The following is a 72,089-nucleotide window of genomic DNA, read 5'->3' on the forward strand; positions in this document are numbered from 1 at the left end:
GAACTCGGCGGTACCCTCGTTGTCGTTCACTGATTTGAGAGGCTCGACGGCGGCTCTCGATCAAGCTTGGCTGATTTTAAGGCTTCAATCGACCTGTGGTGGGAGCTCGGCGGCATCCCAGTTTCAACTTCGAGGAACTCGACGGTACCCTCGTTATAATTCATTGATTTGAGCGGCTCGATGGCGGCTCTTAATCAAGCTTGGCTGATTTTAAGGCTTCAACCGACCTACGGTGGGAGCTCGGCGGCATCCCAATTTTGACTTCGAGGAACTCGGCGGTACCCTCGTTGTCGTTCACTAATTTGAGAGGCTCGACGACAGCTCTCGATCAAGCTTGGCTGAATTTAAGGCTTCAACCGACCTGTGGTGGGAGCTCGACGACATCCCATTTTCAACTTCGAGGAACTCGGCGGTACCCTCGTTATCATTCATTGATTTGAGCGGCTCGATGGCGGCTCTTAATCAAGCTTGGTTGATTTTAAGGCTTCAACCGACCTACGGTGGGAGGTCGGCAGCATCCCAATTTCAACTTCGAGGAACTCGGCGGCACCCTCGTTGTCATTCATTGATCCGAGCGGCTCGATGGCGGCTCTCAACTTGGATGGTTGTTGATATCCTTTGAAGGAGGACCTTTGAAATCTTGGGTGGATACTTGATGCTGATTCTTTTTTTGATTTGAGGTACTTGACAGTACCCTTGTTGTTGACTTGTGATGGAAAATGCCCCAAGGAGGATGGACGAGATGTACTTGATGTGCCCCTGTGTTGGTGGGCGATGGATGGGTGATAGGGATTCTGGTGTTTCCCCTGCCATGCGAGTATTATGATGCCTCTCCAGGCGCCTTTATTGTGGGATGGTTGGTGTTGTTCTTGTCAAGGTGAGTATTGTAATGCCTCTCCAGGCGTCTGCTTGTGGTAGCTTTTTTTCTGAATTTCATTTTTTGTTTAGCTTCGGCTCTTTCATGTTTGAAGCTTGCCTTTTTTGCTATTTTTTCTAAATGCTTCGGCTTTTTCAACATTTGTGAAGCTTGCCTTTTCTGATATTATTTTTTTGCTTTTTCTATTGTTATCATTGGTGGAGGGATCTATTCCATGATGTTATTTGCTGGATCTTTATTGAGGAGTATTATTTTGGAAGCCACTCTTGGCTTTGGTAGGAAAACATTCCTGGTCTTGGCATTTTCATGAATCTTCCATCATTCGGTTGAGGAGTAGGGCGCGATGACCTCTTCATGCTTATGGTTTTGCTTATTTGGTTGATTCTATTCCACTATTGATATGTATTTGCTTAGTGGGCACATAGAATCACTTGGGGTTGCCATTTGACACCGCTTCGACTCATGCTTGGCTTTTGAGCTTTTACAAGTGCTTTGTCCTGATGACTCCTTCTGACCCATAGCAAGTAAAATGCATGGATGAACGGATGCAATGAAAATGCAAGGCAAGAATGATATTATTATTTATTATTATTTTTTGTGTAACGCCCTTCCATATGCCCCTACCTCATATGCATGCGATGCAATTTATGCTCATGTGTTTGTTCCTAAAGATGCAATTCAATTTTTTTGTCAGGAAATTAACCTGTACGTGTTAAGGTCAATGTTGACGATTCCTTTTTATCCATGTCGTTTGTGATTATCGCCGGGATATGTTCTTTTGAACTCAAGGTTTCAGTGGCTCCTTGATTATCTAGTCGATGTGTAGTCAAGCGTCTCCCAACTCCGTTCAGGGACATCTCGATCTTTCCTCTGTGAGTATTCACTGTACATTCTCCGTGTATATTTTCGTATCATTTTAATGCCATAAGGGTCAAGAGAAAAGACAGAAGGGATGTTTGTATTTTTTCAGAAGGGTTGTTAGAATGGATGTTTTTCCCAAAAAGGTTTTTTTTAGAAGAATTGATATTTTTTTTAGAAGGGTTGTTAGAATGGATGCTTTTTCCAAAAGGGTTTTTTAGAAGAATGGCTGGCCAAGGTAGACTTTGGTGGTTTAGGCTGATGAACAAACACATTTAAATTGAGGAAATCATTTTCCGCGTTAGCTTATTATTTCCTTTAGAGTTAAGCGATGACTTGGGATTGCATATTGATTAAATGATCTTCTCGAGCCGCCTTTCGGTTTTCAGCTCGGGATGCTGCTTTGTCCTAACTTTTGCCTAGGTTACTTGAGATGTGTTCCCTAGCGGACATTTTCTTTTGATCCTTACTTTTGCCTAGGCTACCCTTTTTAATTGTGGGTTGCCTAGCAGATCTTGCCCTAACTTTTGCGCAGCCCCCTTAGTGGGTTTCCCGCCGGGCTTTTGTCTTTGCAGCATTTGTGATCATTTTTCATTACTCCATTAAAGGGGGATGCCCCCTGCACTGATTTTGTTTGGGCTTTTATCCACAAGTCATGCTAAGTTTGATTGATCTTTATGTTTTTTTTTTTTGTATAAAGCCATTATTTCTAATGATGTCCTTATTTCAAATGTACTTGTTTATTTATGGTTTATTGACAAAGCTTAGAGTAGATAAAAGGGAGAAGAGAAATGAAGTAGAAAAGTGTATGGCATAAAAATGGAATTTTCAATCTACACGTGCCCCTTTAGCAAAGCTCGAAGGCCCGGGCATGCCCCGAGTTCGTGATTCATACACAGAGAGATAGACAGAGGTTGCCCCCTAGAGAGTCATGAATGGTTTGATAATTTCCAAAAGAAAACCTTTCCACTTGCTTGAACGTCGGTGTTTTGCATTTGGAGTGAAACCTTTGTGAATTCTTGCTTTCGAAGGGAATACTCGAGCCACCTTTCAATTCCAACTCAGATAGACATTTCTTATTTTTATATATCCCTACTTTTGCATAGGACGTATCCTATCGGGATCTTGATTCTTTTTTTTTTTTTTTCACCCTAATTTTTGCCTAGGACGCCCTTTACGGGTTTTCATCCTAACGGATTTTTGTATGCAATGCCTTTATTCTTCAATTGGGTTTTGTCTTGTAATTCCCTAAAAAGCAAGGATTTGTCCATTCTTGATCATTCCTCTTATCCCGACAATTGTTGTTTCCGCATGGGGAACTCTCGGCATTTGAATCGTCAATTTGGGCATGTTATGCCCCCCAGTCTTCTTGCACAATTACTGGTTTTTAAGTGCTTCCAGTTTGATGTATCAATTTTGCACTTGATTACCAGTGATCTCATTATTTGAGGAACACGCACAGGTTAGGCTTCCCTTTTTATTCTTATTTATTATTTACAAGGAAGGCATGTTATCTATATGAAACGTAAAATAGGATGCAAAGACACTTGAGAATTTCAACAAATATAATTCTCATTGATTTTTGTTTAAAAAACATCTTTGCATACTATTATATGTACCTTCCGTCTCTAATGGATGCATGCTAATGTACTATCCTAGGAGATGGATGATATTTATTTTTGCCTAAATTTTATCATTTTTTTTACTAAGGGTTATGATGTATGATTTTTTTTTGCTATATATTTTTTTTTGAAATAAACTACCCTATATGATGCTTTAGAGTTAGGGTATACATAAGAGCATTAGTTTTTTTTATTGATATCTGCTTGTTTGTCTATAATTCCTTTCTATTTGAAATGAACAAAAAGAGAACACAACAAATGCAACACACATATGCTCAAACAAATGTACACCCGCGGACAGTCGCGTTCAAATCCTTGGTCTGTGGTCCCTGCAAGAAAAGTGCATTGTATAGGAAGGTTCTAATCTCACTGGTTTCAAGGCCCCTAAGGTGCCTCCATTATAGGGACCCAGTATCTCTGTCGCCGTCACCTGGCAAACTCTAAGGTTTGTCGCATTATTTCAGGCTAGAGTAACCGGTTATCACCTTGAGTGTGATTTCCGACAAGGCTCGCAGGCTCCAAGGCCAAACTTGGGCCGGTCGTACGTCAACCACTCCCTATGTTTAATACCCTCATGCCCCCGGGTGTAGGGGGAACTGTTGTGTGCAAAGGTTTGTGTACAATTTTTTTATTCAAAAAGATGCAGAATTTAAACAGGCAAACAGATATTAAAGCCAAACAGATAAAGCAAACAAAGTAAAGTGGAAAAATATTTAAGTTATTATTTTTTTTATTAACTTCATCAATTAAATGGGCCTGACCCTCTTTAAACGTCCCTAGCAGAGTCGCCATCTGTCGCAACCTGAAAATTTCTGATCTTGCGACCTATGGTTTAGACATCCTTTTAAAATCTCATCAATTAAGGAATGCCCGGACACCAGTCTTGATGGAAATGGTAAGGAGGAGTGATGAATGTTCTTCTCCTTAGCTCTCCTTATGCTCGGATCAACTTCAATGGAGATAAACCGAATGTAGAACACCTCTAGAAGATGTAGAACCTGCGGATTAGGATTCCTAATCCATAGAAGGAAGCATCCAAGCTCAAGCCTCAAGGGATTGCACACTTCAAAGAGAAGGAAAATAGGTTTTCCTAGGGTATTTTGAAGGCACTCTCTAAGACTTTCTCTCTTGGAATTTCGGTGACTTTGAGGGAGAAACTTGGCTCAATGGCTCTCAAATTTCTGAATATTCAAAGTGAATACAAAATGGTGAATGAAACACTTAAGTAAGCATGGTTTTGCACACTTTGGGCGCCTAAATCAAAAGGTGACATGTGGCGCCCAAAATTTGAATTCAAATTTGAAATTTGAATTCAAATTTTGGCTCCCATGTGCTACTCCGAAAATTCAGGTACCTAAGGTGCATCTAAGTGTAATTTGGAGTGTCATTTAGGGTTAATTTGAGGTCACATGTTCAGCCACCAAAGGTGCAAAACATGTGACTCAAATGTAACTTAAATGGCTTCCAAATTAAACCTAATTTAACCTAATTAGCCTACTTTAGTATTCCTTGTATTTTCCTAATCTAATGACCTAAATACAATGGTCAAACAAATACAATGGAAAGGAAAAATTACAAGAATGAAAATGAGTCCAATATTGGGTACCAAAAGCCCAAAGGCCCATGAAGCCCAAAACTAGGCCCAACAAGCCTAAAACCTAAAATGCTACTCTATGTGGTCCAAAATACAAGACCAAAATATATGATACCTATACTAACATGATGTATACAAAACATATGAAAATAGCTATAACAAAATATGGCCCATGAAAAGTTCAACTTGGGCCTTCCTAGGCCCAATGGGCCCGATGGGCCCTGACAGGCCCAAACCTTCATCTCTAGCCAACTCCTCTTGGATCTTTGAGTATGTCACCTCTTGCACTCCAAAGCATGATTCCATCATCCCCTCCCTCTTGAAAAGGATTTGTCCTCAAATCTCGAGGATGAATGGAAGAAAAATTAACACCTACATATAAAACATGCAAGGAATAAGAAGTAACATGGTAAGAGAAAAGATCATGGAGCCTAAGATGAGTCCTAGTATCTAACCTAACAAAGAAAGATAAAATATTAGACTCTCTAAAAATAGGCTCCTCTTCTAAGCATAACCTAGAAGTAAAACCTAAAAATGTAAGAACACTATGACTAAGACAATGAAAAAACTGATTTTTAAACACTACAATATCTTGCCTAAAGTACCCTAAATGGTATCCTAGGCTTTTCCTAAAATATAAAGAAAATACTACTAAAAAACGTCCTAAACAATTTTGGATTTGATTGTTTATTAGATACTCATAGTCATATATTCTATTTTTGTCTTGTAGGGAAGGAAACATATTAAGTTCAAAAAAATAAGAACTTCCCATAAGATCAAGCATAGAATATATATTATTACAAGTTATATCTACTAAACAATGTAAACCAAAAATTGGGTGCTTTATGAAATCCAAAGAAATACTTCCTTCCTTGTGCACCTTCAAGGAAGTAGTATAAGGAGTAACACTAGGTATAGTCCACTCCTTCTTCACTATATCTCGAAGTTGAGAAGAATTCTTTATTTGAAATTCATTTTGTTCTTCATTCTCAACTTTAAGATAAGTGGCAGCATTAGGATAAGAGTCAAGAATTTTATGAATAAAGAGAGTTCTTTTCAAATCTTGCTTGGTCATAAAATAACTCTCTTTTGTCACAAATGTCTTAGTGGAGTCCCCTTTTTCCACACTCTGTCCTTCTTTCTTTTATTTGTTTCTTTTCTTTTTCATTTGCTTTTGATCCTCAAACACTTGGGGTGGTGTTAAAGGATTAAAAACAATTTCCTTATTTTTATGAATGAAGGATATTTTGTTAGTGAGGCCATCATGTATAGTTTGTTTATCAAATTGTCATGGCCTACCAAGCAAAATATGACAAGCTTCCATAGGGATCACATCACATAAAACTTTATCTTTATAATCCCCTATAGAAAACTTGACCTTCACTTGTTGATTCACCTCCAATTCCTCACCTTCATTGAGCCAATGAAGTTTGTAAGGGTGAGGGTGTGGAATGGTGGTAAGGGCTAACTTGTTAATCAACCTTGTACTACAACAATTTGAACATGATCCACTATCAACAATGAGAGAACAAGTTTTTTTGGAAACTAAACATCTTGTGTGAAAGATGTTCTCTCTTTGTGATAGTGAAGTGGGACAAGGTTGACTTCCAAGAAGCTTTTTGACCATAAGAAGATCACCATCAACAGGATATAGCTTTTCAATTTGAGGATCTTCCTTACTAGTCTCACTATCACTTGAAGTGGTAGAACTAGATTCATCAAGGCTACTATAAATGCCTTGTCCTCTCAAAATCATGACCTTTTTAGTTGGACATTGAGAAGCTATATGGCCTCTCCCAAGACATTTAAAGCATTTGATGTCACTAGTTTTACTACTAGAAGTGACAATATTTTTATTTTTATTTTCTTTTTCTGTTTCTTTTTCTTGACTTTTACTAGAATTTTTAGAGGAGTCATATTGACCCTCCCTCTTGTCCTCTTTCTTGATATAAGAGCTAGATTGAGTTTTGCCTTTTCTCAAATTTTGTTGTTCCACCCTTATACAAAGTTGGACCAAATCATCAAGGTCCCTATAAGGGAGTAACTCAACTCTATCTCTAATATCAAAATTGAGACCACTTAAAAATCTAGCAATGGTCAACCTTTCCTCTTTCCTTATCCCAGCCCTCATGAGATACAACTCCATTTTCTGTCTATACTCCTCCACACTCATGTTCTTTTGTTGGAGCCTTTGGAGCTTATCCATAAGCTCCCTACTATAATAAGAAGGAATATGCCTTCTTCTCATAGCACTCCTCAATTCATTCCAATAAGTGATGGGAGGATCATTGTGAAGTCTTCTCTCTCTTTCCAAGGATGTCCACCAATACATGGCTTGTCCTTGAAAAGCTAGGGTGGCCAAAGGAACTTTTCTTTCCTCACCTACTTGATGACAAGTGAAGATTTGCTCCACTTTCATCTCCCAATCTAAGTAGGCGTCCACATCTTCTTTACCATGAAAGTAAGGGAGATCAACCTTGGATTCCCTCACTTTGTGTTCTTTAATGACTCTCCTAGGTGTTGGTTGATAGTAAGCATCCATATGCATACTACCATCATTATCTTGGCTTTGAGAATCATTGGAGCTCTTGGTTGAGCTCCTAGAAGAACCTTTTGGACTTTTATTTTTATTCAATCTTTTCAAAAGTTTTTCTTCCCTTTGCTTAATCTTTTGGATTTCTTGTTCCAAAGCCATGATTTGTACTTCTTTTTCAAGTTTCTCTTTTTGTTTTTGAAGCATCTCATCATTTTTCCAAAGTTTTAGTGCTTCAACCTCCTTGACAATTCTTTCAAAACTTTTAGGAGTATCAAAGTCACTACTACCTTGAGTATGATGACTCATGGTTAAGCAAAAAGAATTTGTATGCTATGCAAAAAGTTATAAAATGTTTTTTTTTTGGTATTTTCTAGGAATGAAAATAGCACTTGGAAGTCTAAGTGTACAAGTTGCACTATCAAGGGAGGTGAGCTACAAAGAGCCACTTAATAACCAAGCCTTTTCAAGTGGAAATCACTAAACTCCTTTGTGGTATTTCCAATTCCCCAAAACTTTTCACAAAAATTTTGTATGCTTTTTACAACTTTGTTTGTTTTTGACACTTAACTAAGCGTGAGCAAATAAAACTACACAATTCTAGACGTTTATAGGCAACAAAGTAAAGCAATTAAGTACAAGAAAACTTAAAAAGAAGCAAGTTAAGCAACTAGTCGGATATCCTAAGTGGAAGCTTGAAACATATGAAATTTCCAAGCCACTTCCACTAGTACTACACGTGAGAGTCTATCAAGGATGTAGATATACCTGACCAGCTTCTTAATACTCCCTCCAAGCTTTACAAATTGGTTTAAAAATACAAGAGAATTGACAAAAATTAAACTAGCCTAAAAAGCAATAAAGTGGCAGCTTTGGTGACCAATTAGTGGCGGTTTTGTGTTCAACTTTTCTAACACTTGTTTAAGTGTCTTAATCCGCCACTAATCCTTCAAATGGATGCTACTGGACCTGCAAAAGATACACAACAAGAGGTTAAGGGTGGCTGCCTCACAAGGTGAAGGAAAAAGGTCACTCAAGTGAAGGAAGTTTAGGATAAGTTTTGGTCACTAAATTAGGTCAAATTTTTAGGTCTTAGTGTCCAAACTTTTCCTAATCTTTGTTGAGCAATGCTTGATCCTTGAGCAAGGATTTGAGGCCACTTCCAGCACAGGAATTTATTGAAAGAAAACTAGACAAGCAATAAAAGCACAATTTGAAAAGCTTATACCAAAATTAAGAGTAATAGATGTATATGACAAGACTCAACGAGGTTCAACAAGTAAAACTGAAAATTAAGACTCCAAATAAAAGCTAGCACTCAGAGAGAAGAGTTCCTAGATAGGTACTAGAATAGATGAACAAAACAAAAAAAAATTTGAAGACAATTGGACAAGTATAGCAAAAGTAGTAGCCAAAACAATAACAAGGAATCAAGTAGGTTTTTCAACTTGTATACCTCTCGGCTTTTTCCTTTTAATTTTCTTTCTCTATTTTTTTTTAATTCTTTCTTTTTCCAGTATCAAATTAAGAGTCCAAAGAGTATATTTGCCTTTTGTTTCAAAATTTTCAATGATTCCAAGCTATAGAAACCGAGAATACAAATCAGCCAAAAATTAGGTCAAATTTCAAGTGAAAATGAGAAACTAGTACACTAGTCTTTAGGTTTTGGTTTGGATTCTTTTTGAACTCTTTTCTCTTGAACTTTTAGGACATTAGGCTCTGTTTTAAACTCTGTTTTCCAGCCTCTTAACTCACTTTTTTTTTAAAATTTGAATCCACAAGAAAGTGCACTAGAAATAGGATTACACTTGAAAAATTTTTTTAGAAGATTTTTAATGGAAGGTGATTTGAAAACTTAGAACACAATGGAAACCTAACTCTAAGGAAACTTGCTAGAACTAATAGCAAGTTATGAACACAATAAGGCAAAAGAAAAAGCACATATAGGAGGCAAGAACAATAGGTAAACCGAAAGCAATATATGGACACAAAACTCAAAATAAAACTAGGTTAAACATGCTATTCAAGGAATTTGCAACAAGTAAGGACTAAACACAAACTTCTAAGACAAAACAAAGATTTAAAAACAAAATCTAAATGCAATCCATGAGGTCCAATCACGGACACATACAAGGAATGGAGAGACTCAAAATCAAATCAAAAAATAGCACAAGCAAATAGTTCCTAACAAGTTGATTGTGGAAGAAAATCAAGAACAATCAACAATGGATCTATGAACACAAGAACATTAAAAATATAGATCCAAAAATTGAAACTCAATTAAGACAAACATAAGAACACAAAGAACACAAAAATATTCGGACCAAAACTCAAGAACACTTATCTCCTTGAAGACCTTGCTCTTGATACCAAAAATGATGGAAATGGTAAGGAGGAGTGATGAATGTTCTTCTCCTTAGCTCTCCTTATAATCGGATCAACTTCAATGGAGATAAACCGAATGTAGAACACCTCTAGAAGATGTAGAACCTGCGAATTAGGATTCCTAATCCATAGAAGGAAGCATCCAAGCTCAAGCCTCAAGGGATTGCACACTTCAAAGAGAAGGAAAATAGGTTTTCCTAGGGTATTTTGAAGGCACTCTCTAAGACTTTCTCTCTTGGAATTTCGGTGACTTTGAGGGAGAAACTTGGCTCAATGGCTCTCAAATTTCTGAATATTCAAAGTGAATACAAAATGGTGAATGAAACACTTAAGTAAGCATGGTTTTGCACACTTTGGGCGCCTAAATCAAAAGGTGACATGTGGCGCCCAAAATTTGAATTCAAATTTGAAATTTGAATTCAAATTTTGGCTCCCATGTGCTACTCCAAAAATTCAGGTACCTAAGGTGCATCTAAGTGTAATTTGGAGTGTCATTTAGGGTTAATTTGAGGTCACATGTTTAGCCACCAAAGGTGCAAAACATGTGACTCAAATGTAACTTAAATGGCTTCCAAATTAAACCTAATTTAACCTAATTAGCCTACTTTAGTATTCCTTGTATTTTCCTAATCTAATGACCTAAATACAATGGTCAAACAAATACAATGGAAAGGAAAAATTACAAGAATGAAAATGAGCCCAATATTGGGTACCAAAAGCCCAAAGGCCCATGAAGCCCAAAACTAGGCCCAACAAGCCTAAAACCTAAAATGCTACTCTATGTGGTCCAAAATACAAGACCAAAATATATGATACCTATACTAACATGATGTATACAAAACATATGAAAATAGCTATAACAAAATATGGCCCATGAAAAGTTCAACTTGGGCCTTCCTAGGCCCAATGGGCCCGATGGGCCCTGACAGGCCCAAACCTTCATCTCTAGCCAACTCCTCTTGGATCTTTGAGTATGTCACCTCTTGGAACGGCCCATTCCGATTTTGGAACGGCCCGTTCTGGGCCCATAAAAATATTTAATTTGTGTTTTTGGGCCCTCTGAAGTCCTGTCTTCTCGTTGGCATGCTTCGGGAGCTCCTTCCCTTCGTAACAGAGATCCATGTCCTTGTTTGTGTGCCCCCCGGACGAAATTGGGTGTCTACACCAAGGACCGTCTTTTTCTGTTAAAGGCTTAAACACAGGAATTAAACAAACGAAGTGGGGGGTTTCGTTCAGATTTTTCAGTTTATAACATAATAAAACGCAAAAAAACGCAGGTAGCACAACAAATGAAAAACGGATTGGCTCCCTGCTTAGATTGCAACTCTTTTATCCCTGGTTCTCAAAATATTTCTCTGTTCATAACTTAATCCTTGTTCCATCCGAGTTAACCAACTAAGCGAAGATTAACTCAGGATTTCCCTACCCGAATTAAGCAAACTTATACAACATTAAACCTCCCCACAAGATTAAGCAACCTGTGAGCAACCTGATTCATTAAGCATGATTTCAATGTAGAGGCTCAATGATGAAGAAGAAAGCAGAACACAGATACATATACGAATAAAACCTCAAATAGAGATTACAATCTGCTCAAGGAGCCAACCCCAAGGGTTTTAGTTTTCCATTTAACAGAAATGAAAACGAAAATGCATGGAAGAAGGAGAAGAAAATGAAACTAACAATCTGTATTCTTTCAACAAAAATGCTATCTCAAAATACAACCAGCAAAACCAAACGTGATTGAGAGCAAAAACGTGAAGAATGGAGAGAAATGTGAAGAATGGAGAGCCCAAAATAGAGAAGGAAAATGTAAAAAAAAAGGGAAGGCAGCCCTCCAAAACGTGGTCACATCAGAATGTTAATGTTAGTGGCTGCCAAGTCAGCCCTAACCTAGACTCCTATGACCTAAAATGAAATTGGGCCCCCATCTAGATGTGTCTGGCCCGAAAATGAATAATACAAGGTTAACCAAAATGTAAGTATGTTGCTGATGTGGCGCTGACATGGCAGATGACGTGACAACTCCTCTTGAAGTCTAGAAATTAATTCCAAGCCTAGATAATTATTAAACTGCCCTGAAAATAGAAATTGGAATAATTAAATTTAGAAAGTTCAAATTAGTTAAAATATGAATTACCGGTCCAATTAAAGCCCAAATAGAAAACAGTGCAGAATATAAACAATTAAGAACAAATCAGAGATTAAAATAAGTACAGAAAGGTAAGAAAATAAGGGAAAGTAATGACTCATCAAATTCTCCCACACTTAGCCTTTTGCACTCCTAGGCAAAATCAAAAAGCAGAGCAAAGAACAATTTCAAAGACATCAAAGAGTGTGACACAACAGGAAGAAACAGAAACAAGAATACACACAAGAAAACAAACAGATTTACACAATCCTCAATGAATCCTGGGAAAAGAAAAGGAGTGGACAACATCCAACACACAAAGAGTCAAAGAAACCAGATACTTATGGAAATCATCCAAGCATTTATATGTTGAGCTTAGAGGAGCTTGAAGCATGAAAGAGTTTTGATGATCACAACGTGTGTGTGTACAACAGACAACTTGGAAGCATAAAAACAAAGTCAGACGAAGTCAAGAAAATATTATGTGATAAGAGCTATGTAATAGAGTTTAGAAAATAAAGTGTTTTGAATGAGTTTTTATGTTGTGTGTGCTTAGTATGCTTTGTGCATAAGCAAATCTATATCTAAAGCTAAGTAGAGAGTATATGATGATGAGTGAAAAGGTTGGAAAGTTATTTTGAGACTTAAAACGAAGTTTTGAAAACTAACTCAAAATAATCGATTATCGTTAAATATAATCGATTATTCCAGCAACAGGAAAAATGGGATGCCTTGCTGCAATAATCGATTATTTGCCAAAATAATCGATTATCCCAGAAACAACTCTCTGGAATAATCGATTATCCAGCAAAATAATCGATTATATTGTTCTTGGTTGATTTCCAGAAAACCTGAAGAACAAAATAATTGATTATTCTTTAAAATAATCGATTATCTACGTCTGAGACTTTTATAAATACTTTGAACTTTGAGAAACTTCAGACATGAGTTAGAACTGATAATCAAATTGAGAAAAACATTTTGGTGGAGTCTTTGTGACATCTTGGAAAATTTTCTTTGTGAATCCAAGAAGAGAAACGTTTATGAAAAACATTGAAAGGAGATCATCATCATCATATCATTCTTGAAAAGGGGAAGATTAAGATTTGTGTCAAAGAATTCCAGGTGAATTCGTTCCTTTATTCTGTGTGAATACTTGTAAAATCTTGAGAAGGGTTTCTCAAGTGGTAAGGTTTCTTGTAGTGGGTTTCTACAAGGGGTGCTTTCTTGGGGTCAAGAAAGTGGTTATCTTTAGTAGGTGAAGTATATGCATGTGTGTGTGCTTGTAAACCTTCTTGCTTAAGATAGTGGAACAAATCTTAATCAGGTGTTGATTAAGGACTGGATGTAGGTCACATGTGGAGTGGCTGAACCAGTATAAAAGACTTATGCAATCTTCTTCTACCTTTATCTTTTACTTTGACTAATTGCTTGATTGAATATTAAAGAAGATAATTCTTGATTAACATGTATGTGTGAATATTGATGGTTTAATCTGAATTTAATACATTACATTTGAACCTCATTATATTGTAATCAAGAAATCATATAGCATTCATACTTCTAGAAACAAGTCTTTGAAGAAACTTCATTGAAAATTCTGTCTTAGAAAAGTTTAAGTGAAATAAAGATCCTAAATACTCTGATAATTTTTAAAAGGGTCATAGAATCCAATTCACCCCCCTCTTGGATTGTGCCATTCTTTTCTAACAATTGGTATCTAGAGCCAAGTTCTTGAGAGTTATTCAAGATTTCAAAAATGGCCAATAACAACCTACCCTATGGTGAGGGTGTGTCTATTCATAGACCTCTTTTTTTCAATGGTGAAAACTATGTCTACTGGAAAATTAGGATGAGAATTTTCATTGAAGCTATTGATATTGCTGTATGGGATGCTATAGAAAATGGACCCTATATCCCTATGAAAAAAGATGGTGATGAGCTAAAGGAAAAACATTGGAGTGAATAGAGTGATAAGGAAAAGAAAAGAGCCCAACATGATAAGAGAGCCCAAAACATCATAACATCTGCATTGTCTATTGATGAATTTTTTAGAATTTCACAATGCATATCTGCTAAAGAAATGTGGGATACTTTGCAAGTCACTCATGAAGGAACAAGTGATGTAAAGAGATCAAGAAAGCATACTCTCATTAGAGAATATGAGCTGTTTAGAATGCAAAATGGTGAATCTATTTCTGATTTTCAAAAGAGATTTACACACTTGATAAATCACTTTGTTGACCTTGGCAGGAAATTTGAGAAAGAAGAGCTGAATTTAAAAGTGCTGCAATGCTTGGACAGATCATGGCAAGCAAAGGTGACAGCCATTGAAGAATCAAAGGATTTGACCTCCTTGACATTAGCTACTCTCTTTGGGAAGCTAAGAGAGCATGAGCAAAAGCTTCACATATTTGATGAACATGAGCAGCAAGATAAGAAAGGCAAAGGAGTGTCATTGAAAGCCCTGAAATATGCCAAAGGACAAGAGGTGTGCGAAGAAACAAGCTCCGATGATTCCGAAACCGAGAACTTCAATCTGCTGGTGAAGAAGTTCAGAAAATTCATAAGAAGAAAGAAGAATTCCCCCTACAAATTCAATAAAAAGACAAACAAGAAAGAGGAAGCAAGCACATCCTCCTTCAATTGCTTTGAATGTGAAAAACCGGGACACATGAAAGTTGAGTGTCCAAATATCTTGAAGAAGCAACAAGAGGAGAAGAAAAGCAAGAAAAATGGAAAAGGGAAGAAAGCCTACATTGCTTGGGAAGATAATGACTCAAGCACATCAAGGTGATGAATCCGAATGTGAGGAGAATAACTTGTGCTTGATGGCTGGAACTGAACAAGACACAATTGTAAGTGATTCTGACCTTGAATCCAATCCGGACTATGATCAACTCCAAGAAGCTTTTATACAAATTCATGAAGAAGCTGTAAAATTAGGAGCCTTAAATTCAAAGTTGAAAAACAAGCTGAAATGGTATGAAAATGCCTTAATTAAAGTTGAACAAGAGCTTGAGGATTTAAAACGTGAGCATGAAAATCTTCAAATTATGTTTAACTTTAATGAAGCTCATTTTGAAAACTCCACTTCCTCAAAAGATGCTTGTAAACATTGCAAAATATTTGAAAAAGAAAATGCTGATTTGAAATCCACTCTTGCAAAGTTCACAAATGGAAATTCAAACTTAAACATTCTTTTGGGAAAACAAAGAAACACTTTTGATAGGAGTGGACTTGGTTTTAATCAAAGCATGAGCATGCCATTTAAGTCAAAGAAAGAAGCTTTTGTGAAAAACCAAAACTTTAGAAAATTCAAAAGCAATTTCTCTAGACAAACAACTTGTTTTTATTACTGTAAAAGAGGCCATACAATTAGGAACTGCTATTATAGAAAATATGGAGTTCCAAATGGAGAGATGATTTGGGTTGAAAAGAGTCAAAGGCTGAGAACTAACCAACAAGGACCCTCCACATGGATACCTAAATTTTTTCTTTGAATCTTTGTTGTAGGAATGCTTGAGGGCCAAAAATCTACTTTGGTATCTTGATAGTGGCGGCTCAAGGCATATGACTGGGGATCCTTCAAAATTCTCAAGTTTGAAATTGAAGAATGAAGGGTATGTTACCTATGGTGACAACAACAAAGGGAAAATTCTTGGCCATGGCAATGTTGGTAATTCCTCCTCTCAAACATTGATTGAAAATGTACTGCTTGTTGATGGTTTGAAACATAATTTGCTGAGTATAAGTCAACTAAGTGATAAAGGTTTTAGAATTGAATTTGATAATACATGTTGCTTGATATGTGATAAAAAGACTAAAGAAATCAAATTCATAGGAAAAATGATTGACAATATATACATGCTTGACTTGGAACACTCTATAGCAATTTCAAACACTAAGTGCTTAATAACTCAAGAAGAAAACATATGGATTTGGCATAGGAGAGCTGCACATATTCATATGGATCATTTGAATAAGTTTAGTAGGAAAGAATTAGTGATTGGTCTACCTAAACTCAAGTTTGGTAAGGACAAACTATGTGATGCTTGTCAAAAGGGCAAGCAAGTGAAGGCTAGCTTTAAAAGAAAAAATCAGATTTCCATAACTAGACCTTTGCAATTAATTCACATGGATTTGTTTGGTCCTTAAAGAACCATGAGCTTAGGCAGAAATTACTATGGCTTAGTGATTGTTGATGATTACTCAAGATACACATGGGTTATGTTTCTTGCAAAAAAAATGATGTTTTTAATGCCTTTAGAAAATTTGCCAAGCTTGTTCAAAATGAGAAGTGTTCAAACATTACCTCTATAAGAAGTGACCATGGAGGTGAGTTTCAAAACATGATGTTTCAGAAATTCTGTGAGGAACATGGCATAAACCATAATTTCTCAGCACCTAGGACACCTCAACAAAATGGGGTTGTTGAGAGGAAAAATAGGTCCTTAGAAGAACTTGCTAAGACAATGTTAAATGAAACAAACTTGCCAAAATATTTTTGGGCTGATGCTATTAACACAGCTTGTCATGTGTTAAACAAAGTTCTGATTCGGCCTATATTAAAGCCCTATGAAATATATAATGGCAGGAAGCCTAACATTTCATATTTTAGAGTGTTTGGGTGTAAGTGCTATGTGCTGAATAATGGGAAAGAGCAACTTGGAAAGTTTGATGCAAAGGCTGATGAAGCAATTTTTCTAGGATACTCTACAAATAGTAAAGCTTATAGGATCTATAATAAGAGAACTCTAGTTTTAGAAGAATCTGTCCATGTGGTATTTGATGAGTCTAATAGACAAGAAACAAGGCAAACTGAAATTGAAGATTTAAATGAGTTGCTTGATGAATCCCTATTGGAGAATGAACCAAATGAAGTGTCTAAGGAGAGTGAATCACATGAGAAAGCAAGGGAAACATGTGAACAATTGCCCAAAGAGTGGAAGACTTCTAGAGACTTATCAATAGATAACATAATTGGAAATATTGGTAAGGGAGTTTCAACTAGGAGTGCTGTTAAAAATATTTGCAACACTATGGCATTTGTGTCACAAGTTGAACCTAAGAGCATTGATGAAGCACTAAAAGATGAGCATTGGTTAATGGCCATGCAAGAGGAACTAAATCAGTTTGAAAGAAATGAAGTATGGGATTTAGTGCCATTACCAAAAGATTATCCTATTATTGGAACCAAATGGGTTTTTAGAAATAAGCTTGATGAATCTGGGATAATACTAAGAAATAAGGCAAGACTAGTGGCTAAGGGGTATAATCAAGAAGAGGGGATTGACTATGATGAGACTTTTGCCCCTGTAGCAAGAATTGAGGCCATTAGATTACTTCTTGCTTATTCCTCTATAAAGAATTTCAACCTGTATCAAATGGATGTGAAAAGTGCTTTCCTCAATGGGTTGATACAAGAGGAAGTGTATGTTGAACAACCACCAGGCTTTGTGGACTTTAAGAATCCTAATCATGTATATAAGCTCAAAAAGGCACTCTATGGCTTGAAGCAAGCTCCTAGATCATGGTATGACAGGTTGAGCAAATTTTTGATTGAGAATGACTATGAAAGAGGAAAGGTGGATAATACATTGTTTGTCAAGAAGTTTGAAAATGATACATTGTATGTACAAATATATGTGGATGATATTGTGTTTGGATCCACAAATACTTCTCTTTGTAAAGAATTTGCTAAAACTATGCAAGGAGAATTTGAGATGTCAATGATGGGAGAGCTTACATTCTTTTTGGGTTTGCAAATCAAACAAATGCATGATGGAATATTCATAAGTCAAAGCAAGTATTGTAATGAACTTCTGAAAAAGTTTGGTATGGAAGGGTGCAAGGAGGCTGCCACACCTATATCAAACAATTGCAATCTTGACTTAGATGAGAAAGGAATTGTTGTTGATAGTTCAAAGTATAGAGGCATTATTGGATCACTCTTGTACTTGACAGCAAGTAGGCCTGATATAATGTTTGTTGTGTGCCTATGTGCAAGATTTCAGGCTAATCCTAAAGAATCTCATATGAAGAGTGTGAAGAGAATCCTTAAGTATTTGAAAGGTACAACCAATGTGGGGTTGTGGTATCCAAAGGGAGTCTCACTAAGTCTGATAGGCTACTCAGATTCAGACTATGCTGGGTGTAGACTAGATAGGAAGAGCACAAGTGGAACTTGTCACTTACTAGGTAGTGCACTTGTTTCATGGCATAGCAAAAAGCAAGCTTGTGTTGCTTTGAGTACAACTGAGGCTGAGTATATTGCTGCTGGAAGTTGTTGTGCTCAAATTCTTTGGATGAAACAACAATTAAGAGATTATGGAGTTGAGTTGAACAAAATTCCTTTTAGGTGTGACAATACAAGTGCAATAAATTTGACCAAGAATCCAATTTTGCACTCTAGGACAAAACATATTGAGATAAGACTCCACTTTCTAAGAGATCATGTTCAAAGGAATGATTGTGTTGTAGAGTTTGTAGAAACTAGCAAACAACTAGCTGATATTTTTACAAAACCTCTACCAAGGGAAAGATTCAACCAATTTGAGAATTGAATTAGGAATAATCAATGAATCATGTTTGAATTGATTATGCTTTGAGAGTGATAGTTAGAGATGTTTAGTATTTAAGTGGCAAATTAGACTTGGCGTAATTTGTAATGTTAAAATTTCTGAGAAACAAAACTTCTCTGGAATGTCGCCACCGGCCCGAAACGGGGCTTTCGGCATTCGCGAAGGATGGTTGGACTCTTTTATTTGTTTAAAATTATGGATTGCTAGAATGACTTATTCTCAAACTGAGACCTTGTCAAACGAGCAATTTTATTAAAAGGCTCACCAATCCATGTTAATCCCAAGCGGGACCCTCCATGGATTAGTGGTTTTCGTAGTAAAAGGGTTCGTGGAGTCGCCACCAATGTTTTACTCAAAACATTGGAAAAAGGGATAAGGCAATTGATTTTATAAATCAACTTCGGCCATTACAACCAGAGTTGGGTAAGGGAGTCGGTTACGCGTGGGGAAGGTGTTAGCACCCCACAGCGCCCCTTTCGGGTTCCCTATGACAGATTATTTCTAAAATAATAGCGCAAAAATTACTAAATTACCCCTATTTATTATAAGCAATTATAAATTAACTATCTACATGATGACAGTTAAATATGCACACAGAAAGCAGTAAAAGGAAAGATTTTGAAGAAGAAACCTTTGAAGCGTGCTTTTTATATATTTCGTAAAACTGGGAAGCTTTTTGGCGTTCCCTCGCTCTACAAGCCCGCTCGCTCCCTCCTATAAAATTTTAACTATGGAAATCCGGAGGATTTCCCTTCGACTAGGTTCGATCCTCAAGCAAAATGGCTCGGGGCTCAAGAACTTCGTCGGATCAACTCTCCGAGTGATTTCTAGGGCAGAACACTGCTCAAAAACCCCAGAATACTCAAGGAGAGGGTTGAAACTATGTTCCCAAGTGTAAAATGACGTCCAATTGACGTCATATTTATAGGGAATAGGCGCAATACGGGCTACAGAATCAATACGGCCGTATTGAAATTTTTGAACTTCAATACGGTCGTATTGAAGTTCAATACGGCCGTATTGAAATTCAGAAATTTCAATGCGCCCGTATTGAGTTCACTGCGGCTGTATTGAAGCTTCAATACGGCCGTATTGATTACAGTACGGCCGTATTGAAGTTTCAGAAACTTCAATATGCCGTATTGAGTTCACTGCGGCCATATTGAAGCTTCAATACGGCCGTATTAAGTTTAGTACGGCCGTATTGGGCTTCATTCCCTCCACTTCCTTATTTTAAGCTACTCTAAGACCTCTAAATCTACAGATAGCCATCCTATGGTCTTCTAGGAGTCCTTCTGGCTGACTTTCCTTCGATCTTTGAGGATCTTCGAGTTTTATTTCCGACCCGGACAATTTTAGGGGTCTACAGCTGCCCCCCCTTTACTTAGTCGGACGGCCTTTTGGTGTACCGGCTGACAAGTAAAGGAGTTGACCCAATTGTCCGGGTGATGCGCCGACCTTCTGACTTGTAGCGTCTTCCGGTGGAAAATTGTCGAGTAGCCTCTCCAGGTTTTGCTTTGCTTGCTGCCCAAGCTGGAAGCTGTGAGTACCCGCCTCTCCAGGCTTAGCTTCACTCTTTGTTCGAGCCGGAAGCTAAGTACCCTTGTGACAACGGTAGCAGTGTGAGTTTCGCCTCTCCAGGCTTAGTCTCGCTCTTTGTTCGAGCCGGAAACTAAGCACCTTTGTGACGACGGTGAGCAGTGTGAGTTTCGCCTCTCCAGGCTTTGCTTTGCTTGCTGCCCAAGCTGGAAGCTGTGAGTACCGCCTCTCCAGGCTTAGCTTCGCTCTTTGCTCGAGCCGGAAGCTAAGTACCTTTGTGACGACGGTGAGCAGTGAGTACCTCCTTTCCAGAGATAGCTTCGCTCATTGCTCGAGCCGGAAGCTGCATACCTCCGTGTTTGTGACGACGGGGTAGCGTGAATATCTCCTTTTCAGGGATTTGTGATGATTTTGTCTCCACAGTCCACGATGCTGCTTCGACGGTTGTTTTTCGATTTTTGTGCCACTGAGGGCTGGATAACGCAGGGATCCGTCTAGGGGATGTGCAGTTACTCATAGGTTCTTGTGTCCCAACTTTCCATTGCGTAGTTGGTGCCCACTGGGGAATTTTTGATTCCTTTGGGGTGCAGACACAAAGATGCTCTTTCTGATGTGAGCGGTGCCTTATGATTGGCTGACGTCCTTTCGACGTTTGGTGGAGTATCCCGGTTATCCTTATTCGGGTGTCTCTTTTGGTTTTCTGATTTTGCTGCCTCTGTGTAGGCTGTTATCCACTGGGGGATTTTGTCGTTGATTCTGATTAGCCTCTTCTGTTAGGCGTATCAACTTGACGTTCAATGATTGGCTAAAAAGCCAAATTCCGCTTGGGGAATTGTTATTGATTTTTTTTCTTTTTTTTGGGTTTTCCTTTTTGAAGGAGTGCCTCTTGTGTAGGCGACTGGGGATTTGAAGTTCAGTGTTCGGCTGAGTGCCAGATTCCGCTTGGGGAATACTTATTGATATTTTTGATTTTTCTCTTTTTTTTGCAGGGATGCCTCTGAGTAGGCGATTGGGGAATGAGGGATCTTATGTATCCCAGAGTATTATTTAGGAAGCCTCTGCAGGCTTAGCCTCACTCAACACTTGAGTTGGAGAGCTATCTTCACTGAGGAAGTTTTAAGTCCTTTGACTAGATATACTGCTTGGGCGATCGTACTTCCATTGGAGATTTTGACGATCTTGCTTGATAGTTCTTGCTGGGGATTTTGAATCCAAGAGCATGAGTTGAGGTTCCTTCTGGGGAGTATTATTTCTGCGAGCCTCTCCAGGCTCAATTATTCTGTTTACTGAGGAGTATTGTTTCGGCAAGCCTCTCCAGGCTAAGTTATTCTGTACAAACTGATGAGTATTGTTTCGGCAAGCCTCTCCAGGCTCGGTTATTCTGTGCAATCTTTTTGTTGGATTTTCTATATCCTTGCCTTTTTCATTTTCGGCTTTTTCTGTATTTTGCCTTTTTTATGTTTTTGGCTTTTGCTGTACAGAAATTAAAAGTGCTAAAGAAATTAAATTCAGTTATTATGAGAGAGTATTATTTCGACAAGCCTCTCCAGGCTCAGTTATTTTGTAGGAGTATTATTTCGGCAAGCCTCTCCAGGCTCAATTATTCTGAGAGTATTCTTTCGGCAAGCCTCTCCAGGCTCAGTTATTATGAGAGTATTCTTTCGGGAAGCCTCTCCAGGCTCAGTTATTCTGAGAGTATTCTTTCGGCAAGCCTCTCCAGGCTCAGTTATTCTGAGAGTATTCTTTCGGCAAGCCTCTCCAGGCTTAATTATTCTGAGAGTATTCTTTCGGCAAGCCTCTCCAGGCTCAGTTATTCTGAGAGTATTCTTTCGGCAAGCCTCTCCAGGCTCAGTTATTCTGTATGACGCTGTTGATTTTCTGAATCTTTGCATTTTGTTTGCTGCTGTCATACACAAGCAATTTTACCTATTTTTTCTAATTTATGTAGTTGCCTCATGACGAGGTCTTTGAAAATTTCTTTATGGCCAATACGGCCGCATCCATTTCAGTACGCCCGTATTGAGTTGAAATTTTGTTCATAACCCTGATTTTAGTACGGGTGTACTGAACATGGTACGGGCGCATTGTTTTTTCTGAAATTTATATTTTTTATTTATTTTTTTTTTTTTTATTTTTATTTTTATTTTTTTTTTGTTTTTTCAATAAACAGAGAATAAGTGATCTTCCAGTACACCTATCATCTGTATGCATGTATGCAGTATGATGCATCTAATTCTATTTGATTCTTTTTTCAAAAGAATTAACCGATGCGTTTTTGTGTTTGGATTTTGCCATTCCTCCAGACGGACTGTGCTCTGCCGATTTCTGTTACCGAGGAATGATGCATATTTGATTTTGGTGTCATCAACCAAATGATTCTTCCCTTTCTTTAGAAGATGTGTCAACCCTCCTATTGACCACTATATCTCCATGTTTCCACAAGATTATTCAAAAATCGTTTGGGACAAGAGAGAAAAGAAGGAAAGGATATATTTTCAAAGGTTTGTGTTTTAGAGGGGATTATTTTATTTTTGAAAAATGGTTTTTGTAAGAATGGCTGGCCATGGTAGGCTTATGTGTTTAGGCTTGTTCGATTAAACACTTATGAGGTTAAGCACATCTTTGTTATTAATGATTGTGTTTTGACAACTTGGATAGCTTTTCTTGAGCCCCTTGTTGAATTCAATTGATGGTACCATCATGGATTTATTTTGTTTTTCTTTTTTTGACGGCCCTAACTTTTGCCTAAAACACCCATTTGTGATGTCTTAGTGGGCTTTTGTTTTTGTTTATTATTTTGTAACCCTAATTTTTGCCTAGGTCACCCTTTTATGGGATTCCTAGTGGGTCTTTTGCTCTTATTTTTGTGCAGCCCCCCTTTTTGGGTTTCCTGCCGAGCTTTTTGTTTTTTAGGATTTTTGTCCTGAATGGATTTCTTTTATCCATGACGGCACTTATTGAGGCCAAGAAAAGGTGCTCCAAGTCGTTATGCACATTTCCACATAAAAATGATGCGGGTTTATTCATTATTAAGACGATTTTAACCTCACTTATGTTCATTCAAACAGGGTTAAATAATGCGGTCTAGAATTTTATTGCAAGCAAGAAAAGAAGCAATAAGAAATAATAATGAATGATTTTATTATAATCATAATGGAAACATGTGCCCTATCGAGGCTCGGGGGTCGGGCTGTCCCCGAGGAGTGATCTCTAATAGTCACTGAATTTACACATCCCTATTAGAAGGAGAAAAACATTTTGACGACGACGACCGGCCTTGACGCTTGTGAACCGGCCTTCCTAAAGATCTGGCTTAAAGAACGTCGAGAAGGATCTTGGTTTCTCTTCGTCCTTTGATCTTTATAAGGGTTGTATCCTAACCCTTGTTTCCCCGGATTATCCTTGATAATGGGTAGCTCCGGGATTCCTTGGGAGTCCTTGCCTAATCCTTGTCCTGGCAAGTATCCGTTCTTGTCGCCACCGGCCCGAAACGGGCTTTCGGCATTCGCGAAGGATGGTTAGACTCGTTTGTTTTAAAATATGGATTGCTTAGAATGACTTATTCTCAAACTGAGACCTCGTCAAACGAGCAATTTTATTAAAAGGCTTACCAATCCATGTTAATCCCAAGCGGGACCCTCTATGGATTAGTGGTTTTCATAAAAATTGAGGAAAGTCCGAAAGTACACTTAGCCGGGTTTAGCTTAAGCTGATACTTACGAAGCCGATTGAATAATTTTCTCAAATATTGGATGTGGTCCATCTCGTCTTTTGACTTTGCGATCATGTCATCCACGTATACTTCAATTTCCTTGTGGATCATATCGTGGAATAGCGTCACCATCGCTCGTTGGTAGGTGGCACCCGCATTTTTAAGTCCAAAAGGCATCACCCTGTAGCAGAAAGTTCCCCAGGGTGTAATGAAAGAAGTTTTCTCGCGGTCTTCTATATTCATCTTGATTTGATTATACCCCGAGTATCCATCCATAAAGGAATAGAGTGTGTTTGTGGCGGTGTGATCCACAAGTGTATCAATATGCGGCAAGGGAAAATCGTCCTTTGGACTGGCACGATTCAAATCCCTATAATCAACACACACTCTAACCTTCCCATTCTTTTTGACGACTGGCACAATGTTAGCCAGCCATTCGGGATACTGGGATACAACCAAGAATCCCGCGTCCAATTGTTTTTCTACCTCCTCCTTAATCTTTAAGGACCATTCGGGCTTGATTCGTCGAAGCTTTTGCTTAATGGGTCGAAACCCCTCTTTTAAGGGCAACTTGTGTTCGACAATGTTGGAGTCCAAACCGGGCATATCATGGTACGACCATGCAAATACGTCCTTGTATTCCCTCAATAATTGAATCAATTGTGTTTTTATTCCATCACTGATACGGGTCCCAATGTTGACCTCTTTCAATTCTTGATCCTGCCCCAAATTCACGGTCTCCAATTCTTCTTGATTCGGTTGGAGTAGACGAGCTTCTTGGTCTAGCAGTCTTTGCAGATCCGGAGAGATGGTCTCCTCATCACTGTCCAACTCAACCCATTCACCCTCGGCTTTCGGATCCCGGTCAGAGCGAGCAATCACAGACATAATTATTTATTGGTTCTGTTTAGGTTTAGAGTTTATTAATATTAATGAGAGAGAGAGAATAGAACAAAATGAGGGAATAATGTGTGAAAAATGCCTTTTTATTGATATATGAGTGTAAAACTGTACAAAACCCTTTATTTACATGAAAAGGTCCTCATGATCTCGGGTACTGATCATGAGTCCCTAAAAGAAAAAATGTGGAGGGGCCCTATCATGGCTTGCCCTTCTCTCTACTCCTGCTGCGGTAGAGGATTCTTGCTCACGTCGGGCGCCGTCGAATCGAAAGTGACCCACCCAGCATCGATAAGGTCTTGGACCTTATACTTGAGAGCTCGGCAGTTCTCCGTTGAATGCCCCTGTGCCCCCGAATGGTATAGACATTTGTCTTGTGGATTGTACCAATCGGGGTAGGGTGGATTCACTTTCTTTGGTGGAATGTAAGCTATAAGACGCGCCTCCACTAGCTTCGGCAGGAGATCGCTATAAGTGGTCGGAAGTTTATCAAACTTCTTCACAGAGTTGTTTTGCGATTTGCCTGACTTCGAAGCGGAAGAAGACGGAGCAATGGTTACAGCGTTGACTCCTCCTTCTTTCTTCTTCCCGAAGGCCTTCTTAGCTTCATATGATTGGGAAGGCTTAGCCAGCTTCCCACTTTTAAGTCCTTGTTCCACCCTTTCTCCAATGGTGATGATGTCCGAGAAGAGTGTCGTTGTGTTCCCTATCATTTTATCGTAATAGGGACCAGTCAACGAGTTGATGAATAAGGACACCGTCTCCTTATCCGACAGCGGGGGCTCTATCTGTGCCGCCAACTCCCTCCAACGTTGGGCGTACGCCTTGAAGGATTCATCGTTCTTTTTACTCAAGGCTTGAAGATCAGACCTATCGGGTGTTAGGTCGATGTTGTATTTATAGCGCTTGAGAAAGGCGTCGGCCAACTGCCTCCATGTATGTACTAGATTTCCGTCTAGCTGCATATACCAGTTGAGTGCAGTTTCAGCTAAGCTCTCTTGGAAGCAGTGGATCAAGAGCTTTTCATTTGTGGCATATGCAGCCATTTTGCGACAGTACATGGTGAGATGACTTTTGGGGCAAGTCGATCCCACGTACTTCGGGAAATCTGGCACTTTAAATTTAGGAGGGAATTGAATGTCCCTCACTAAGCACATATCGGCGGCATCTTTGACATCAAAATCATGCCCCTCCATAGCCCTTAGCCGATCCTCGAGGGCATGGAATTGTTCCTTTGAGACCTCGGGCTCTTTTATTATAATTCCTGCCCCAAGGGGTACGGCGTTTGGAGGATCTTTTTCATGCTCTTCCTCCTCTCCCTCATGATGGGACCCATGATCACTATGATGAGATTCATGGATGTTGTGATGACGCATGAGTTCCATCATTTGCGCCATTTGCTCTTTAAGCTGTGAAAGCTCGGTTGTGAGCTTCTTGTTTTGCTCCTCCAATGCTTCCATTTTCTTGATTCTCTGTGCGCGCGTAAGGACAGAGAGATGACCAGCCACTTTCTAAAATGAATGTTTAGTTAGTTTATTTTATGGAATGAATACACTCTTTAACATGAGCTTGATAAACCTCCATCTTTAAGGCGCTGCCCTTTTAAGACGGAAGTTTACCACCCTTCTTTATCTATGATTTCTCCCCAACGGAGAATCTCTATAGTCATGGGTCTCTTTCACTCATGTCAAGAGGTATTGGTGACCCTAAAATGTATGTTTTTATGAGGATGCATGATGTCTTATTGGTAATAATGTACATGCTCCTTACTTTTATTATATTTTCACACATAGTCTTTCCTCTCATGTCATGGTTTTTTATGCATGGGGATTATTTTTAGACCTTATCACGAGGTTATTTATTAATGCACAGACAATTGCACATAAGCATTTACACAAACAATTCACTCATCCACGAACAGTCACGAGCGAATCACGAGGTAGGGGTCTCCTGCAGAAAAGTGCATATTCAAGGAGGATCTAACTGTTCTCACTTGGTCAAAGGCCCCCAAGGTGCCCCCATTATAGGGACCCAATTCCTCTCGTCGTAAGCCGATGGAAAGCTCCAACGCACTGTCGGACTCGAGTTCATGGTTATCACCTTGAGTGATGTTTTTCCGACAACGGTCTCATAGGCTCCTATAAACCCATCAACCGGCCGTACTAACATCCACTCCCTATGGATTACCACTCATGCCCCCGGGTATAGAGGGAACTGTTGTGTGCAAAGGTTTGTGTGCAATTTATTTCAAACAATTGCGGAAATTTAAACAAACAACAGTTATTTTAAAGCCAAATAGATAAACATGTTATCATACAAGTGAGGGGTAATAAAGTAATTTTAACTATTATTTGTTAAAAATAATCTGTCACTAAATGGGACTGACTCTCAAGGCTTCCCCAGTGGAGTCGCCATCTGTCGCCACCGGCCCGAAACGGGCTTTCGGCATTCGCGAAGGATGGTTGGACTCGTTTGTTTTAAAATATGGATTGCTTAGAATGACTTATTCTCAAACTGAGACCTCGTCAAACGAGCAATTTTATTAAAAGGCTCACCAATCCATGTTAATCCCAAGCGGGACCCTCTATGGATTAGTGGTTTTCATAAAAATTGAGGGTTCATAGAGTCGCCACCAATGTTTTACTCAAAACATTGGAAAAAGAAGTTTAAGGCAATCGATTCAAAAATCGACTTTGGCCATTACAACCAGAGTCGGGTAAGGGAGTCGGTTACGCGTGAGGAAGGTGTTAGCACCCCACAGCGCCCCTTTCGGGTTCCCTATGACAGATTATTTCTAAAATAACAGTGTAAAATTACTAAATTACCCCTTTTATTATGAACGATTAAGAATTAAATATCTACATGATGACTTATTAAATTATGCAACAAACAGAAAGCGGTAAAAGGAAGGATTGAAGGGAAACCTCTTGAAGCGTGCTTTTATATATTGCAAAAAATGAACTGGGAAGCGTTTTGGCGTTCCCTCGCTCTACAAGCCCGCTTCTCGCTCTCCTAGAACAAAATTTTAACTAAGGGAATCAAAAAGATTTCCCCTCGACTAGGTTCGATCCTCAAGCAAAATGGCTCGGGGCTCAAGAACTTCGTCGGATCAACTCTCCGAGTGATTTCTAGGGCAGAACACTGCTCAAAAACCCCAGAATACTCAAGGAGAGGGTTGAAACTATGTTCAAAAGTGTGGAATGACGTCCAATTGACGTCATATTTATAGGGAATAGGCGCAATACGGCCGTATTGAAATTTTTGAACTTCAATACGGTCGTATTGAGTTCAATACGGCCGTATTGAAATTCAAAAATTTCAAAGCGCCCGTATTGAGTTCACTGCGGGTGTATTGAAGTGTCAATACGGGCGTATTGACTTCAGTACGGCCGTATTGAAGTTTCAGAAACTTCAATACGCCGTATTGAGTTCACTGCGGCCGTATTGAAGCTTCAATACGGCCGTATTAAGTTCAGTACGGCCGTATTGGGCTTCATTCCCTCCACTTCCTTATTTTGAGCTATTCTAAGACCTCTAGACCTACAGAGAACCCTCCTAGGGCCTTCCAGGAGTCCTTCTGGCTGATTTTCCTTCAGTCTTCGAGAGTCTTCAAGCTTTATTTCCGACCCGGACAATTTTAGGGGTCTACAGTTCTTTGTGAGCATATGAGCTACCTTCTTCATTTCTCGGGGAAACGTTTCGACATTGGCGATTTCCAATGCTTGGAAGGCGGTTTCTAAAGCTTCCTCTGCTGCATCCACATAAGGTATGTTGGATGGCTTACTGATGAGTATGTCATCTTCAGCTTGCACGGTCACCAGTTTGTCACCCACGATGAACTTGACTTTCTGGTGGAGCGTAGAGGGTACAGCTTTCGCATCATGAATCCAAGGTCGGCCGAGGAGACAGCTGTATGCAGGAGTAATGTCCATTATTTGAAATTCGACGTTAAAGATAGTGGGTCCGATTTGGATTGGAAGACTGACTTCTCCCACCACTTCTCTTTTAGAGCCGTCGAAAGCTAGAACGATCATGTTGCTTGGGCGCATTTGGACTCCCTTGATTGCCATCTGATCGAACGTTCTTTTTGGCATCACGTTCAAGGAAGATCCATTATCCACCAAGACCTTCGCGATGTGATACTCCTTGCACTTTACAGAGATGTGCAAGGGCTTGTTATGATTCGGTCCCCCAGCGGGGATTTCTTCATCGGTGAAGGTGAGGTGATCACTAGCCGTGATGTGACTAACAATCCCCTCAAACTTGTCTTGGGAGATAGTGTGCGACACGTATGCCTCGTTCAAGACTTTCGACAGAGCTTGCCGATGCGGTTCGGAACTTAGGATCAACGACAACAGCGTAATCTTTGCTGGCGTCCTATGAAGTTGATCCACGATGGAGTACTCGCTCTGTCGGATAAACTTTAACAGCTCGTCTGTCTCCTCCTCGGATTCTTTATTTTCCTCGGTTTTTTTCTTTTCTTTTTCTTTATTCTTGGGAGCTTTATCATGAAGATCATCGGGAGTGTAGATCCTGTCACTCCTAGTCATGCCCCCAAGTCCAGCGATGTTAGAGATATCGCTGTCGGCAGAAAGGTGGATGTCGTATATCCACGGCACAGCCTTATTTGATTCGTAGGGGAAAGGCCTTGGAGCGATGATCCTTAATGGCGTTGGACCTTTCCCTTCGTCTGTCTTGATTACCAACAACGGAGTTGACGTGCGCTCGCTTGGCGCGGTTGTTGGCTTACACTTAATAACAAATGGCGTGCGATCCATCTTGAACATACGCATCGATTATTTCTTTCTTTTTATTAATGTTTATTAATGAATTACTAGGAGGGATGTATGAAATGAAAATCTAGATCCCTCCATGATGCATGATATGAGATGATGGCGATGAATATGCATGCATTGTGTTTATTCAGCTAAGCATTATCATGTTTTTAGGATGTCCCTAAGATGATGCATGATATTGCTTGGTTTGGATAAATAACCCTTTTTTCCTTTTTTGGGTATTTTTTATTATTATTATTATTATTTTTTGGGTGAAAAGGGAAACTACCTATATGAATGCGATGAAGGTAGATGTTAACACCATGCAATGGAAGATTCTTATTCCTATTTATTCTTATTTTTTATTGTAAACAAGAATGTTGTATGTTTAAAAGGTGCAAATATATGCTCATACAATGTCACATAAAAAATGCACACACAATTCACTCATCCACGAACAGTCACGAGCGAATCACGAGGTAGGGGTATCCTGCAGAAAAGTGCATATTCAAGGTGGATCTAACTGTTCTCACCGGTCTGAGGCCCCCAAGGTGCCCCCATTATAGGGACCCAATTCCTCTCGTCGTAAGTCGATGGAAAGCTCCAACGCACTGTCGGACTCGAGTTCATGGTTATCACCTTGAGTGATGCTTTCCGACAACGGTCTACGGGCACCTATAGACCCATTCGACAACCGGCCGTACTAACATCCACTCCCTATGGTTAATCACTCATGCCCCCGGGTATAGAGGGAACTGTTGTGTGCAAAGGTTTGTGTACAGTTTGTATTTCAAACAATTGCGGAATTTAAACATACAACAGTTATTTAAAGCCATATAATAAATCATGTTATCATACAAGTGAGGGGTAATGAAGTAATTTTAACTATTATTTGTTAAAAACAATCTGTCACTAAATGGGACTGACTCTCGAAGCTTCCCCAGTGAAGTCGCCATCTGTCGCCACCGGCCCGAAACGGGGCTTTCGGCATTCGCGAAGGATGGTTGGACTCTTTTATTTGTTTAAAATTATGGATTGCTAGAATGACTTATTCTCAAACTGAGACCTTGTCAAACGAGCAATTTTATTAAAAGGCTCACCAATCCATGTTAATCCCAAGCGGGACCCTCCATGGATTAGTGGTTTTCGTAGTAAAAGGGTTCGTGGAGTCGCCACCAATGTTTTACTCAAAACATTGGAAAAAGGGATAAGGCAATTGATTTTATAAATCAACTTCGGCCATTACAACCAGAGTTGGGTAAGGGAGTCGGTTACGCGTGGGGAAGGTGTTAGCACCCCACAGCGCCCCTTTCGGGTTCCCTATGACAGATTATTTCTAAAATAATAGCGCAAAAATTACTAAATTACCCCTATTTATTATAAGCAATTATAAATTAACTATCTACATGATGACAGTTAAATATGCACACAGAAAGCAGTAAAAGGAAAGATTTTGAAGAAGAAACCTTTGAAGCGTGCTTTTTATATATTTCGTAAAACTGGGAAGCTTTTTGGCGTTCCCTCGCTCTACAAGCCCGCTCGCTCCCTCCTATAAAATTTTAACTATGGAAATCCGGAGGATTTCCCTTCGACTAGGTTCGATCCTCAAGCAAAATGGCTCGGGGCTCAAGAACTTCGTCGGATCAACTCTCCGAGTGATTTCTAGGGCAGAACACTGCTCAAAAACCCCAGAATACTCAAGGAGAGGGTTGAAACTATGTTCCCAAGTGTAAAATGACGTCCAATTGACGTCATATTTATAGGGAATAGGCGCAATACGGGCTACAGAATCAATACGGCCGTATTGAAATTTTTGAACTTCAATACGGTCGTATTGAAGTTCAATACGGCCGTATTGAAATTCAGAAATTTCAATGCGCCCGTATTGAGTTCACTGCGGCTGTATTGAAGCTTCAATACGGCCGTATTGATTTCAGTACGGCCGTATTGAAGTTTCAGAAACTTCAATACGCCATATTGAGTTCACTGCGGCCATATTGAAGCTTCAATACGGCCGTATTAAGTTTAGTACGGCCGTATTGGGCTTCATTCCCTCCACTTCCTTATTTTAAGCTACTCTAAGACCTCTAAATCTACAGATAGCCATCCTATGGTCTTCTAGGAGTCCTTCTGGCTGACTTTCCTTCGATCTTTGAGGATCTTCGAGTTTTATTTCCGACCCGGACAATTTTAGGGGTCTACATGGAATAATCGATTATCTTAAAATACAATCGATTATCTTAAGTAAACCCATGAAAATAATCGATTATTTGGGTAATAATCGATTATCTGGAACATGAAGAATTCAAAAAGCCACTGGAATAATCGATTATTCTGTAAATAATCGATTATATGGTAAGAAGGAACTCAAGAGTCTCTGGAATAATCGATTATCTTGGGTAATAATCGATTATCTGAGTAGTGGAATCTAAAAGGCCACTGGAATAATCGATTATTCTGTAAATAATCGATTATCTGGGCTGTGTTAGGAGAAAATACCTTCTGTAATAATCGATTATCTTGAAAATAATCGATTATCCATATCAAATTGCGTTTTCAAGGGATTTTTGCTGATGCAAATAATCGATTATTTGCATAAATAATCGATTATCTGGGAGATTTTTAAAATTCTTGAAGCGTTTTGAACGGTTATCTATGCGCCAACTCTTAAAACCACCCATTACTCTTAAACTCAGAATGTGCTAGGGCATAAAAACATTTCTCACAACTTCACTTCTCTCATTCTCTCATTTTCTCTCAACCCATAAACCCTAACTCTCTCAAAACCTCTCAAATCTCTCATTTTCTTCATCTTCTTCAATACCCACTCATGGCATCTTCTTCCAAGAGACCAAAGAAGCTTGAAGTGAGGGGGAGCAAACGTCCTCTACCCTCTGGGCAACTGATTACGAAATGGTTTGCTGATGAGAAGGCTCAAGAGTACTATTTTGAGTGGTACACCGGGCGGAGAATCATTCCTCCGAAGACTCTTAAACTTGAATGGTTTAAGAACGAGGGTTTTAGTTTTCCAACCCTTCTAGAGCACCAAGAACTGGGCAAGTTTTTTGAAATGGAGGGTCCCTACTATCCTGAGTTAATCAGGTTGTTTCTCTGTTTCGCCTCGAGTAATGACGGCATCATGCAATCAGTGGTGAAAGGAAAGTTGATTAAGTTGGACGAGCCAACGTTAAAGGCTGCTGCGGGGCTAAGCGGAACTGGACGGGAGAAACCCCAACCTTTCAATTTTGGGGATTTTGAAGAGCTGATTACCTTCTGGGACTGTCAAAGGAACCCCGTGAACACCAACTATGAGAAGTTTCTGGCGGGAGGTATGAAAAAGAATTCCCTTTTAATTCTTTCATAATTGCTTGGATGTTGAAACCTAGATTACATAATCATGCTCAAATGTCACGGGATGACATTTTGTTGATGCATGTTATTAAAAAGAAAATCAAGATCGATTGGGTATCAGTCGTAAATGATTGTATATGGAAGGCTAGGCGGAAGGAAGATGGTCCGATTCCGTATGCTTTGTTATTGTCCAAGATTTTTGAGATTGCTGGTGTGGATTTATCTGGGGAAAGGAAAATTGTTTTACATGCTTCGAACAAAATAGAGAAGTCTTCTTTACATCACATGGGAATGCTTAAACAAGAAGACAAATGGGTGTTCAAAGGCGATGTACCCCCTACTCCGGAGCAGGCAACTGATGAAGACGGTGTTCCGTCTCATGATGAGGATCAGCCACCACAGGTGGAAGCTGAACCTAGCAGGGAGACTGAAGCGGAGCCAAAACCGTTTTCACCATTTGAGCAAATCATGATAAACAAGATGGATGCGGTGATGGAAATGTCGAGAAGACATGAATCTTTGTTTTCTGGTATTCTTGACAGATTTGATGATCTGGATCATGAAGTAAGGCTGCTCAAGACTCATCTTGGCATACCGGAGGATGAAGATTGATTACTATTTTTTATGTTTGATAATTAGTTTTAATTAGGATTTTCAATTCTGTTTTGAAACAATGATTTTCAATTTGGTTGTAATGGTTTAAGTTTGGAACAATTTATCTGCTTTGTGCTGTTGAACAATTGATCTTTGGTGAAATTTGGAGTTTATATTGTTGTTATGATGGCTGGTGCAGTAATGCTCTGTTTTGTGAGCATATGTGGTAATATTCTATTTTGATTGCTGAGTTAGAATGCTCTGTTTTGAGCATGAATGATTGTTGATATTTGGTTGATATTTTTGAGTTGCAAAATACTGAATTGTATTTTGTATCTTGTGATGTTTTGATTAATGCTCATAATACTCTGTTTTAGGTATATGTGTTAATTGTGTTTTTGTTGATTGGTTTGGATTAAGCTATTCTAAGGTGTGATATATAGCTTGTACTCAGTTTGGATTGCTGCACAAACAATTCTGACTTGAATTTTGCTGAGATTGACTCTATGCATATAGCTTCTACTGTGAAGCATGGCTTACTTTGTTTTTGATAATGCCAAAGGGGGAGAAAAGGTAGTTGTGTGTGTACAATTCTTGTTTTGCAGATATTGTGCTTGTGTGTGTGTATTGTGCAGGTTTTGTGTATGTTGAAATTCAAGGCACAATGGTTGATGGAGCACAATAACATTGAATTGACATGATTTGAGTCATGGGTTGTCATCATCAAAAAGGGGGAGATTGTTGAGCTTAGAGGAGCTTGAAGCATGAAAGAGTTTTGATGATCACAACGTGTGTGTGTACAACAGACAACTTGGAAGCACAAAAACAAAGTTAGACGAAGTCAAGAAAATATTATGTGATAAGAGCTATGTAATAGAGTTTAGAAAATAAAGTGTTTTGAATGAGTTTTTATGTTGTGTGTGCTTAGTATGCTTTGTGCATAAGCAAATCTATATCTAAAGCTAAGTAGAGAGTATATGATGATGAGTGAAAAGGTTGGAAAGTTATTTTGAGACTTAAAACGAAGTTTTGAAAACTAACTCAAAATAATCGATTATCGTTAAATATAATCGATTATTCCTGCAACAGGCAAAATGGGATGCCTTGTTGCAATAATCGATTATTTGCCAAAAATAATCGATTATCCCAGAAACAACTCTATGGAATAATCGATTATCCATCAATATAATCGATTATATTGTTCTTGGTTGATTTCCAGAAAACCTGAAGAACAAAATAATCGATTATTCTTTAAAATAATCGATTATCTGCGTCTGAGACTTTTATAAATAGTTTGAACTTTGAGAAACTTCAGACATGAGTTAGAACTGATAATCAAATTGAGAAAAACGTTTTGGTGGAGTCTTTGTGACATCTTGGAGAGTTTTCTTTGTGAATCCAAGAAGAGAAACGTTTATGAAAAACATTGAAAGGAGATCATCATCATCATATCATTCTTGAAAAGGGGAAGATTAAGATTTGTGTCAAAGAATTCTAGGTGAATTCGTTCCTTTATTCTGTGTGAATACTTGTAAAATCTTGAGAAGGGTTTCTCAAGTGATAAGGTTTCTTGTAGTGGGTTTCTACAAGGGGTGCTTTCTTGGGGTCAAGAAAGTGGTTATCTTTAGTAGGTGAAGTATATGCATGTGTGTGTGCTTGTAAACCTTCTTGCTTAAGATAGTGGAACAAATCTTAATCAGGTGTTAATTAAGGACTGGATGTAGGTCACATGTGGAGTGGCTGAACCAGTATAAAAGACTTGTGCAATCTTCTTCTACCTTTATCTTTTACTTTGACTAATTGCTTGATTGAATATTAAATAAGATAATTCTTGATTAACATGTATGTGTGAATATTGATGGTTTAATATGAATTTAATACATTACATTTGAACCTCATTATATTGTAATCAAGAAAGCATATAGCATTCATACTTCTAGAAACAAGTCTTTGAAGAAACTTCATTGAAAATTCTGTCTTAGAAAAGTTTAAGTGAAATAAAGATCCTAAATACTCTGATAATTTTTAAAAGGGTCATAGAATCCAATTCACCCCCCCTCTTGGATTGTGCCATTCTTTTCTAACATTATAAACATGGCAAGAAAATCGTTCAGTTCAAGAGGTGACTCAAAAGCAACAGAACCTCACAAGATATGCACTGTATCACTGAATCTCTCAAGTTTCTAGGCTATTGTATACTCTCGGAGCACTCATGAAAAATAAGCAACAGATAGACTTGGCAAGCCTCTAAAATCTACACCCAACACTCAAACACATAAGGATCAAAAGGTCTTTTTAGGGTTGTAATGAGGCAAAGGACAGGGTAGAGGATAATATATGGGATAAGTAACTACAAATCAGAGGAACCAGAGGAGAAATGGGGAATAAGTCAAGAATACGCACAAGAAACAAACCCAGAAACCTCTAATGACCTCTATGATGATCAATCATCTTTCTCTTGTCTCAAACAACTTCTCTTTTTCGTCTTTTTTTTATTTTTTTTTTATTTTTTTATTTTTTGTTTTTTTCAAATGAACAGTATGTAGTGAACAATAGACACGAAAATTTGAAATGAGATAAGATAACATGCAGAGAATTAAAATGTACAGCATAAGGAATCAACTAGCCAATATACATCATCCAATGAAACATACACACACCCCCACACTTATTCAAGAACTTATTCCCAAAACAATTCCAAAGCTCCAAAATTCCCTAAGGTTAAGGTAATCATGGTTTTTCGCTTAAGGCTTGTAATGAGCTTCAAACAAAGAAGGGGAAATAGGATCAGCAGGGGTTATTAGAGGAGTTAATTCAAGGTAGGCTTATTTGGCTAGAGGCTTATGAGAATCAAAATTCCTTAATCCTTTCCAAACATGCATGCAGACCAAGAAATATCAAACAGAGTCAAGCCAAGAATATTGTGCAAGCAATCAAGAGGCAAAACACACAAGAAAGAACAAATAAGGGGTCAAAACCTCACACAGGGTAAATCTGTCACATTCAATTCAACCTCTCAAACCTCATAATCAACTTGCCAAGCAGAGAAAGACAGGGATTTCAATCCATATAATATCACGTAACTCATATCCAAGAGTGAAGCAAGTGCCTACAAACTATCAAAACCCAGAAATCAAAGAGAAACATGCAAAATTGTACATAACACCTAAACATAAAACCCTAAACAAAAAATAACAAATAAACCCTAAAAGCATATAACCAAAACAGTCTCCCCACACTTAAATCACACATTGTCCCAATGTGGCACACACATAAGATCAGAGCAATCAGAACAATCAACAGAATTTGACATGTGTAATAAAAGTAAAGAAGGAGAGGGGGAAAGAAAACTCCCTAAATCATGGTGGGAGAGAAGCAGGGTCAAGCAGAGACATCTCCTCTACAATAGCATCCAACAAAGATGGATTGTTGAGGAATGGCTTTAGTCGGTTCCCATTGACTTTAAAGCTCTTATCTGTGGATTCACTTTTAATCTCAACTGTACCATAAGGATAAACATTAGTAACAAAAAAAGGTCCAATCCACTTTGATCGTAACTTACCACCCATGAGCCGAGCCTTGAATATACAGTAAAACTTTCTACCCAACCGTGAAGTCTTTTCTAACTATCAAACTATCATGGAACTTCTTGGTTTTCTCTTTGTAGAACTTAGAGTTCTCATAGGCTTCCAGGCGGATCTCATCAAGCTCATTTAGTTGCAACCTCCTTTGCTCACCAGCCTGATCAATGGAGAAGTTGCAGGTCTTCACAGCCCAGTAGGCCCGATGCTCAATCTCAACAGGTAAATGACATGCCTTGCCAAAGACATCCTGATAAGGAGACATCCCTATAGGTGCTTTTTAGGCAATCCTATGCGCCCAAAGAGCATCATCCAACCTGTTACTCCAATCTTTTCTATTAGGCTGGACAATCTTCTCTAAGATTCTCTTGATCTCCTTGTTCGAAATTTCGGCTTTCCCATTGGTTTGGGGGTGGTAGGGTATAGAAATTTTGTGCATTACCCCATACTTCTTGAGCAAAGCCTGCATAGATCTGTTACAAAAATGGGTGCCTTGATCACTAACAATAGCTCTGGGTACTCCAAACCTGTAGAATAGGTGAGATCTAACAAAATCCACAACAACCCGAGCGTCATTAGTTCTAGTGTGTTTGGCTTCCACCCATTTTGAAACATAATCAACAGCTAAAAGAATGTAGGAAAAACCAAAAGAAACAGGAAAGGGACCCATGAAATCAATACCCCAGACATCAAACACCTCATAGAATAGCATGGGCTGTTGAGGCATCTGCTGTCTCCATGTAAGGGAACCTCCTACTCGCTGACACTTCTCACAAGTGCTACAAATCTTTCACGTATCTCTGAAGATGGTGGGCCAGTAGAAACCACAATCAAGAACCTTGCGAGATGTCCTCTAAATGCCTAGATGGCCAACTGGTGCGGAAGAGTGACAAAACTACAGGACCGAATCGATCTCATGATCTGGTATGCATCTCCTAATCACCTGGTCACTGCACAACTTCCACAAATAGGGGTCATCCCAAATATAATTCTTAGCATCACTCTTAATTTTATCAATTTGAGCTCGTGATGCTAAGGGAGGAAAAATAGAAGAAACTAAAAAATTAACAATGTTTGCAAACCAAGGGGTGGTAGAAGAAATAGAAACAAAAGAAACAATCAAAAAAATTTCATCAGGAAAATTATCCTGGATGGGCAAGACGTCAGCACTATCCTCAACTCTTTAAATTCTACTGAGATGGTCTGCCACTAAATTCTGAGCTCCACTCCTATCCCGGATATCCAAATCAAACCCCTAGAGCCAGAGCATCCACCTGATCAATCTAGGCTTTGAGTCAGCCTTTTTCAGCAGGTACTTCAGAGCTGCATGGTCAATATAGACAATAACACGAGAACCAAGCAAATAAGATCTAAATTTATGAAGAGCAAAAACAATGGCAAGAAGCTCTTTCTCTGTGGTAGTGTAATTTGCTTGGGCAGCGTCCAAAGTCCTGGAAGCATAATATATCACTCGAGGCAACTTGTCAACTCTCTGTGCCAGGACAGCTCCCAATGCATAATTGGATGCATCATACATCAGCTCGAATGGGACTGTTTGTCCAATCAGGTTCCTGAATGATTGAAGTGGTGGTGAGTGCTTCCTTGAGGCACTCAAAAGCCTGTTTACATCTTTCATCAAAAACAAAATCAAAATTTTTCTGCAGTAGATTGGATAGCGGAAGGGCCTTCTTGCTGAATTCTTTGACGAAGCGCTTGTAGAAACCTGCATGGCCAAGAAAAGATCGAACCTCTCGCACGCAAGAGGGGTAAGGCAACTGTGAAATAACAGAGACTTTCGCAGGATCTACTTCTATGCCCTTACTAGAAATAATATGCCCTAAAACTATACCTTGTTCTACCATGAAGTGACATTTTTCAAAATTCAGAACAAGATTAGTTTCAATGCATCTATTAAGCACTCTGTCCAAATTATCTAAGCATGTGTCAAAAGAGGATCCATATACAGTGAAATCATCCATAAACACCTCTATGCAATTTTCAAGAAAATCAGAAAAGATACTAAACATGCACTGCTAGAAGGTACCAGGGGCATTGCATAGGCCAAAGGGCAACCTCCTATAGGAAAAAGTGCCAAAGGGGCAGGTGAATGTGGTTTTCTCTTGATCCTCAAGAGCAATATGGATTTGAAAATAACCAGAAAAACCATCAAGAAAGTAGTAGTGAGATTTACCTGCCAGACGCTCAAGCATCTGGTCAATGAAGGGCAGCATAAAATGATCTTTCCTGGTTGCTTGATTCAGCCTTCGATAGTCAATGCAGACCCGCCAACTATTTTGCACTCTAGTGGGAATGAGCTCATCCCTCTCATTTTTCACAATTGTGAGGCTTGTCTTCTTGGGGACCACATGGACTGGACTCACCCACTGACTATCTGATATAGGATAAATGATCCCAGCTTGAAGAAGCTTGGTCACCTCCTTCTTCACTACATCCAAAATGACAGGGTTGAGTCGCCTCTGGGGCTGTCTGACTGGTTTAGCTCCATCCTCTAAGAGTATCCTATGCATGCAAGTGGATGGGCTGATATTAGGAATGTCCGCCAGGGTCCAATCGATGGCTTTCTTATGCTTTTTCAGAACGTGCAACAATTTCTCCTCTTGACCAACATCAAGGGAGGTGGAAATGATCACTGGCAACTTCTCATCATCCTCCAAGTAAGCATAGTTGAGGTTTTCTGGTAGAGGCTTTAATTCTGGAATGGGTGCTGGCTGAATAGTAGAAGGAACTAAGGGTTCCACAGCATGTACCTCAACCTGCAAGTTAGATTCATGTGTACTTCCTAAATCATGGTTAGTGCATTCTAACTCTAAAGAAATAATATCCAAAGGTACAACACCCAAAACATCAGATACAAAATCATATTTATTTTTGGAACAGGAATCAAAATTGGATACAGAAACAGATTCAAAATCAAACTCAGAAACAGATTCAGAAACATAATCAGATTTAGTGCATGCAAGAGAAGTATATAGATCAGATAGAAAACAATGTTTCTTATCATGCAAAGAATGAAAATCAGAAGCATACTCATCAACAACATCATCAATTATCTCAGCACGAAAAACATAATGGTCTTTAGATGGATGTCTCATGGCATCAAGAATATTAAAATGGACAATACTATCACCAAATTCCATGGATACATCAATCTTAGTTCGGGCTGTTTTCAAAAATGGTCTGCCTAAAATGATTGGGACAGATCCATGGGAGAATCCCTCATCCATATTAAGCACATAGAAATCTGCAAGAAAAATCAGTTCACCAACCCGAACTAAGACATCCTCAATGAAACCTGTAGGGTGGGCGACACTTCTATTTTCCGACTGTATTGCCACACCCGTAGGTTGCATAGGACCAAGAGACAGAGATTTAAAAATGGATAGAGGCATGACATTTATAGAAGCACCCAAATCAAGCATGACATTTTCAAATTTGTTATTCCTAATAATACAAGGTATGCAGAAAGTACCTGGGTCCTTACATTTTTGAGGAATGTGCGGAACAGATGTACCTATCAAAGCAGACACATTTCTACTCATGCTAATTCTCTCATTTCCCTTCATTTTCCACTTATGAGTGCACAACTCCTTCAGGAATTTTGTATATCTCGAGATTTGCTTTATGACCACGTTTTGACTAGCTTCCTTCCCTTTGTTGTTTTATATTTTGATTCCTCTCTGCTTTCTGATCTCTATTCTTCACGTTTTTGCTCCCAGTCACATTTGGTTTTGCTGGTTGTATTTTGAGACTGCATTTTTGTTGAAAGAATACATATTGTTAGTTTCATTTTCTTTTCCTTCTTCCTTGCATTTTCGTTTTTATTTCTGTTGAATGGAAAGCTAAAACCCTTGGGGTTGGCTCCTTGAGCAGATTGTAATGACTATTTGAGGTTTTATTCGTATATGTATCTATGTTCTGCTTTCTTCTTCTTCATTGAACCTCTACATTGAAACGTTTTTGACACCTGTTCATGCCTAATGAATCAGGTTGCTCACAGGTTGCTTAATCTTGTGGGGAGGTTTAATGTTGTATACGTTTTCTTAATTCGTGTAGGGAAATACTGAGTTAATCTTCACTTAGTTGGTTAACTCGGATGGATTAAGTTATGAATAGAGAAATCTTTTGAGAACCAGGGATAAAAGAGTTGCAATCTGAACAGGAAGCCAATTCGTTTTTCATTTGTTGTGCTACCTGCGTTTTATTTTGTTTTATTGTGTTATAAAATGAAAAATCTGAACCAAACCCCTCCCCACTTCATGTGTTTAAGCCTTTGACAGAAAAAGACGGTCCTTGGGAGACGATCTAGGACAACTTCCTAGTACTACATTTAATTATATTATTTGACCGGATACAACTTTGATCAGAGGATAAGAGTTTTAGTGGTTTCTTTTTGGGAGTGAGTGATGAGTTAGAAGGTTATAGGATATATGATCCTATGACAAAAAAGATAGTCACCAATCGAGATGTAGTGTTTGAAGAAAAGAAAAAGTGGGATTGGGACAAAAGTTACAAACAACAAATCCTTGACAAGTTTGAATGGGGAGAAAGTGAACATTGAAGTAATCAGAGATGAATGCGATGATGTTGGAGACGATACTGTAGTTGAAGAAGGAAATGTGACAAGTAATGCAGTAATAACTTCTTCAAGTTCCAGCTCTTCCTTAAACTCTAATTCAGGAGTAATTCCTTCAAGTTCTAGTTCTCCTTTGACTCCTAATTTGAATTTAGAAGCACGTAACAGAAATCCACCACCATGGATGAGTGAATATGTGAGCGAGAAAGGTCTGTCAGGGAGTGAAAGTGAGGAAGCTACAGATGTGAATTTCGCATTTTTCACAAGTGCAGACCCCGTGAGTTATGAGGAAGCTGTGAAGAATGAAAATTGGAGAAAAGAAATGGAGGTTGAAATTGAAAGCATATAGAAGAATGTTACGTGGTTTCTTACTGACTTACCTGCAGGTGCAAAGTGAATTGGAGTCAAATGGGTCTACAAAACAAAGCTAAATGAGCATGGTGAAGTAGAGAAGTTTAAGGCTTGGTTAGTTGCAAAAGGGTATGTGCAAGAGTACGGGATTGACTATGCTGAAGTTTTTGCACCATTGGCTTGAATGGATATGGTTAGAATCATTCTTGCTCTACACTAGTGGAAAAAATACTTTTAAAATCGGTCATTTTTGACTTTTAAAATCGGTTCTCTGACCGGTTTTAAAAGAGCTGATTTTTAAAAGTGGGACTTTTAAAATCGGTCAACAGTGATCGATGTTAAAAGTGGTTAATTTTTTTTTAAATATTTGACTTATTTTAGGAGGATCCCTAAACAAAACCTGCAAATTAATAAAATACCAGACAATTCATATGTTTTTAATATACCAAATTACATACAAATGACAAGAGTTGGTAAATGTCAACCATATATGTAATCAAAGTAACTTACAAATTATGATGCATCCTAAACTACAAAATGAGTAAAACTATAAACATAACTCGTATCTAGCCAATGTTTCAATGAAAAATGTAACCCATTGCTCCCTAATAATGTTTATATCTTTTAGCGACAATGGTGATCGATCTATAAATATCTGTTAAGAAAATTTAGAACAATTAGAAGTAACTCTTAAAACATGATAAAATGAAAACTTAAAATAAAAAATTTTAAAATTCTAAAACGTACTTTAGTCCACCCAGATACTATTTGTGAATCAACAATAGTATGCATCGCCTTCATTACATAGTATCCGTACTCAGTTTCCTTTTTGCTTATGAGACTACAAAAAGAATATAAAAACCAATTTTATTAGTAATGGTAATTCAAAAGAAAATACCTTAGAAAAAATATCATTACTAAAATAACTTACTTTAAGAGAGACCCAAAGCATTTTTTTCTTCAACTTTAAACCTTTAAGTATATGGTATCCTTCCATAGCCCTAATGATAAAAGGACATCATTATTATATTTTAAAATAAAATGTAATGATAAATAAAATAAAGTAATTTTTTTAAAACAACTTACTTATCTAATAATTGTTTAAAGTCTGCAAGAGGAGGTTTGTGCATCGAACAAATGCATACAGATATATTGTCCATAGGACAAATAATCAGAAGTTGCCAATGAGCACTGCATTGAGAAACTATCAGTAATAGACAATACATTTTTTAAAAATTTATAATCAATTATATACAAATAGACTTACTTAAAAAAGTAAGGAACTAAGTAAACTTTTTTATTTGAGTCAGACATCCAATTTTAGATGTAAGCTTGAATTTCTTCTGTCTTGTTCCCAATTTTTTAGATTAACTCGGGTTCCAAAAATCCATAAATGTGATCATTCCCTTTATCCACACTCAATTTATGGATAAATCTACAAGGTTAGAAATAAAGTTAGAAAAAAGCAACAAAACATAATTAAAATTAATTCAAATACTTACAATAACCACAATTGCAAAATTGATATTTTCAACATGCAGTGCCCGTTTGTAATCTCTGATATGTCGCTCTGGCTTATATACAAGGGGACATTACTACAGAAGCCAAACACTTCAGGAGCCCAAGGGACCAGAACGACCCTAGAACAGCCCGTTCTGCAAGCAGTACAGGCTGTTCTGCTTGCAGCACGGGGCGTACTGAAAACAGTACAGGCCGTTCTACTTGCAGCACGGGACGTACTACAAGCAGTACAGGCCGTTCTACTTGCAGGACGGGCCGTTCTAGGGCATTTCTGGGGCCGTTCCAAACTCAAAATTCGCCCAGCAACAACGAAATAAGAGACCTGAGAAGAGAATGTCACCTTGATGTTGTATTCTTCCGAGAAAATGAGAAGCTGCACACTTCAGATAAGAGTCCGAGAGAGTAAAGAGAAGAATATGAACTATTGAAGCAAAAGAGTAGAGAATGGAGCTAGGGGGAGAATGGGAGCGGAGATAATATAGATTAAGTCTTTGATGTAACTTTTAAAATCGGCTGTTCAATAACCGATTTTAAAAGTGATACTTTTAAAATCAGCTATTTGATAGCCGATTTTAAAAGTAGCGTTAGAGACTTTTAAAATCGATCATAACGTGGTCGATTTTAAAAGTAATTCCATTATTTACAAAATTGCCACCGTGTCACTTTTAAAATCGGCTACCTTATGACCGATTTTAAAATCCCGATTTTAAAAGTCATTTTTGTACTAGTGCTAGTTGCTCACAAAGGATGGAAGGTATATCAACTAGACGTGAAATCAACATTTTTACATGGAGAGTTAATGGAGGATGTGTATGTTGACCAGCCCAGAGGCTTTGAGAAGAATGAGGAGCTCAGTAAGGTGTATAAATTGAGAAAAGCTTTATATGGACTAAAACAAGCTCCCTGGGCTTGGTTCAGTCGCATTGAAGCTTATTTCTGAAAGGAGGGGTTTGAGAAGTGCTCTAGCGAGCAGACTCTCTTTATGAAAACCAACATTGGAGGTAAACTTTTGATTGTATGTTTATATGTTGATGATTTAATATACACTAGCAATGATTATGCGATGACAAGGGAGTTCAAGGAGTCAATGATGAAGGAGTTTGATATGTCAGACTTAGGGAAGATGAGGTACTTTCTTGGCATAGAGGTGGAACAGTTGGAGAATGGAATCTTTATTAGTCAGAAGAAATATGCAATGGATGTGCTTAAAAGATTTTGGAAGGAGGAATGCAATGTTATGCTGAATCCTATAGTCCTTGGTTTCAAAATTTCGAAAGATGAAAATGGGGTTGTAGTTGATAGCACTATTTACAAACAACTGGTTGGGAGTTTAATGTATTTAACATCAACTCATCCAGATTTGATGCATGTAGTAAGCTTAATTAGTAGGTGCATGTCTCAACCAATAGAGCTTCATCTTATGGCTACAAAAAGGGTCCTAAGGTATGTGAAGGGAACTATTAGTTTCGGAATTTTATATTGTCGCCACCCGCCGAAACGGACCTTGGCATTCGCGACGATGGTCGGACTCCTTTTAATGTTTTGAAAAGTGGTGGATTGTTAGAACGACTTATTCTCAAACTGAGACCTTGTCGAACTAACAATTTTATTAAAATGGTTCACCAATCCATGTTAACCCCAAGCGGGACCCTCCATGGATTAGTGGTTTTCGCAAAAGGTAGGGTTCTTGGAGTCGCCACCAATGTTTTACTCAAAACATTGGAAAAAGGGATAAGGCAATTGATTTCATAAATCAACCTTGGTCATTACAACCAGAGTCGGGTAAGGGAGTCGGTTACGTGCGGGGAAGGTGTTAGCACCCCACAACGCCCCTTTCGGGTTCCCTATGACGGATTATTTCATAAATAACAGTGCAAAATTACTAAATTACCCCTATTTATTATAAACGATTATAAATTAAATATCTACATGATGACAAAATTAAATATGCGACAATCAGAAAGCAATAAAAGAAGGGATTTTAAGGAAAACCTCTTGAAGCGTGCTTTTATATATCTAAACAGATGTTAGGAGGCTTTTTGGCGCTCCCTCCCACTACACGCTCGCTCGCTCCTTCCCTAAAAATTAATCTTTACTATGGAAATCAAAAAGATTTCCCTTCGACTAGTTCGAATTCTCAAGCTAAATGCTCAGAACTCAAGAACTTCGTCGGATCGGCTCTCGGAGAGATTCCTAGGGCAGAACACTGCTCAAAAACCCAAGAATACTCAAGGAGAGAGTCCAAGAAGTGTGAAAAAGTGTCCAATGACGTCCAAATGACGTCTTATTTATAGGGGTGAGGCGCAGTACGGCCCCTGGTTTCAATACGGCCCGTATTGAAGTTTTGAACTTCAATACGGCCGTATTGAATTCAATACGGCCGTATTGAGGTTCAAAAACATCAATACGGCCGTACTGGTTTCAGTACGGCCGTATTGCAGTTCAAAAATGCAATACGGGCCGTACTGAGCTCCAAAGAGGCCGTATTGAGCTCCACTTCTCTCACTTTCTTATTTTTAGCTACTCTAAGACCTCTAAACCTACAGATAGTCATCCTAGGGTCTTCCAGGAGTCCTTCCGGCTGACTTTCCTTTGGTCTTCGAGAGTCTTCGAGTCTTATTTCCGACCCGGACAATTTTAGGGGTCTACATATATCAGAAGGATGTAAGTGGTGTCTTAACTTCCTACAGTGACAATGACTATGTAGGATGCTTGGAAGACCGAAAGAGCACTTCAGGTTATGCATTTATGTTCAGTTCAGGGGCAGTAGCTTGGTCATCTAGAAAGCAACCAATTGTGACTTTATCAACAATGGAAGCCGAATACGTAGCTGTAGCATGTGCATGTCAAGCAATGTGGACGAAGGTGGTTCTTACGAGGCTAGGTTGTGATGGTGATGAATGTACAATCATTTTTTGTGACAATAGCTCAAAAATCAAATTGTCCAAAAATTCGGTGTTGCACAGAAGGAGTAAGCATATCAGAGTTTGATTTCATTTTTTAAAGGACTTGTCTAATGAAGGAGCAGTTCGTGTACGTCGTCATTGTGGTTCACAAGAGCAGATTGCAGATATTTTAACTAAACCTCTCAAGTTGGACTAGTTTTAAAAGCTTAGAGGCTTACTTGGAGTGTGTCAATTACCAGAAGTAAACTAAGCAACACTGCTTAGTTCAAGGGAGGGTTTGATAAGATTTAAGTTCTAAAGTTGTTTAGATTCCCTTAATAAGATGCCTATTTCTAAGGATAGTGCATATAGTTTTTTCTAATTCTCTTTAGATTTACCATGTAGTTGGTCTTCTACGTGGACCGCTAGCTTCCCTCTTTCGATTTTGTGAAGGTTTATAAATAGTGATGCTTGAAGTCTAATAAAGTGTATTATTCCAGCTCAGTTCTATTTGTTTTGCTTACGGTTCTGTGAAGCTCTTTATATTGATTTTATAAAATATATTCATCCAATAGATGTAACATTAAAATTTTTATAACCATGATTTAAAGAAAATTTTACCCAAACAATTTAGATGTTAACGTGGCTTCAGGTAAAGTATCCATTCTCGTAATTGATTGTAAAATATCCTACTTGATTTCATAAATAATGTTATTTTCATTATTTTTTAATTTTTTGTATAATTTATATTTCGAGAAATTTTCATATAAATATCAATGTACACTAGTACAGAAAGGGTCTTTTACGTCGTGTATTTTGACCCTTTTACGTCGGAAAAGGGTCTGACGTTAATACGGGAGTCGTAAATTTACGTCGCCTCTAAAAGGCGACGTAAATTTACGTCGGGGATTTCTCCAAATCGACGTAAAATGGGGCAAAATCATGCCACAATTTTACGTCGGAGATGGCTTTGTCCGACGTAAATTTACGTCGGTCATTGCGTGGACCGACGTAAATTTACGTCGGACAAAGCCATGTCCGACATAAATTGTGGGAGTTTTTTTTTAAAAACGTTTGTAAATTGATATACCCAACACCTGCATATAAATATAATCCAGAATACCAACTCTAAACCAGGCAGTCCAGAATAGAAATTCAAATTGTATTTCAAAATTGAATGACAAAAAGAAAATAATATATAAATCTTAAAAAACATAAATTATGACAATGTAAATCCTATTATCCTAAAAAAGCTATAAAACATGTTTGTCAATGCTATCTAACTAACTAAACTAACTAACTATCAAACTATAAACATAATATCTAACTAACTATCAAACTATAAACATAATATCTAACTAACTAAACTTAGAAAAAAATTTGCCCATTGTTCTCTTATCTTGAGCAACTCATCTTCGGGCAATGGAGATGGATCTTGAAAGACCTGAAAGGGTAATTTAAGTGTCATTAATATGCAATGTTAATTATTCTAAAGGTAAATATAGTTAAATAAATTTTGATATGAATTACCTGCGCCCAAGAATCAATAATACCCGCAGAAACTATGGCTTTCATCCAATACATGATGTAATAGCCACATTCAAACGAGTCTTGTTGCTTATTACACTAAAATGAGAAACAAATAACTATTAATTCCAAAGTCAATAAATTTAAATATTATTGATTGTATGAATTTATTTGCTAACCTTAGGGTATATGAAATGCAATGACTTTGATGATCTGGCTCTTCCACTTAATATATTAGCTCCAGACACGATTCTAATTAATTGAAATAAAAACAAATGTTAGCCAATATATATAATTAGTTTTAAAACATAATGAAAAAATTTTAGTTACCCATGTAATTAGCTTTTAATTTCATGGCTTGGTTTTCGATGAAGTGAACAAAACCACACCACGGTATATTCCTTAGGAATGATTACCATTAACTGCCAATGGGACCTACATTGTATGACAAACAAATCAGTTAAAAAATTACCATGATTAAAAAACCAATTTAAAAACTAACCCGTCAATGTATGGAGCCATGTATATATGTCTTCTTGAGTCACTCATCCATGTTTGCATATATTGTTGGATCTGGACCTGAGTGTTTCCTGATTTTTGGATGGATTGAGGCTCAATAAATCCATATACTTCTGCTTGTGCTTTCTCCACACTCAATTTGTCCATGTACCTAACACAAATAATTATTATAAGTTAAATGTAATTATTGTAAATTTAGACTCATAAAAGAAAATATGACTTACATGGCCCACAACTGTATGACAGATATATTTAACATGCTGTTTCCCCCAACAATCTCTAATGCATCAGGCAGAGATATGTATAGTGGAACATCAGAGCAATCAAGTCCAAAAACTCTAATGTCCCACTGCAATTGAATTGGATGCTTCTTTATTCGTGGTAATTTGATTAGAAGCTTAGATATGGGATCATCCTCAGCTTCTGCGATATTGGCATCATGAACATGAGGTTCTCTCATGACCTCCTTACCACGATTGATAAAATCCTAAAGAAATAATCAAAATTAGTTAAACAATAATAGAATTATAAGAATCTAAAAGAGCAATAATATAATTACCTTTGCCCGTGCTGAAAGCGGCATGACCAAACGTTTTGGCCAAGCTAAGAATGTGCCGGTTGCCTGCCCCACTAGTTGAACCTCTGTATTGGGCAAAGGCACTGGAGCAGCAGCATCTTGAACTTGGTCAACCACAACCCGTGTCCAGTCTGGCTGTAGAGGGACACCATGGATGGTTGAGCCACCTTCAAATACTCGGCCAATAGCCACTAACCGTGGGGGGTCATCCTCAACATATAACTCACACTGGTTTGGTACATCAGTGTGAGTCTGATCCGGTGAGGGATCTGGAGCAGCACAACTCCCTTTAGTGCTGACTCGAACACCATCATGAGCAACTGCAGTCTGTTGCTGAGAACGAGCCAAAAGTTCAAACTTCTGTTCAAACTGTTTTCCAATATTCTTCTGCTCAACTAAACCCTCCTGCAACAATAAGGAAGATTAAAAATTCTTATGAATTAAATGAGTTGAAATGAAGAGTCTTAGTTTGTATATTTTTACTTACTATTTTACTAGCAACGACTCTTGCAGACTCAGAAGTCATTTGCCCATCTGGTTTTGTCCGGGCTGCTATCCACATCTCATGGCGGGGAGGTGACTCTACACGGTCAGCATCCTCAACCCCTGCTGCCTGTGCCTTAGCCTTCTTCATTTTCTTTTTTTTTTCTTTCATATCCCCCTCTTGACAATAGATGGGGTGCATCATTCTTGGCCTGTCGTTCTTGGGCAACTATTCTTTTAGCCTGCAATAATACAAAAAAGAAAATGAGATAAATTAAAATGTACCTTAAGTATTTGTGTCAATGTAAAATTTATCAATAACTAACCTGCCACGAAGGGTCCAATCGAGTGGCACAAAATTGCATTCACTCCTCATCAGTGATCTGGTACTTTAGACAGGGAGTCTCATTTTGGCGCTCTCCAAATACATACTCCCGTGTCAAGAAAGTCTTGAAGTCTCTCCACCTGGTGGCAAGGGTAGATAACATCTTCCTCCTCATGCCCTCAGTGTTGGGAATGTCAAAATTTTGCTATGAAAATAACAACAAATAATAAATAATGTATTTTAGTTATATAATATTGAAAGGATGTGAAAGTATATACCTGAATATCCTGCCACATGAGGTTCTTGTCAACCTCCTGAACGTCATCCCATGATGGAATGATAATAGAAACATTTCGTCGAGCTAGGACTCCCAAATAGCTCTTAAACTTGGCAGCATTTGGGCCTGATGCCTTTCCAGAACGAGGATCCACCTCAACCGGTGTCCTCTCCTTGGCAATGCGCTCAGCTGTCAACCCAGACAATCGGGTGACAGATCTACCTTCCCTCCTTCCACTGCCAGACCCAGAATCCTCCATAATCCTGAAAAAATTAAACTGTCTTTATTAAAACAATGAATTAACTGAATAGACAAATAAAGTAAAAAAGATAATAATAATATAGCAACAAAATAACTAATAAAAAAATAAATAATACATAAACAGAAACCTATTAGGTTGGAATGTTTTCCCATATTCCTTCATCATGATCACTTCGATTCATTCTCTATATATTAACACAAATTAACTATTGACTCAGTTATTCATAAATTTTCTAACCTAAACTACAACCCTAAAAAATCGATGGTAAACTAAAGGTCAATGCCTAAAAAAGTCTCTTCTTTAATGCATCTGGAACGGCCCGTACTGAAACTAGAACGGGCCGTTCCAGATCAAAAAATTACAACAACAAATTTCCAGCAGAACGGGCCGTTCTCTTTGCAGAACGGCCCGTACTGCTTGCAGAACAACCCGTTCTGCAAGGAGAACGGCCCGTTCTGCAAGGAGAACGGGCCGTTCCAGCGGAACAAATAGCAAAAAAAAAACAAAATAATTACGGGGACAACAAACTAACCTCAATAGACCAACGTGCAGACACTTAGAGACTTGGATACGTTGAATGTAGCAATAAACGCAGTGGGAGACTCAGAAATTCAGAGAAAATGAGAGGGGTTGTTTGTAAATTGTGAGCGCGGGAATGGAAAATACAAAGGTGGGGAATATAGGGCCATTTTTTACGTCGGGTTTCGTTGTTCCGACGTAAATTTACGTCGGACTATAGGGGTTCCGACGTAAATTTACGTCGGACCACCTCTAGTCTGACGTAAATTTACGTCGCACTATGAGACTGCGACGTTAATTCCCACATTTACGTCGGACTAGGGGGGGTCCGACGTAAATTAATCTCCACTTAATTACGAAACTGCCACCGCGTTTTTACAACATCGGTGTTTACTGTTTCCGACGTAAATTGGGTGACATAAATACCTTTTTTTGTACTAGTGGTATAAAAGAAAACTTAAATTTACTATATATAAAGAGAAAATCTTAAATAATTTACATAATTGAGAACACAATAAAAATGAAAAAACATTAGAATTGATTTTTGAAATTATTTTTACTCATACTTTATCTATTAGATAAAATTAAACATTCATTAACGTAGTTAAGTGAAATTATAGTATGAAAGAAAAATGTTTTAATATTAGAAATTTTATAACAATAAATTAAAGAAATTTAACTTTACTCTAATAACTTAGATGCTAACGTGATTCCTGGTAACTTATTCATTCATGTAATTAATTATAGAAATTTTCCTACTTTATTTCATAGTGAGTTTTATAATATGGGTATGTTTGTTTAAATTTATAAATAAGTATTAACAAGTGATTTTAAAAGAAACAATTCTTTAAGAAGTAAATAATAGTTGTTTCTTAAAAAAGCAGAAAACTATTTATTCATTTTTTTAAAAAAGAAATTTAGAAAAACATATCAAAGAATAAAAAAGTGCTTATGTTATTAAAAGAAAAAATTTTATAGCAAAAAAAATGTACCTGTCTGAAGGGTACACTAGCAAATTTTTGATAATCTGAAGGCCGAACAAGAACTTCAAGCAAATTTTCCGGTGAAAGGGAAGGTACCTGCAAAAGGCACTCCGACACTCAAGTCAGGACAAACACGAATATCGATAGTAATTAATGAACAGTGACATTACTTTGATGTGTGAACCATTTATAGTGACATTTATGGGTCTTGCCCTCCTTGGGCCCTATGCTAGGTTTACCTGATTAGGAAATACATTCTTACTTGGCTTATTCGCATGATTAACCCTTAATCACTATTTAATGATGATTACTGGTTTCCTAAATTACATCCCTCAAGGCCTTTCGGCCACCGGGGATGCCAATCGGGTGTCGACCACCAGGTACGGTGAGTTTTGTCGATCTGTCATAATCCTGCTCGGCCTCCAATTGGGTCGATCTGATGTAGGTGACCAATATGCTTTCGCATGACCTGAGCATAGTCAGTTCGACCACATGTGCCTAGGGATAACTATCTTCAAGGGTAAGATTGATAGTAGGTGGCCACGTCATTCTGTAACGATCGATTTGGTTGCCATTCTGAACAGTTAAGTTAAAAGGTAACGCGATTTGCATCGTTAGATCTTTAAGATCTAAGGGCTGTAACCTTTCTGTTTGAATTTTCCCGCCTAAATTTTGGGCTATAAATAGATGGTGGTGGTAGAGCCCCTACGCATTTTTTAGTGACTGAGCGAGTGTGCAAGCAACCGACCGAATTTGCAGCCGATCCAGTTGTGGGTAGCCGATCGAGTTCTCGTGTGTAGCTATCCTTTCAAAGAACGTGATCCTAAAACGATGCATTTTTTAAGATGTCTGACTTGTTTGATCGTTCTTCGGCCAGCACCTTCCGAGTATGGTCGTTTGTACGAGGTTCGTCGCCTAGTGACTCGAGCAGCTCTTCGAGTGTGGAGGTGTTTTCTGTGCAGGCCAAACGTCTTGCAAGGAGTGGGAACAATTTCGCTGAAATGTCCACTAGCAGGAGTCTAGTGGTATGGAAGCCGAAGCGAGTCTCTGATCGGCAGAAGTTTGGTCCGTCCAAGGTGCCTGACTTCGAATGGGTGAACGGAGAGGTGACCTCTTATTATTCTCGTTATCAAGACGTGTCATTGATTACTAACTTGCTAGAGTATACGAAGTGTTTAACATTTGATTCTTTGGAGATCCTTACCCGATAGGGGTTTGGGCATGCCGAAACAATGCCTTCCCGGACCCTAATGTGGTTTGTTTGATTCTTTGACTTGCTTGTTTTTGTAGGAATTATGGTGACCAAGGGTGCTGACGAGCTCAACATTCGAAACTTGCTAGCCGGTCGAATGTAACAGGCCAAGCAAAGTGGGGTGGGTGGTAGTGGTTTAGTAGTTGCTCGAACTCCTCGAGCGGAGCAAGATGATCGGGCACCTACTTCCCTGGATCGTAAGCATCACAAGACACATAAGGGGAATAAGGTCGTTTGGGACGGCCAAAAAGCCAAGAAACTCAAGCAGCCGACAATGCCAAGATGACAACCCGGAACACCATCGTGGTGCCCCCCACTCTGATGTATCGATCCTTCTTGAATGAGGATATCTCAGCCAATAGCTTGATCTGGCCGGATGTTGTGTCGGATCAAGGTCGTGAATACTTGGAACGGTTGGATACCGTGTCCAAGTGGAAGTATTTTTGCGAGGTACAAGTCCAATCTCTTGTGCTTGTCCATCATCTTGCCATGGAGCCAGTCAGTGAGCTTATGTAAATGAAGCATAAGTTAGAACAGGCAGACAAAGCATCAGCCGAGGCTCTGTCGGTGACCAAAGGCTTGATGACGAAAAACAAAGAGCTTGTCACCAAGCTGAACCAATTGAGGCGGGAGAATGACAACGTCTGCCTAGAGCTTTAGAAGGTATCAAATGAAGGGCAAGCTCACCTAGAAGAGGCCGAAAGGGTCAAGGCCAAACTGGAAGGCTTCAAGGAGGAAGCCAAAGATTAGATTTTGGCACAACATAAGGTCAAATTCCTTCAGGCCGTTCGGCAGGAAAAATCCTTCTGCCATCTTCTGGATGACTTCCAGTTTGATATGGGCTGGGATTTTTACCAAGGTATTTTCATGTCCTTTGGTCAAATGCCGAAAGGAGCCAAACCTGACACCGAGGCGCCTATAATCGCCACCACTCTTGAACAGGTTATGAACGAGGATACTCTTGCCGATCCCGAGGATGACGGTAGGGTCAGAGACAATGACGAGGAGGAAGATGTTGGGAATCCTGACAGTTAGGTTTTAATTCGGGTTGATAGAATCCTTTTGTTTTGTTTTTGTTGTTTTGTTATTGGCCGATAAAGGCCTTTTTATTAACTCTTTTACTTTCGGGCCGATAGAGCTTTATTTGAAATGCAACATCTTTGTTGAAAATCTGTATTGTATTGACGCCGAATCAATAAGTAGGTAGAATTTGAGACTTTTAATTTAACTGCGAACCGTGTGAGCTAACAAACTTAATCTGTACCTGCTTAAGGATACACTCGTAGTCTTCTTGGTAAGAAGGGCCGAACGGATACTTCAAACGGATTCTTCAGAGGGGGGAGGTACCTGCAAAAGGCACTCCAACGCTCAAGTCAGGATAAGCACGATATTCTAGGATAATTAATGAACAGTGACATACCTTGTTATGTGTGACCTATTTATAGCATCTGACATGGGCCTGAGCGTGATGGGCCCTCTCAGATATTTACCAAATTAGGTAATACGGTACTAATTGGTTGTTAGGCTTTAATCATGTACTTACCTTTCTTAATTGTGATTACCGTTATGACTTGTTTAACTCTTCGGCAAGAGGCCGAGCCGACTATTCAATACTAGTCAGAACGGCAAATGACCGAGCCGTCTAGTCCGTATACGGCAGCTTGTATACTTCCGGTACGATCTATGTCGGAACGGTACTTGACCGAGCCGACTCGATGAGTGATGATGGTCCATATTGGCATTAACCAGACTGATGTCGGTTCTCGACCTCATGCCGAGCCGACGTTGATGGTGATGCTTGTACATGGCTTACTATGCATGAGTGTCTGACGAAATGGCACGTGTTGGCCCACGTGACCGATACGGTCTCTCCGGTACACAAGCCCCCCAGCCTTTGAGGAGCGAAGAGACGCGAAAGGTTAATGAAATAAAAACAGGATTTTTCAGTTGGTGTCTTGAAGAAGAAGCTAAGGGTTACAACTGATGGTGGGATATGAAGGGTTGTAACCGTTGGGCATTTGATGGCGTACGCGAGAAGTTATGGTGGGAAGCGAAGGGATATAACCGTTGGTCATTAATGACGCATGCGAAGAGTTGCGCGCCCTAGACCGTTGGATCTAAATGATCCAACGGTAGGCACGAGGGGGTGTCTCTTCAGTTGCCTATTAAGAACGCCTATAAATAGATGTGTAGGAGGAAGGGTTTCCACATGCAAACTTACTAGCTGCTCCGAGCCGAAGATATTTGAGAGCGTTTTGAGTACTCAACAGCAATTGGTCAAGTTCAATCATCAGGTACGTAATGGCTAACCTGGACATTGTTCATGTTGACTCCTCTGGGGACGAAGAGGAATCTAGGTTAAGGACGACGCTGAACCAGGAGGTAGCGTCGGCTTCAGCTTCGAATGGGGGCGATTCCGCAGAGTCGGCTTCGGGGTCCGATCGGTCGCAAAGCGGGAATGATTCGGCATCGGCTGTGGGTTCTGAAGATCAGCCGAGTCGGGGTGGGGAATCGTCAAGAATTTTTCCTTCCATATCGACTCCCGGGTATTCGTGGGTACATGGTGAAGTTGGTAGTGTATACTCTCGGTATACGAGCAAGAAGTCTCTTGTGGACTTCGTATCAGCCATAAAGTTTTTAAACTTTCCCGAAGATGAAGAACCTTCTGCTGTCTTTTTCCAACCGTGCCGAGGTGACTGGGCTTCGAATCCAGACTTCGTTTATTTGAATCAAGGATCGTCCAAATACCCATTCTTTTACGTGTATGATTATATGTTCCGGGATCTGAAGATATCCCTCCCTTTTGACGATTATTTCATGAGTATACTTCGACTTCTTAATGTGGCGCCGAGCCAACTTCACCCGAACACCTGGGCCGCTATGCAAGGGTTTAGGCATTTGTGTCTAGCCCTCGGTCTCCAACCCACTCCACATCTATTCCTGCACTTCTATACGTCTCGGCCGACGAAAAAGGCTAAGTGGCTGTCGTTGATTCGTCACAATGATTGCTTGCTGCAACCTTTTACCACCTCGTACAAAAAATTTAAAGTGGGATTTATGAAGGTGATGATTCGGCCAGAACCAGGAAAAAAGTATTTCTTTGATGCCGAAGGGAATCCCCTATTTCCCTTGTATTGGACCCGGAAGCCGCGCAAGTACGACACGGTTTGCAAATCACGCATGTCCCCGGAGGAGAGAATGAGTCTAAGTTTTTTAGACAAACTACCTCGGCCTCTACCATGTCGTCCTCTGATCCGGTTGTTTGAATCGGCCGATGTAGTCGAGGAACTAATTGGTATAGTACTTTTCTTATTTAATTAAATTTGTGTGTTATCATTGATTTTGACTAATAATGTGCAGGTATAATGGCTGCCCATGGAGATGACGATCTAGACATCCGTAACCTGATCCGGAATCAATTGGCGGCGACTATTGGAAACAAGACTTCAGCCCCGATGGGTGGGAATCAAGCTACCGTCCAAGCTGGTGGGGTAGGGTCTTCGGCTCGGAAAAAGAAACCCACTCGGCCCCAACCTGAAAAAAGAAGGCCGGATGCAAGGGCCGAGGAAGAAAGTCGTCGGGCCAAACAACGCCGAGTGGCTAGCCCCCCTGTTCCAGAAGGTCTATCTTCGCCAAGTTTTTTGGCCGGGAACGTCAACGCTCAGGATTTCCTGAGTCAAGACTTAACTTCTGAAGCCGGCCAAGGGATGCTGAGTCGCATGAGCTCGGCTCAAAAATGGAGCTTCTTCTGCGAGTTCCAAGTGCGGGCCGTGGCAATGGCCCAAAGCATAGTTATGCAGCCGAACGGCGAGGCTGATGGGCTGCGCCGGCAGCTTGCTGAGCAGGAGAAGTCTCTTCAAGAGACGCTGGCGGCTTTAACAGACGCTCAAACATCCAACAGCAAGTACCAGGCTGAAATGGATCGTAGAGGGCGGGTTGCCGACGACTTGGCCTTGAAGGTTCAGCGTCTCGAACTTGCTTTGAAGACCGAGACCGACAAGGTTACTGCTCTAGGGAAGGGGTTGGATGCTGAGAAGACCGCTTTCGAGGCCTATAAGGAGAAAGCGCGTGCCAAGGTCCTTAGCCAGCATCAGGCCGGCTTTGCCCAAGCGGCTCGGCAAGCCTGTCATTTCGGCGACTTTCCGCCAGACTTCCATCTTGACATGACGAAAGATTTCTTTCAAGGGAAGCTGGTGGACCTCACTTCGATTCCTCCTGATCAACAAGCCGACGAGGAAGCTCCGGCTCGGGCGAACGAGCCAAATGAGGATGTTACAATTCAGGAGGAAGAAGCGCCTGAGGCTGGTCCGATTCCTGGCGAGGCGGAGGTAGTTTCTTAGGTTTTTGCGTTGTAATTCCGGGCCAATAGTGCCCGTTTTTTTTTTTTTTTTTTTTTTTTTTTTTTGTTGCTAGGCCGATAGTGCCTTTTAATAAATTCGATTTTTCTCTTCGTATACTGCTTTGAATTCTTTTCGCAATGTTTTTCTCATTGGCCGAGAGTCATCTCGGGTTAGAAGATCTAAAACTAAAGCCGCATCCTTGGCCGAGAGGCATCTCGGGAGGGAAGACGTAGGATTAAAAGTCACATCCTTGGCCGAGAGACATCTCGGGAGGGAAGACTTGTAGGATTGAAAGTCACATCCTTGGCCGAGAGACATCTCGGGAGGGAAGACTTGTAGGATTGAAAGTCACATCCTTGGCCGAGAGACATCTCGGGAGGGAAGACTTGTAGGATTGAAAGTCACATCCTTGGCCGAGAGACATCTCGGGAGGGAAGACTTGTAGGATTGAAAGTCACATCCTTGGCCGAGAGACATCTCGGGAGGGAAGACTTGTAGGATTGAAAGTCACATCCTTGGCCGAGAGACATCTCGGGAGGGAAGACTTGTAGGATTGAAAGTCACATCCTTAGCCGAGAGACATCTCGGGAGGGAAGACTTGTAAAAACTTTAATGTTAAAAATGTATAGTAAGTCAAAGATAATTGAACTGTGTTTTTATTGATTGGATGCCTCATTAAAAACCTTGCCGGCCAAAACCTCTTTTCACGATTTTTTAAGAGGAGAAAAGACCGGTTCAAGGAAAAGAGTGCATCATTATACATAGTTGAAATGTAGATACATGATGTTGATTCAACTGTAATATGTCTTCAAATGAGTAGAATTCCATGTCCGAGGAACGACCTTGCCGGACAGCTCTTCTAACTTGTACGCTCCATTGTTGAGGACATGCCGTATCCGGAAAGGGCCGTCCCAGTTGGCTGATAGCTTCCCTTCTGAAGAGTTGCGTCTGGCTGATCCGGTTGCTCTCCATACAAGATTACCTTCGTGAAATGTTCTCGGCTTAACACTTGAATTGAAACGGCGTGTCATGCGTTGTTTACATGCCTCGGCCACAATCTGTGCTTTTTCCCGTGCTTCATCGAGGACATCAAGCTCGGCTCGGAGCGAAGCATTGTTAGACTCCTCATGAAAGTGCTGTCTTCGGAATGATGGCTCTCCGACTTCAACCGGGATCATGGCGTCTGCGCCGTAAGTCAGGCGAAAGGGTGTCTCTTTTGTTGTTGATTGTGGTGTACATCGATACGCCCAAAGGACCTCTGGCAACTCTTCGGCCCATGCCCCTTTTTCCGAACCGAGCCGTTTCTTTAATTCGGTGAGGATAACCTTATTGGCCGCTTCGGTTCGACTGGGGGTGTTCAACTGATGTAAACCTATGCCGGATGCCAAGGTTTTCAAGGAAAGAGTTGAACTTTTTGTCCGTGAATTGTAGGCCGTTATCCGAGATGATGGCATATGGGATGCCGAAACGGGTAACTATGTTCTTCCAGACAAATTTCTGGACATTAGCGGCGGAGATGCAGGCAAGCGGCTCGGCCTCAATCCACTTTGTGAAGTAATCGACAGCTACGAGGAGAAACTTAACTTGTCCCTTCGCCACCGGAAATGGGCCGAGTACATCAATGCCCCATAAAGTAAACGGCCATGGAGAGCTGATGCTATGCAGTTCAGCAGCTGAAGCATGGATGAGGTTCCCGTATTTTTGGCACTGAACACATTTCTTGACAAAGTCGGCGCAGTCCCCCTTCAGAGTTGGCCAATAATAACCGGCCCGCAAGACTTTAGCTGCTAAGGTTCGTCCTCCGGAATGGGAGCCACAAATACCCTCATGGACTTCCCTCATCACGTAATCTGCTTGGTGACTATCTATGCATTTGAGCAGCGGGGTGGAGAACCCCCGTCTGTAGAGGTCCTCGGCTATCATGGAGTACCGAGCCGCCTGTGTTCGCAACTTCTTAGCTTCCAACGGGTCGGCCGGTACTGCGCCGTTAGTGATATAGTTCCGAATGGGTGTGGTCCATGAGGGTGATTCATCTATTGCCATGCACTCGGTTGTTACGCTTGGGGAGGGAACTTCAAGATGAATAGTGGTGCGCAGCTGTCCCGGCTTCCGGCTGCTGGCGAGCCGAGCTAACTGATCAGCTCGTTCATTATTGCTACGCAAAACATGGCGAACCTGAACCTCGCTGAATTCATCCTTCAATTTTTGGAATAGATGATAGTATTGTAATAAGTTCGCATCTTTAACTTGGAAATTATCATTGACCTGCTCGGCCACTATCTTTGAGTCGGTCCAGCATATGACTCGCTTCACATCCATCTCAGTTGCCAACCGCATCCCAGCTAGTAGGGCCTCGTATTCCGCTTGGTTATTGGAGGCACGAAAACCGAACCGAAGGGACTGCTTAATTGTGACGCCTGAGGGACTAGCCAGTATCACTCCTGCTCCGCTGCCTTGGGCGTTAGAAGACCCATCGACATGCAAGGTCCATGATTCGTCTTCAAAACGCCCCGAAGGGGTAAGCTCGTTAACAAAATCAGCCAAGTGCTGCGACTTGATTGGACCTCTCGGCTCAAAGGACAAATCGAACTCTGACAACTCGACCGACCATGCCATCATTCGGCCGGCAATCTCTGGTTTTCTTAATACTTTTGCCACTGGACAATCGGTCCGAACAATTATCTTGTGGCTATGAAAGTATTGTCTCAGTCGACGAGCAGTGTAGATGAGTCCTAAGGCTACCTTTTCAATTAACTGGTATCGTCGTTCGGCCTCCTGCAAAGTCCGACTGATAAAATACACTAGTTGTTGCCCTTCTCGGTTTTCTTGTATTAGCGCAGCGCTAATTGAGCTGTCGGAAACCGCTAAGTATATGATCATGTCAATGTTGGCAACTGGTTTGGAAAGGACTGGGGGTGTACTAAGGCGCTCCTTGAAATGTTGGAATGATGTTTCACACTCCTGGGTCCATTGGAATCGCTCGGTCTTCTTGAGCAAGAGGAGGATGGGTCTAGCTATCTCAGCTAGGCAAGGAAGAAAGCGGGAGAGCGAAGTGAGCCGGCCTGCCAACTTCTGAACTTCTTTCAGGGTACTTGGGCTTTTCATGCTTAGAATGGCTTGGCACTTGTCAGGATTTGCTTCAATGCCGCGACTGGACAACATAAACCCTAAAAACTTGCCGCCTGAGACCCCGAATACGCACTTGTCGGGGTTGAGTCTCATTTGGTGGTGCCGAAGCGCGTGAAACACATCAGTCAAGTCCTGTGCGTGTACAGATACGCTACTTGACTTTACTACCATGTCATCAACGTACACCTCCATACATCGGCCAATGTGGTCACTGAAAATTTTGTTCATCAACCGTTGGTAAGTGGCTCCGGCATTTTTCAGGCCGAAGGGCATAACTCGGTAACAGTAATTGGCTGTTTCGGTGATGAACGCCGTTTTCTCTTCATCCTGAGGGTGCATTCGGATTTGGTTATATCCGGAATATGCGTCCAGGAATGACAGGAATTTGTGGCCAGATGCCCCATCGACGAGCCGATCAATGTTTGGTAGCGGATAGGCATCCTTCGGACAGACTTTGTTCAAATTAGTGTAGTGAGTACACATGCGCCATTTCCCATTCGGTTTCTTGACCATTACTACATTAGCTAGCCAAGTTGAGTAGTGTACCTCCCGGATGAACTTGGCTTCTAGCAACTTACTCACTTCGGCCTCTATTGCCGCCTTCCTGTCCTCCCCAGCCTTTCGACGCCGTTGAGCGATCGGTCTTGCTTCTTTGCTTATGGACAATTTGTGACAGAGGAAACTAGGATCAATGCCGGGCATGTCAGAGGGATGCCAAGCAAATAGGTCACTATTTTTGAGGATCACTTGGCTGACAGCCAATTGTTCCCGCTCGGACAGGTTGGCTCCTATATAAGTGACTTGTGACTCCAACACCCCTACTTGAATCGGTTGCTTGTCATTAACAGGTTTGACTCTTTCGTCCTGATCAATCCGGGGATCAAGGTCCACAGTCGAATGATGGGACACCGAGTGAACCCCACTCGGCCTCCTAGGTACCTCGTCTTTTATTCTTGTCAGTCGCAAACTAGCGAAGTAACATTCCCGCGCCGTCTTTTGGTCGGCATGAACCGTGACGACTCGTCCTGACTCGGCCGGAAATTTCATGGCCAAATGAGGGGTAGATACGACTGCTCCGAGCCGATTCAGTGATGGTCGTCCAAGGAGAATGTTGTAAGATGTGCTGGCGTGTACCACCACATATTTAACTGAAACATCTCGGTATTCGGCGCCTTCAAATCCGAACCGAGTCGACAACTTGATGTATCCCTTGGTCTTGACCCGTTCGCCGGAGAACCCGACCAAGGGTTCATCATACGGAACTAGCTCGGACTCCGGGATGCCCAACTGCTTGAACGTATTCCAGTAGAGGATGTCGGCCGAACTTCCTTGGTCGACCAGCGTCTTGCGTACAATACAATTGTGAATTTCGACGCTGATTACCATTGGATCATCCTGGTCCAGATCGATGCCTTTAAAATCAGCTTCTGTGAAAGTTATAGTGGGAAGGCGGCGACGAGCAGATTCGATGGCATGAACATGCCGGACAGCCCGCAGGTGTCTTTTTTGTGCAGATGAAGACGAGCCACCTCCAGCGAATCCCCCGGCAATGGTATTGATGACTCGCCGAGGCTGTGCCGAAGGCTCATCCTCTCTTCTATCTCTAGACCGACTACGTTCTCTACGAGAACGTGTTTCTGTCCTTTGTTCGAGTTGGTCGCGTCTCCGTGACCGGTCTTCGTATCTCGATCGGTTTGGACGCTCAACGAAACCTTGCAGCTGTCCCTGCTTGACTAAGTCTTCAATCTTATCCTTCAGAGCCAAACAATCGTCAGTTGAATGCCCACGGTTGCGATGATATCTGCATGACTTGGTTGTATCGGCCCGGGGAGGGGTTGATGCTCGTTTTGGGATGACCAGTATATCCGAGGCCAGTGCTTGTTCTAATACTGCTGACCGGCTAGTATTGAGGGGCGTGTATTGTGAGTACCTTGGTCCCCGAGGAGGCTTCTCGCGGGGAACCAACTCTTTCGGTCGACTCCGAAAACTCGGCTCGGCCAGCTTGTCAGGTTTTGTTGACACTTCTACTCGGGCTTGGTTCCGGAACTCGGCCAATTCCTCCATCTGCATGTACTTGTCGGCTCGCCGACGCAAATCATCCATGTCTGTAGGGGGTTTCTTACAAATGCTGTTGGCAAAAGGCCCTGGCTTCAAGGCAGTGGTAAGGTGGTGTAGAGCTACAGCAGGGTTTAAGTCTCGAATTTCGAGCGCCGCTTTGTTGAATCGGCTCATGAATGTCCGAAGAGATTCCTTCTTCTCCTGACGAATGCTGATTAGTGCCAACGAGGTCAATTGGTGAGGCCGACTGGTAGCAAATTGAATTGTGAACTGGGAAGCCAACGTACTGAACGAATCGATCGAGTTGGCCGGAAGCCGAGTAAACCAACTCAGTGCTCGTCCCTTTAAGGATGTTGGGAAGATTCGGCATAGAGCAGCATCATCGTTTGTGCTTAGAGTAACTTGAGTCAAGAACACATCCACGTGTTCGTCTGGATCGGTAGTGCCATCATACTTGTCTAAGGGCAAAGACTTCCAATGGTCAAGGAGTGCCATCTGCATGATGTTCGGGGTAAAAGGATGCCGATGTGCTCCGGCCGGCAAAGGCTGGATCGGTCGGCCGACCGAAGCATGCGCAGCTGGAGCGGCGACGGAGGTGTGGGGAAGAGAAGAGTGAGGGCCCTGCGAGTGGAACGACCCCTGTGTGTGAGTTGTCTCAGATGGTTTCCATGTGGGATCCCGGTATTGATTTTTCAGCGCAGCATTCTCTTCTCTCAATGCAGCCATCTCGGCAGCATCTCTCTCTCGCTGTTGTTTCATGGCGATCATTTCTTCCTTCATCTGGCGCACCATATCGGTCAAGTTTGTCTCCTCAACCGGCTCGGCCCCGGACTGATGTTCGTCTTCAGACTGTTGCCCTTCAAAATTAGTATTCCTTGTCTTTACCATGATTCTTTTACTCGTAAACTTTCAGTGCTTCTGCAATGCTATCGGTTCGGCCCCACGGTGGGCGCCAAAATGTACCTGCTTAAGGATACACTCGTAGTCTTCTTGGTAAGAAGGGCCGAACGGATACTTCAAACGAATTCTTCAGAGGGGGGAGGTACCTGCAAAAGGCACTCCAACGCTCAAGTCAGGATAAGCACGATATTCTAGGATAATTAATGAACAGTGACATACCTTGTTATGTGTGACCTATTTATAGCATCTGACATGGGCCTGAGCGTGATGGGCCCTCTCAGATATTTACCAAATTAGGTAATACGGTACTAATTGGTTGTTAGGCTTTAATCATGTACTTACCTTTCTTAATTGTGATTACCGTTATGACTTGTTTAACTCTTCGGCAAGAGGCCGAGCCGACTATTCAATACTAGTCGGAACTGCAAATGACCGAGCCGTCTAGTCCGTATACGGCAGCTTGTATACTTCCGGTACGATCTATGTCGGAACGGTACTTGACCGAGCCGACTCGATGAGTGATGATGGTCCATATTGGCATTAACCAGACTGATGTCGGTTCTCGACCTCATGCCGAGCCGACGTTGATGGTGATGCTTGTACGTGGCTTACTATGCATGAGTGTCTGACGAAATGGCACGTGTTGGCCCACGTGACCGATACGGTTCTCTTTGCAGAACGGCCCGTACTGCTTGCAGAACAACCCGTTCTGCAAGGAGAACGGCCCGTTCTGCAAGGAGAACGGGCCGTTCCAGCGGAACAAATAGCAAAAAAAAAACAAAATAATTACGAGGACAACAAACTAACCTCAATAGACCAACGTGCAGACACTTAGAGACTTGGATACGTTGAATGTAGCAATAAACGCAGTGGGAGACTCAGAAATTCAGAGAAAATGAGAGGGGTTGTTTGTAAATTGTGAGCGCGGGAATGGAAAATACAAAGGTGGGGAATATAGGGCCATTTTTTACGTCGGGTTTCGTTGTTCCGACGTAAATTTACGTCGGACTATAGGGGTTCCGACGTAAATTTACGTCGGACCACCTCTAGTCTGACGTAAATTTACGTCGCACTATGAGACTGCGACGTTAATTCCCACATTTACGTCGGACTAGGGGGGGTCCGACGTAAATTAATCTCCACTTAATTACGAAACTGCCACCGCGTTTTTACAACATCGGTGTTTACTGTTTCCGACGTAAATTGGGTGACATAAATACCTTTTTTTGTACTAGTAGTATAAAAGAAAACTTAAATTTACTATATATAAAGAGAAAATCTTAAATAATTTACATAATTGAGAACACAATAAAAATGAAAAACCATTAGAATTGATTTTTGAAATTATTTTTACTCATACTTTATCTATTAGATAAAATTAAACATTCATTAACGTACTTAAGTGAAATTATAGTATGAAAGAAAAATGTTTTAATATTAGAAATTTTATAACAATAAATTAAAGAAATTTAACTTTACTCTAATAACTTAGATGCTAACGTGATTCCTGGTAACTTATTCATTCATGTAATTAATTATAGAAATTTTCCTACTTTATTTCATAGTGAGTTTTATAATATGGGTATGTTTGTTTAAATTTATAAATAAGTATTAACAAGTGATTTTAAAAGAAACAATTCTTTAAGAAGTAAATAATAGTTGTTTCTTAAAAAAGCAGAAAACTATTTATTTATTTTTTTTAAAAAAGAAATTTAGAAAAACATATCAAAGAATAAAAAAGTGCTTATGTTATTAAAAGAAAAAATTTTATAGCAAAAAAAATGTACCTGTCTGAAGGGTACACTAGCAAATTTTTGATAATCTGAAGGCCGAACAAGAACTTCAAGCAAATTTTCCGGTGAAAGGGAAGGTACCTGCAAAAGGCACTCCGACGCTCAAGTCAGGACAAACACGAATATCGATAGTAATTAATGAACAGTGACATTACTTTGATGTGTGAACCATTTATAGTGACATTTATGGGTCTTGCCCTCCTTGGGCCCTATGCTAGGTTTACCTGATTAGGAAATACATTCTTACTTGGCTTATTCACATGATTAACCCTTAATCACTATTTAATGATGATTACTGGTTTCCTAAATTACATCCCTCAAGGCCTTTCGGCCACCGGGGATGCCAATCGGGTGTCGACCACCAGGTACGGTGAGTTTTGTCGATCTGTCATAATCCTGCTCGGCCTCCAATTGGGTCGATCTGATGTAGGTGACCAATATGCTTTCGCATGACCTGAGCATAGTCAGTTCGACCACATGTGCCAAGGGATAACTATCTTCAAGGGTAAGATTGATAGTAGGTGGCCACGTCATTCTGTAACGATCGATTTGGTTGCCATTCTGAACAGTTAAGTTAAAAGGTAACGCGATTTGCATCGTTAGATCTTTAAGATCTAAGGGCTGTAACCTTTCTGTTTGAATTTTCCCGCCTAAATTTTGGGCTATAAATAGATGGTGGTGGTAGAGCCCCTACGCATTTTTTAGTGACTGAGCCAGTGTGCAAGCAACCGACCGAATTTGCAGCCGATCCAGTTGTGGGTAGCCGATCGAGTTCTCGTGTGTAGCTATCCTTTCAAAGAACGTGATCCTAAAACGATGCATTTTTTAAGATGTCTGACTTGTTTGATCGTTCTTCGGCCAGCACCTTCCGAGTATGGTCGTTTGTACGAGGTTCGTCGCCTAGTGACTCGATCAGCTCTTCGAGTGTGGAGGTGTTTTCTGTGCAGGCCAAACGTCTTGCAAGGAGTGGGAACAATTTCGCTGAAATGTCCACTAGCAGGAGTCTAGTGGTATGGAAGCCGAAGCGAGTCTCTGATCGGCAGAAGTTTGGTCCGTCCAAGGTGCCTGACTTCGAATGGGTGAACGGAGAGGTGACCTCTTATTATTCTCGTTATCGAGACGTGTCATTGATTACTAACTTGCTAGAGTATACGAAGTGTTTAACATTTGATTCTTTGGAGATCCTTACCCGATAGGGGTTTGGGCATGCCGAAACAATGCCTTCCCGGACCCTAATGTGGTTTGTTTGATTCTTTGACTTGCTTGTTTTTGTAGGAATTATGGTGACCAAGGGTGCTGACGAGCTCAACATTCGAAACTTGCTAGCCGGTCGAATGTAACAGGCCAAGCAAAGTGGGGTGGGTGGTAGTGGTTTAGTAGTTGCTCGAACTCCTCGAGCGGAGCAAGATGATCGGGCACCTACTTCCCTGGATCGTAAGCATCGCAAGACACATAAGGGGAATAAGGTCGTTTGGGACGGCCAAAAAGCCAAGAAACTCAAGCAGCCGACAATGCCAAGATGACAACCCGGAACACCATCGTGGTGCCCCCCACTCTGATGTATCGATCCTTCTTGAATGAGGATATCTCAGCCAATAGCTTGATCTGGCCGGATGTTGTGTCGGATCAAGGTCGTGAATACTTGGAACGGTTGGATACCGTGTCCAAGTGGAAGTATTTTTGCGAGGTACAAGTCCAATCTCTTGTGCTTGTCCATCATCTTGCCATGGAGCCAGTCAGTGAGCTTATGTAAATGAAGCATAAGTTAGAACAGGCAGACAAAGCATCAGCCGAGGCTCTGTCGGTGACCAAAGGCTTGATGACGAAAAACAAAGAGCTTGTCACCAAGCTGAACCAATTGAGGCGGGAGAATGACAACGTCTGCCTAGAGCTTTAGAAGGTATCAAATGAAGGGCAAGCTCACCTAGAAGAGGCCGAAAGGGTCAAGGCCAAACTGGAAGGCTTCAAGGAGGAAGCCAAAGATTAGATTTTGGCACAACATAAGGTCAAATTCCTTCAGGCCGTTCGGCAGGAAAAATCCTTCTGCCATCTTCTGGATGACTTCCAGTTTGATATGGGCTGGGATTTTTACCAAGGTATTTTCATGTCCTTTGGTCAAATGCCGAAAGGAGCCAAACCTGACACCGAGGCGCCTATAATCGCCACCACTCTTGAACAGGTTATGAACGAGGATACTCTTGCCGATCCCGAGGATGACGGTAGGGTCAGAGACAATGACGAGGAGGAAGATGTTGGGAATCCTGACAGTTAGGTTTTAATTCGGGTTGATAGAATCCTTTTGTTTTGTTTTTGTTGTTTTGTTATTGGCCGATAAAGGCCTTTTTATTAACTCTTTTACTTTCGGGCCGATAGAGCTTTATTTGAAATGCAACATCTTTGTTGAAAATCTGTATTGTATTGACGCCGAATCAATAAGTAGGTAGAATTTGAGACTTTTAATTTAACTGCGAACCGTGTGAGCTAACAAACTTAATCAAATATGGCTTTGACAGTCTGACTAGTGCCGAATTACCATTTTGGCCGAATGAGTGTACGAGAGGAAAATCATACAAAGTCGAGAGTTGTTGACTGAGTGTCCGGGGGGGAAACTTCTCAAGGGAAATCCGAAAGCGCGTCCTTATCCAAGTGGGTCACTAGGGAGGAAAGCCTTTTTGAGGGAAATCGAAGGCACGTCCTTGGCCGAGTGGGTCACTCAGGAGGGAAGCCTTTTGAGCAAAATTCAAAGACACGTCCTTGGCTGAGTGGGTCCCACGAGAGGGAAGCCTTTTGAGGGAAACCGAAGGCACGTCCTTGGCCGAGTGGGTCACTCGGGAGCAAAGCCTTTTGAGGGAAACCGAAGGCACATCCTTGGTCGAGTGGGTCACTCGGGAGGGAAGTCTTTTGAGAAAAATCCGAAGGCACGTCCTTGGTCGAGTGGGTCACTCGGGAGAGAAGCCTTTTTGAGGGAAACTAAAGACATGTCCTTGGTCGAGTGGTTCAATCGGGAGGGAAGCCTTTTTGAGTCGATTCTTGAGCAACAGTAAAAATGCTAAATGTACTTGAATTTGTATTTCATTGATTTTTGCCTCGTTAAAAACCTTGTCGGCCGAAACCCGTTTTCACATTTTTATAAGGGGAAAAAGACTAATCAAGGAAAAAAGTGCACCTATACACAAATTACAATGCTTTGCGATATATTACAACTTCTAACTATAATAGGTCTTCAAATGTGTCGAGATCCTAGTTCAGGGAATGATCCTGCCTGATAGCTCCTCAAGCTTGTATGCTTCATTGTTGAGAGAGTGTCGTATTCTAAACGGGCCATCCCAATTGGCTGCCAACTTTCCCTCTCGGGGGTTTTTCTAGTCGATCCTTGGGCTCTCCAAACCAAGTCACCTTCTTTGAACGTCCTCCTAGTGAGCGTAGAGTTAAACCGACGGGTCATTCTGCACTTGCATGCTTCTGCAACAATTTGGTCTTTTCTTCGAACTTCTTCAGCCATGTCGATTTCAGCCTAAAGAGATTGGTCATTGGAGTTTTCATCGAATTGCACTCGCTAAAGAGATGGTTCTCCAACTTTGACTGGTATCATAGCCTTGGTGCCATACGTAAGAAGAAACAGAGTTTCTCTCATGGTGGATTGAGGAGTGCATCAGTAAGCCCATAACACCTCCAATAATTCTTCAGCCCAGGCTCCCTTGACGTCACCTAGGCATTTCTTCAGCTCTATAAGTATGACTTTGTTTGTGGCTTTGGCTTACTCGTTTGATTGCGTATGTTCTACCGATGTGAATTGGTGACGAATCCTTAAATCCTAGATAAACTTGTTGAGTTTCTGATCTGCAAATTGAAGACCATTGTCGGTTACAATGACATAGGGGATTCTGAAGCATGTGATGATGTTTTTCCATAGAAATTTCTGAACATTTCTTGTCATGATTGTGGCGAGAGGCTCGGCTTTGATCCACTTGGTAAAATAGTCTATGGCTACCAATAGGAATTTGCACTGACCCTTAGCGAGGGGGAATGGTCCGAGTATGTTCATGCCCCACAACGCAAATGGCCAAGGAGAATTGATATTGTGCAATTCTTTGGCTAAAGCATGGATGAGATTACCATGCTTTTGACATTGGAGAAATTTCCTAACGAATTGATCATAATCGATTTTGAGCATTGGCCAGAAGTATCCAGCCCTTAATACTTTGGTTGCTAGAGTCCTTTCCACCCGAATGAGAACCGCAAATTCCCTCGTGGATTTCCCTTAAAACATAATCAACCTGCACCAAGTCAATGCATTTCAACAACGGTGTTGAGAAACTTCTCCTATATAGTTCTCATCCAATGATCGAGTACCGCTTGGGTTCAGAGATTTTTAGCAGTCGAAACGTCTGATGGTTCCTTACCATGGACAATAAAGTCCAAGAGTTCAGTGATCCATGTTGTCGTTGTTTGTGGTACAGCCATACATTCTTTTGAGCTGACGCTTGGGTTTGAGAGTTCTAGGTGCAGGGTGGTTCGGAGTTGCCTGGGTTTACGATTGCAACTAGCGAGATGTGCGAGCTAGTCAGCTTTCTCGTTGTTCGTTCTCGACATATGCTTTACTTGGACGTCGTCGAAGTTGCTACATAGGTCGTGAAAACTGTGGTAGTATTTGAGAAGGTTAGCATCTTTAACCTGGAAATTGTCATTCACTTGTTGGGAGATGACTTTGGAGTCTGTGCAACAAACTAACCTTCTTACCCCTACCTCATGTGCCAATCTGAGACCTGCCAACAACGCTTCGTATTTGGCTTGGTTGTTGGACGCCTTGAACATGAAGCGTATGGACTACTCAAGCGTTAGCCCTATTGGTCCTTCTAGGATTATACCAGCACCATTCCCTTGGTTATTAGACGAGTTGTCCACATGCATTGTCCAGACGTCATTTTCAAATTGGTCGTTGGGTTGCAACTTGTTGACAAAGTCTACCAAGCATTGTGACTTTATCGGGCCGCGTGGCTCGAATGATATATCAAACTCTGATAATTTAATTGACCAAGCTACCATTCGTCTAGCCAGTTCGGGTTTTCTCAAGACCCTTGCTATTGGGCAATTTGTGCATACTATTACCCGATGGTTGTGGAAGTATTTTCGAAGACGTCGAGCTGCATGGACAAGTCCTAACGCTACCTTTTCCAAGAGTTGATATCGGCCTTCTGCCTCTTGTAGCATTGTACTAATGAAATAAATAGGCTCCTGTGTGGAAACCTTGTCCTACACCAATACTGCACTAATTGCCTCGTTTGAAACACATAGGTACACAATGAGATCCAACTGGGGATCGAGTTTGGAGAGAATCGGCAAAGTGTCGAGGCGTTCTTTTAATGTATGAAATGTTGTTTCGCATTCCTCGGACCAACTAAACTTGTTGGCTTTTTTCAACAACCCGATGATGGGTTTGGCCGATTCAGCTAGGCATGGGAGAAATCTAGATAAGGACGTCAATTATCCCGCCAACTGTTGGACCTCTTTAATGTTCCACGGGCTGCACATCTCAGTAACAGCTCGACACTTGTTTGGGTTTGCTTTTATGCCTCTTGTGGACAACATAAAGCCAAGGAACTTTCCACTGGCTATCCCAAAGGTACACTTTCCAGGGTTCAGCTACATGTCATACTTACGCAACTATTGGAACACTTCTACAAGATCGTGTGTATGTTTGACGATGTCAGCTGATTTGACTACCATATCGTCCACATACACTTTCATGTTTTTGTCAATCTGATGTTTGAAGACCTTGTCCATAAGCCTTTGATAAGTTGCTCCCGCATTCTTTAGGCCGAATGGCATCACTCGATAACAATAGTTGGCCGACTCAGTTATGAAAGCCGTTTTTTCTTCATCACGGGGGTGAATTCGAATTTGGTTATATCCAGAATACGCATCCAGGAAGGTGAGAATCTTATGGCTAGCCGCACCATCCACCAACCGATCATTATTAGGCAATGGGTAAGAATTTTTAGGACAAGCTTTGCTCAGGCTGGTGTAGTCTGTGCACATTCTCCACTTCCCGTTCGACTTTTTGACCATAACCACATTCACTAACCATGTTGTATATTGTACCTCTTGAATGAACTTTGCCTCAAGTAGTTTGGTCACCTCCGTTTCCATTACCGCTTTTCTTTTGGCCCCCATCTTTCTTTTCTTTTAAGCTACCAGTTTGGCCTCACTACAAATCGAAAACTTGTGACACATGAAGTTAGGGTCTATCCCCGACATATCTGATGGGACCCAAGCAAAAAGATCTTTGTTTGCTATAATAACCTTGCTTAATGCCTCCCGATCAGGCTTGGACAAGTTGAATCCGATGTACATAACTTGGTGTTCGTGCAAGCCGACCTGCAAAGGCATTCTTTCTTCAATTGGCTCTACCTGTTCGTCATTATTCAGCCGAGTATCGAGATCCCAGGCCGAGGAGGGTACTGAAGATGGAGGGGTCACTACATTAACTCCTCTTGGTCTTGGTTGTTCGTCCCTTATAGGGGATATCCTTAGGCTGGCAAAATAGCATTCCCGAGCTGCCTTCTGGTCCGCGTGCATTGTAAGGATTTTTCCCGTACCTGACAGGAATTTCATGGCTAAATGGGGTGTTGAAACTATGGCCCCCAACATGTTCAACGACGGCCAACCTAGGAGAATGTTATAGGACATGTTGGCGTGTACCACTATGTACTTGACTTGGATGTCACGATTCTCTTGTTCATCAAAACAAAATCAAG

The 72,089-nt window shown here is 40.4% G+C and overlaps 2 protein-coding genes and 3 long non-coding RNA genes across 5 annotated transcripts; all 5 read right to left on the bottom strand.

The window, feature by feature from the left end:
* Positions 1-4,501: 4,501 nt before the first annotated feature.
* On the bottom strand, positions 4,502-27,911 carry LOC145954229 (uncharacterized). Its single transcript, XR_014431403.1, has 2 exons — positions 27,660-27,911; positions 4,502-5,323 (listed from the first exon to the last, which is right to left on the bottom strand). It is a non-coding gene; the product is annotated as an uncharacterized LOC145954229 (long non-coding RNA).
* A 19,474-nt stretch (positions 27,912-47,385) lies between these two features.
* LOC145954231 (uncharacterized) lies at positions 47,386-48,150 on the bottom strand. The gene is made up of 3 exons (XR_014431405.1): positions 48,094-48,150; positions 47,918-48,013; positions 47,386-47,831 (listed from the first exon to the last, which is right to left on the bottom strand). It is a non-coding gene; the product is annotated as an uncharacterized LOC145954231 (long non-coding RNA).
* Positions 48,151-48,638: 488 nt separating this feature from the next.
* Positions 48,639-49,167, bottom strand: LOC145954230 (uncharacterized). Its single transcript, XR_014431404.1, has 2 exons — positions 48,993-49,167; positions 48,639-48,920 (listed from the first exon to the last, which is right to left on the bottom strand). It is a non-coding gene; the product is annotated as an uncharacterized LOC145954230 (long non-coding RNA).
* Positions 49,168-58,242: 9,075 nt separating this feature from the next.
* LOC145954879 (uncharacterized) lies at positions 58,243-58,629 on the bottom strand. The gene has a single exon (XM_083069565.1). The coding sequence runs from the start codon at positions 58,627-58,629 to the stop codon at positions 58,243-58,245; it is 387 nt and encodes a 128-aa protein (XP_082925691.1).
* Positions 58,630-58,777: 148 nt separating this feature from the next.
* Positions 58,778-63,526, bottom strand: LOC145954880 (uncharacterized). Its single transcript, XM_083069566.1, has one exon. It carries the CDS (start codon positions 63,524-63,526, stop codon positions 58,778-58,780), a length of 4,749 nt encoding a protein of 1,582 aa, XP_082925692.1.
* Positions 63,527-72,089: the final 8,563 nt, after the last annotated feature.

This window comes from Cajanus cajan, chromosome 2 (genome assembly GCF_000230855.2).
Source record: "Cajanus cajan strain Asha chromosome 2, NIPB_CcT2T_4, whole genome shotgun sequence".
Taxonomy (NCBI): Eukaryota; Viridiplantae; Streptophyta; class Magnoliopsida; order Fabales; family Fabaceae; genus Cajanus; species Cajanus cajan.

What these genes read in the sequence shown, in the direction of transcription:
- LOC145954880 (XM_083069566.1), bottom strand. Translation starts at nt 63,526, where the DNA reads ATGGTAAAGACAAGGAATACTAATTTTGAAGGGCAACAGTCTGAAGAC.
- LOC145954879 (XM_083069565.1), bottom strand. Translation starts at nt 58,629, where the DNA reads ATGATCCCGGTTGAAGTCGGAGAGCCATCATTCCGAAGACAGCACTTT.